Source organism: Asparagus officinalis, chromosome 9 (assembly GCF_001876935.1).
Source record: "Asparagus officinalis chromosome 9, Aspof.V1, whole genome shotgun sequence".
Lineage (NCBI taxonomy): Eukaryota > Viridiplantae > Streptophyta > Magnoliopsida > Asparagales > Asparagaceae > Asparagus > Asparagus officinalis.
Genome location: NC_033802.1, coordinates 21,942,853 through 22,014,941, shown reverse-complemented (window position 1 = coordinate 22,014,941; position 72,089 = coordinate 21,942,853). Strand labels below are relative to the sequence as shown.

Here is a 72,089-nt window from a genome sequence, read left to right as displayed (position 1 = left end):
TATCAATATGTGTAACATCATTTACGATATCATGTAGAATATTCATCTTCATTAACATATCATCATCAACTTAGGAACCTCAAGATGCATCTTGATGGTTGTAAAATCTTCCTTTCCAGGGGTGAGCATTTTGTTGTTTGCCACTAGAGAAGCCTTCTCCTTAGCAATCTCTGTCTTAAATGCCTTCGGTTCTATGATTGACATAATTGATGAAGTCTTTATTGGTGCTTCCTCGGTGCTCTTCTTAAATCTAGATGTTAGACCCTAGAGGGGGGGGGGGGGTTGATTAGGGTCATAAGGCTATAATAGTGTAATAAAATTAGGATAAACAAAACACAATATCTAAAAACAATCAATATAGAGGAGATATAGTTAGGAATCGTTATCCTATGACGTGCGATGTGTTAACGAGGTTCGGTCCGCTGACCTACGTCCCCGCTCCCCACTCCCAAGGAGAAATCTACTACACAACCCGGTTTGGAAGCCGAAACTTTTTCTACACAGCGATCCCCTCACGATCTTACACTACACAGTTGATCTCACTAGATCACACTCCCACATAATTGATCTACACAAGATCAAACTCTCAAAATAGTAGAAATGGTGTAAGAACCCTCTCTTTACAATGTCCCTATGGCAAAGAGAAGATCACACTGAAGCTTCGATGTGAAACACAAAAAAACTTAGAAAGAAACATGTTTGAAAATTTGAGCTCTGTAAAAAATGTTCTCTGAAATATTTTTGAAAGAGTTGAGACAATGAGGAAGAAGAAGAGTATAGGTTTAAATAGAAAATCACAGCTGTTTGAACCCATACCCAATCCCTCAAAACCTGGAAACAGAACTGCGCTGAGATTGTGTGAAATCGGTGCTGAAGTTCTGTACCAGATGACCGTTGAATTTAAGCGGCGGTTGACCGTAACTTTTTCGCGGTCGAACGCGAGACAGTCCAGAAACTCAGTAAAGTCCAGAGACTTTGGCGGTCGACCGCGGCGGTCGACCGTGGGAAATTTCGAGCTCATGATCGACCACGACGGTCGACCGTGAAAGTTTCTGCTGCCCACTGACGAATGAACTCAGGCGCGGTCGACCGTGGTGGTCGACCGCAGATTGATACATTCAAAAAACTGATTTTTGACTAACTTAAAATATTTGTAAAAATATTCATTTGACTTCTGAAAATTGTGAAACTTTGTAAAATGTTTTTAATACTAAAAAAAATTGTTTGAAAGAAGAATTTTGCAAAAATGTCATCATACTTGTGAAAAATAGTGTTTTGTGAAATATGCTCAAAAAATATAAATATGAAAACGTGTGTGTGATATCCCAATAGCTTCAAGTGAAATTGATAACTCTTTGCCTACATTCTAGCACTAGAGAGAAAATAAAAACTAGCTAATATCCTTACGAGAATACAATTCTTGAGTCTTGATATAGCTTGAGTTGGATGAAGCTTCTTATTGCATTTGGTGTTCTTGAATAAACGTTGCTTCATCACTATGCCTCCTCCTCCTTTGGATATCATCGTTGTAGCGCATATTCCATCTAATCCTCCATTTGTGGTACTAACATGCTAGATATGTATATTAACTGTATTATCACTCAATAAGCAATTAGTACCGATAATGGTGGTTGTAAAACATCATCAAAACATAAGGGCTAACAATCTCCCCCTTTTTGATGATTACAACCAACCATTATATAAGAGCAAAAATAAATATTACTTATAGATAGGTGCTCCCCCTATCTATGAGCTTCCCCTAAATATATGCAACAAATGAGGAGATTTCTCTCCCCCTTTGTCACCATCAAAAAATGGGGGTAAAGAAAAATGCATGCAAAATGTAACTAAACAAGCAAGCAAATAGAACTTTCATATATTGCATAAGCCCAAGCCATTTCTTATGTGACAAAAATCATCTTCACCAAGAGGCTTAGTAAATATATCCGCTAATTGAGATTTTGTGTCAACAAACACTAGGGATACATCTTGTCTCTCTATGTGATCGCGTAAGAAATGATGGCGCACATCAATATGCTTGATTCTAGAATGCAAAACCGAATTTTTGAGAAAATATTAATAGCACTAGTGTTATCACAAAAGATTTTTATATTTTGAAAATTCAAATCATAGTCAACTAAGCTTTGTTTCATCCATAAAACTTAGGCACAATATAAGCCGGCGGTAATGTATTCTGCTTCCGTAGTGGACAATGCAACGTAATTTTGTTTCTTAGAAGCCCAAGAAACAAGTGAATTTCCTAAGAATTAGCATGTTCCACTCGTACTCTTGCGATCTACCTTACATCCGGTATAGTCGGCATCACAAAAACCATATAAATCAAAAGAGGTGCTCTTTGGATAAAATAAACCAATATTAAAAATTCCATCAACATACTTAATGATCCTTTTAACCACAATTAAATGAGATGCTTTAGGAGAAGCTTGAAAATGTGCACATGCACACACACTAAACATGATATCGGGTCTACTAGCGGTAAGATAAAGAAGACTACCTATCATACATCGGTATAGTTTTTGGTCCACATCTTCACCACTCTCATCCGCATCAAGCTTAGTACTTGTACTCATGGGAGTAGGCGCATGCTTAGAATTCTCCAAATTGAATTTCTTTACCAATTCCTTAGCACTTGTACTCATGGGAGTAGGCGCATGCTTAGAATTCTCCAAATTGAATTTCTTTACCAATTCCTTAGCATACTTGCTTTGAGAAATGAATATCCCATCCTTAGTTTGCTTGACTTGGAGCCCAAGAAAGAATGTAAGCTCTTCCATCATACTCATCTAAAAATGATCTTGCATAACTTTAGAAAATTCCTTACACAAAGATTCATTAGTAGCACCGAAAATGATATCAATCTTGCATAACTTTAGAAAATTCCTTACACAAAGATTCATTAGTAGCACCGAAAATGATATCATCAACATATATTTGAACTAAAAGATTCATTAGTAGCACCGAAAATGATATCATCAACATATATTTGAACTAAAATGAAATCATTTTTTATTTTTCTCACAAAAAGAGTGTTATCAATTGTTCCTTTCGAAAAACCATTTTCAACAAGAAAACTAGAGAGGCGAGCATACCAATCTCTAGGAGCTTGTTTCAACCCATATAAAATTTTTTGAACCCGGTAAACATGATTAGGAAAAGCATGATCTATGAAATCGGGGGGTTGCTCAACATATACTTCCTCTTTTATAAAAACTATTTAAAAAGGCACTTTTAACATCCATTTGAAATAATTTGAAATTTTTAAAGCTAGCAAATGCCAAAACATCCTAATAGATTCCAACCTTACAACCGGTGCAAAAGTTTTGTCATAGTCTATGCCCTCCTCTTGATTGTATCCTTAGACAACCAAACGAGCTTTATTTCTAGTAACAATGCCATGCTCATCAAGTTTGTTCCTAAAAACCCATTTAGTACCAATTACACTAGTATTGTTAGGTCTAGGAACTAGTTTCCAAACATCATTTCTTTTAAAATTGTTTAGTTCATCATGCATAGCTAAAACCTAAAATTCATCATTTAAAGCATCATTAATCTTTTTAGGCTCTAGTTGAGATAAGAAAGTAACATTACTACACTCACTCAAAGCTTTTGAGAGAGTAACAACTCCTTGTGAAGGGCTCCCAATTATTTGTTCATTTGGATGGTTTGATGCGAATTTCCAAGCTTTAGGAAGTTCAACTTGTTCATGAGCATTGGAGCTATCCACATCCTTTTGTGCTTCTATAGAGGGTGTATCATTGATTTGTAAAAATTCCAATCCTCCCTCAACATCATCATCGTTATATTTCCTAGGTAAAACAACTCATTAATGGATTTGAAGGAAGATTTTGTTTGTTTACCTTTGGCACAATCTTCACATATGGTATCTTTGATGAAGTGCAAGTTAGGTAACCCTTTTACAAGATTTCTCTTGGACAATTTTGATATCAATTCCATGTTTGCATGTCCAAACCTCTTATGCCAAATCCAAGAGTTTTCATCAATTGCCGCAAGGCACTTCACATCTTGATTCACTAATTCATTCATCTCAAAAATGTACACAATTGCCGCAAGGCACTTCACATCTTGATTCACTAATTCATTCATCTCAAAAATGTACACATTAGACTTACGATTAGCAACAAAAACAAATTTTCCATTCATACTAATAATGCATTTGTCCGGTTTAAAGGAAATATCAAAACCTTTATTACTTAATTGGCTAATGCTAAGAAGATTATGATTCAATCCATTTACCAAATAAACATCTTCTATAACGGGTGAAAGTTTCTTACCAATAGAACCTATACCAATGATTTTACCTTTCTCACCACCACCGAAGGAGACGCTACCTCCTTCAATCCTTGATAGGGTTACAAATAGCTCTTTGTTACCCGTCATATGATGTGAGCAACCACTATCAAGGTACCACATCTCTCTACGTCGTGATCGTGATGTTCCTTATAAAAGATGAAGGTGTAGTAACTTTAGGTACCCAAATCTTGGGTCCTTGGTGGTTAGTAAACTTGGTACCTTTGGGTACCCATGTCATGCCATAGAAATCATGATTATCTTTGATCCTACAATGAGTAGAAATATGATAATGTTTCATACTATATGTGCACACAAAATTTCTCTTGTGTGTTTGAGCATGATATCTATGAAATCTATTTCTACCATGGTGATGATGATTAGCATAAGCATGAGTGGGTCTAATCCTACCACTCTCAGTTTCTAGTCTTTTAATTTTGGATTTTAATTGCTTATTCTCAAAATCGAGATCTCCTAGCAATTCATCTTTTAGTGCAAGAGAGGTTTCTAGTTGTTCTAGTTTGTCATCACAAGAAGCATGCAAATTTTTAAAAGAAGAAAATTCTTTTGACATTCTTTTAAATTCAATATTCAGTATAACCATCAAGATTTCGCTCAACAAGAGAATTATTATCGAAACTTGTTTTATGACTATTAATTTCTTCAAATTACATATCAGCAGGAGTGGGTCTTCTATATTAGTTTCTTATATTATTCGAAGAGTATGGATCTTTTTAATACTTTGAATCTTTAGAGGTTTTCCAAAATCATAATCTGACTTATAAGTAGACATATCATCAAATTGAGACTCAAGGTCGGATGGAATATTGATGGCAAGAGATTTACCTTTAGACAGTCTTTCATCCTTTTAGTTAATTCTTCATTAAGATAATTCATTTGCTCACAAAGTCTAAAAGGTTTATTATTCCCTAATTTAATGTTGTCGGTGAAAGTTTGAGTAGAAAAAGGTGGTATAGATATTTGGTGAGTGATAGATCTCTTTATGTCAAGAATCATATTTTCAATCCTATCACTTTGTTTACCTATTGTCTGAAGGTGAATATTGGTGCGTCTCTCCTCTTCTCTCTCCTCTCACCCCCTCTCATCTCTCCTCCCCTTCTCTCTCTCTCTCCCTCTCATCTCACTCTCCTCTCTCTCTCTCCATATATACTAATAATAACATAATATATATTAATATGTATAATATAATATATATATGATATAAATAATAATTAAGTATTATATAATATATAGTATGAGTATATAATATATATAATATATATTATTATAATTGAATATATATATATAGATATATCTATAGTATATAATAAAATGTATATATTATATAATATATAATATATAATATATAAATATATTATATTATAAAAAATAATATATATAAAAAATATATATATTATAATATATAATATATATATAACTATATATATTAAGAATAAATGAAAGAAAGCTGGCCCAGCCATCCCTCGTGACTACCAATGTATACATGTAACCGCCCTACTAGTCACATCGATTGGGACTCACATGTCATACACCTGTCAGCTAAAACTTGGGAAAGAGCCTGACAAACGCTTTTCTAGTTCCCAAATATATATATATAAAAATATTATATATAAAGGAAGAGAGAGAGACAGATGAGAAAGAAAATGGAGAACCTGTACCGTAATTTTCCATTGAACTGTTAATGAGTGCCAAATCAAAAGACCCACATCATCTGTGAGAGAGAACCGCAATTACTATTCAGCTACTAAAAAAAGGCTCATCCCGAGGCAATTATAAGGACTATAATTGGCCACCTCACACCAAGTCAATGAAAGAAACTTGTACTCAAGGTTCCCATATTCTCAAAATATACCACACCCACACACACACACACACACACACACACACTATCAACGCCACACACACACACATCAATGCGTTTCTCATACGCACAACTTTGTACGCATTCCCAACCAAGTTGGGTTTTTTTGCAAAAAACCAAAGCAACAGCCACATATACAATCTTGTGATCCTATTTTTCTCTCTCTCTCTCTCTTCTCCCAAAAAAGCCCCAACCCCTCCTCCATCAAGCCCCAAAATTGGAGCGACGGTGAGTCTCTCGAGCTCCTTCTCTCAAGCTCCCCTAAATCCGGCAACTCCGACGACTTCACTAACTCCGCCTCCCTCCCAACGTTACCCCTCATCTCTAAGTGAACTCCATCGAGCTCCCTTGATCTCCCTCGAGCTCTCTAAGTGAGCTCCCCCAACTCGACCGACTTCTCCCCTCCTTCGTCGACTTACCCCAACTCATTCGACGCCGACTACCCCTAACTCCGCCGACTGTGACCGATCTCCCTCGAGCTCGGTCTCGAGATCCCCCAACTCAGGTAACGATCAAGCCCCGAATTTTTTACCTATTCTCTATTATTTTTCAGTTAGTGTATAGTTTATTTGTTGTTCTTAGGGTTTCATGCTAGACTAAGTTGCATGAGGTTGAAAATGATCTTGTAAATTTTTTTTACCTATTCTCTTTTTCTTTTTTTCGGAAAATTAATAAGAATAATATCCATTGCAAGTGCGGTAAAATTAATAAGAAAAATTTAATAAAAATCAAGCCTCATCTCTTCTGAACCAAGGTTGACTGCCAAAAACTAATAGCAATGCGTGTGTGGAAATTTGAACCAGCTTGAAAATATCCATTGCGGATACCCTATTTTCTTATAACGGATGAGGACATTTGAGCTCATGAGGGATTTTGGAATTGAGTGTGTATAAATGTTAATTTGGTTAAAACTTCGAATTTATACCTAAAAACTTAAATCTAAATTCATAGCTTTTATAATTTGAACCTAGTTTTTATACCTAAAAACTTACATCTAAACTTACATCCAGGAAATTTGAACCTAGTTTTTATAATTTTAGTATTTATATTGAGTAAAACCAAAACATATAGCTTTTATAATTTTAGTTTTTATCTTTCTGTTTACTTGTAAGCATCTTGAAATGGCTTCATCATCAATTGTGGAAAGTAACTCATGTGTTGAAGTGGATATTAGATTCATATTGAAATAATGTGAGTGTGGAGAATTAGCGGATGTGAAGATTACGAAGTCAAACAAGAACAGTAATCGTGGTAGCATATACTACTCGTGTAAAAGGCAAAAGTGCGGTTCGTTTTTGGGCTGGTGTAAGATTTTATCAATTGAACAAGTACCACTCGTCATTCCCCCATCAGAGACGCATGACTTAGTTGTTGTACGTGAAAAAGTGCAGTGGAAATGACTAACTGTTATAGCCTTTTTGTTGTCTTTTGGATTGGCCATAAAAGAAATTATGTGATGTAACTTGATGTACTGGAATGAAACCATCTTTTGTTTGGCCATTATTACTTTCTTATGTATGTAAACTGTGCTGAAGAAAATTATGACTTCCATGTCTAAGATATGAAATTTGAATCAACGTGCGCTACAATACCATCTCTTGAACTGAAGCATTACAAGGCACCGTCGAATATAAGCAGTTTCGTAGTATGCCAATTGTTAATAGTCACTTGGTTTAATGAACATGCATTGATCACTTATTACTACTGAGACTTCGCTGAATGGTAAAAAAAATAGGACATACAAGTGCTAGTTCAAAACCCCAATAGGTTTAGTTCAAAAAAACAAGGAAATAAAAAAAATAAACTTTTGCAAGTTTATAAATCTCTGTCAGAAGTAAAATACCAGCTAATAATTCTTCTAATATCCATCAGGGTTTTGGAAGCAAAATTCCCTCGAAACAATCATCAACAAAGAAGCAAGCAACTTCAGGTCATGAAAAAAACTAAAAAGTAACCTGAAGAAAGTATCAACTTTCCAGCAAAAAATTTTTTATTTACGCCCTCGGCATTAAATTGGAAACCCTAGACCTGTAGGAGAAAATAATTGGATCATTTGTCGACAACTTCGATTAGGGTTGTTTCATAATTACTGGGAGCCTCAAAACCATGGAGATTTATGACTGTGGCAGCAACATTTGTAGGGCCACCGCCGAATATAAACAAACATTTCCATGTTATTGTATCAAATATATAGGAAATGAGATGTAAATATCTACTGGGCAATTAGCAGTGGTCACAGAGAGCCTGCGGAAAATAAATGCAAGAATTTTACTGTAATACTCAATACAAGAATTTTCTCTCTTATAATCAGTATAAATAACAATATATGACAAAATTTTACTACATCAGTAAGATCCCTTCACATTCTGTATAGAACAATAAAAATATGAATCAACTAAGTTGTTGCATAAAACTAATTCAAAAAATTGACATGAATCGCAACTTTAGACCCAACCATTCAAGACCCAGAATGTAAGCCTAATTAGTTTCCAGGGAATGGAAATACCCAAAAGATTTAGCAGAAGATGAAAACCTATGATAAACCCAAAAGCAACCCTCAACCTTGCTCAATATCCATATTGCATAAAATCTCGGTTCCTCAACCCCATCAGGATATACTATAATCTCATAACATAGAAAATTATTTCATTCATTCTAGAATAAACAAAAACTATACTACACTTAATAGTCATTACATTTTTTTTCAAAGTCCTCATCTACTCATCGTCAGCAGGGGTGTTTTCCTGCACCTCTTCTTGTTGTTTCTTGTTGTCTCTTGCTGCGTTTCCAGCGAGCGCTTGGACCTGATCAAAGGATAAGAAGTTAACTATTCGGATCCCAATCCAAATAAAATCCAAACCAAATCTAAATCAAATGACTAAAAGTTCATTAACATATTTTAAAGAACAATTTATAAATCTAAATTATCTGTCTTAATCATACCCATGTTTGCATCATTCAAAAAGATTCACATCATCCCCATCTTTACTTGATAACCCATTATCCTCTTGCAAATTTGTATCACCGCATGTTGAAGACCTACATTATATATATATATACAGCGCCTTTCTCATGCAATCAATTCGTACGCATTGGAACGATTTTGGGCGATTTTGGGTTTTTTCGCAAAAAAACTCCGCTAATTGACTTCGAACTCGTGACCGTACTTGGGATTGAAAGAGGGGGCTTTTTTGCAAAATGTCACCGAAAGCATCTCTCTTAAATCCCTCTCGTGACCACTCTCGTTATCCCCAAAATAAAATCCCCAAAATCAAATCCCCATCACCGACTTCCCCCAAATCCATCCCCGTCACCGCCGACCGCGACCCCATCACCGCTGGCCGCGACATCCCAATCTTCGACCGCAACTCCGACGGACTCATCTCCCCCTCGTTGTCGCCCCCCCAACTCCTCCACGACACCACCGTCGCCTGAGAACTCCGGACAACTCCGCCGCTGCGATTTGTATCAATCAACGAATGAGAGACTGGAGTCCGATCGAAGCGGAACCGGAGGTGAGCGAATGAGAGAAGATGAGAGGAGAAGGAGCATATATTTTGTGCGTTGAGGAGAGAGAATGAGAGAAGCGATACAATAATTTTGTTATTAGAGATTAAATATTATTATTACCTTAATTGATCCAAAAATATCTTAATAGTTGGAAAAATCTTTTTCAGCGAGATATTTTAACTAGACCGGTACGTATCTAAGATCCCTTAAATAAACCCCAAATTTTAGAAGACAGTTTCTTTTTTAACACAATTTTATTGAGAGGTACAGGTAAGATTTGATTGGGTTATAAAAGAAGAAACATAGATGAAGATGATTGTACACGTTTCAAAAAAATTTAAGTTTGTTTCCTATTGTAATGATTGTTGTTGATTGTTTCAAATGTAATCATCAGTGTCATGAGATTTGTGAACAGATTTGGATTGTGGAGTTGTAGATTGTTGACTGTTTCAAATGTAATCATCAGTGTCAGTTCAGAGCGAACAAATTGTTGATTATTTGATAAGTTTTGAGATTTGTATCAATCAGCTTTATCTGCTTATTGTATCCTTCAAATAATGCAACTCCTTTTCTTGTAAGTAATGTGTCAGCTGGTAACTGTTCAAACATGCCGTGGTAAGTGTTCAAACAAACTGGTAAGTGTCCCAGGCAACATGCTGTTGTAAGTAATGTCAGCTGGTAAGTGTTCAAACAAGCTGGTAAGTGTCATACCTAAGTTAATAAATTAAGTAATTAACATATCATAGTTATATCAAGAACACAATACCAAATAGATGTAATTCTGAAGAAAATGAAGGCATTGAACTTTCATAAGCGTCCAAATTATGAATTGTTGAGATATCAAGAAAGTGTTGCGTTAAGCACATAATTCCCTTAAGAAAGTGTTACATATATAAATACTTCAAAAGAACACCATAAGCGAGCGGATGCATTCACTTGGTAACATTAAAAAATTTGTCCATCAGTTGAATCATAATAGATTTTCATACAAAAATCTGGACAAAGAAGCCGCTACTAGTTCTGAATGAATACATAAATGTCATCTCTCTTTGCTTTGCCAGTGCTCTCTTCATATTGGCATACCCTTGGGGAATATCTGATCCTTAATCCACATGTAAATGGGCACCAGGACATAGTAGGTTGCGGCGTTGGTACCCAAAATGAAACGCAAGAGGAAGGAAATTGGATTGACAGGCTTCTTCACATCCTCAACTTTTGACCCATCTGCGCAGAGATGACACAAATCAAACTCAATAAATCCAGATTAAACATGCAACATAAATCCTAAATGGGGATGTAGTTCAATAAGAGGGAACAAATAAAACAAAACACAACTTGTCAAAGTCCTCGCTCATAAGAAAACTCGAGAACTGAATTTATAAAGGAAAACAGCCAACACAATTACCTACAGGGATCAAGTTATATATCATCCGCTTAAGGCGGGATTCATTTCCTTTTTCTACAGATAAGACACTGCACCAAAAAAGAAGGGGATTAGAGTGCATTCTTCCAATTAATTTAATACAAGTGAATCCAACAAAATGTAATTAAGATTTAATAACTGAAACATTGCAACAGGAAACAAACAAAACAACCATTGTTGACGCAATGTTTGTGTTATGGTGAGATAATAAATATCAGTATACTCAAAGAACACTACACAGGGTTCTGTATGTTCAAATATGGAGCAAGAATTATGCCTGCATCATCGACCATCTTCATCGGTCTGAATATCATATAAGGTATTTAACATCTTATCATGTCTGTTACTTGCATCACATATATCAGATAAGGTATTTAATACATGTGCGTTAATTTTTTCCTTCCTCGCATTTTCTATTAATAACATGAATTGTGTCTCTGTTCCTGTCCCTCTTTTCCCGTTAGAAAAGAAAAAGCATAACGGCAAGCTGACACTAATGATACACATACTGTGGCTTACATGTAGTAGTTTGTACACAAAAGGACAACAAGTTCTCATACCATGAAAGAAAAAAAAAACATATGGATTACAGCCTGTATTTAAATGTAACCTGTAGGACTTTATTCACAAAAATATTTAAGTGAACCCACCAGAATCAGAAGAGCTAGCATCAACAATGGGTAAAAGTTTCTTCATCTCATCCTTTGACAATCCCAGCTCTTTGCACTTTAGAAGACCCTCACGCGCCTTCATCCTGAGAAAAGAAATGAGATTCAATTATTTATCAGGCAGTTATCTCTGCAAATATGTTTTCAGTGCCTAAAAACTTTACCAGTTAACATTGCCTCGAAGTGTGTTAATCTCTCCGTTGTGACCCAAGATGCGCATGGGCTGAGCACGATCCCAGCTAGGAAAGGTATTTGTTGAGAACCTAGAGTGTACCCGCATAAGAGCAAAGCAACTCAATAATCTGTCCAATAATTTCTTATATCTTTAGCTTTCATGCCAATTAAAAATTCATCTGAATATCCAAGATCATTTTGCATCAAGGCACTTAAAATGAACTAGGGATTCTGCCTATCATCAGTGCCAATACAAAGTAATGTGGAAGCCCTAAGCTACCTTACTATATATTATTCTCTTTCCACCTCCGTATTGGAAGCTTCCTGAAGTACAGACCACAGTGAACAGTGCAACGGGATTCTGCAACACGTTTATTATTCATCAACTATTGAGACCTTTCACCGACTTACCCAAGGCATCCATACCCAAATTCAAATAATATTCAATACAGCAGAACAGAAGGAATACAAACTTGGATGCCTTTAACCTCATTACTTAACCTTACTTTTGTTCTGCTACGAGAGACTTCTCCAAGCAGCTTGCTGTTAAATACAGACTGTGCAATAAGAAGAATGTAAGAGTATTTACCAGTGCCATAAAACTTGTGAACCTTTCATCACCAAGATCAGCATAATAGTAATTCTTCAACTGAACTGGCTTCAGTTGTCCTTTGTAAACAACAGTCCTGCAAACACAGGAAATGAGTGATTCAACTGCAAAAGAGTTCTGAGCACAATCCAACTGACCAAGATATTAGAATATCAGCAGAATAAAATATATAACAAAGAATAACCTGACTATAAAATTTAGTTGCAGTCGTAGAAATGCCTAAAACAGATGTAATCTACAAACTAAAATTGACAACAATTTTCTGTCAGCTACTCAAATAGTCAAAGGAAAAGAAACACAATAACCTGACTACAATTTTTAGTACACAAATAGTGGTGCTTCAACAACAATCAATCTACACCCAGAATCCAAATCCCCATCTCCATGGTCACCAATTTCAGCAGAACCAATCAAAGAAAGAAAAAAACCCATTTCCTCGAAGCCAATCCAATCAAAGGGATCGAGAGAGAGAGAGAGAGGGATCGAGAGAGATAGGGTTCGAGTTATTACCTGCAGCGCCGGTTCAATCTCGCAGCGGCGGAGTTGTCCGGAGTTCTCAGGCGACGGTGGTGTCGTGGAGGAGTTGGGGGGGCGACAACGAGGGGGAGATGAGTCCGTCGGAGTTGCGGTCGAAGATTGGGATGTCGCGGCCAGCGGTGATGGGGTCGCGGTCGGCGGTGACGGGGATGGATTTGGGGGAAGTCGGTGATGGGGATTTGATTTTGGGGATTTTATTTTGGGGATAACGAGAGTGGTCACGAGAGGGATTTAAGAGAGATGCTTTCGGTGACATTTTGCAAAAAAGCCCCCTCTTTCAATCCCAAGTACGGTCACGAGTTCGAAGTCAATTAGCGGAGTTTTTTTGCGAAAAAACCCAAAATCGCCCAAAATCGTTCCAATGCGTACGAATTGATTCGCATGAGAAAGGCGCTGTATATATATATATATATATATATATATATATATATATATATATATATATATATATAGCAAAAATCGCCTGTCTTTGGACAACAGCCTAATCCTTCCTCTCTCTCTCTCTCTCTCTCTCTCTCTCTCTCCAAAAAAAGGACCCCGTCCCAAATCCATAATCCTCCTCCTCCATCAAGCCCCAAAATCCCTCCTCCGTCGACTTCCCTCGAGCTCCCCCAAATCCGCCAACTCCGACGACTTCACCAACTCCGCCTCCCTCCCAACATCACCCCCCATCTCTAAGTGAACTCCGTCGATCTCCCTCAAGCTCTCTAAGTGAACTCGTCCAACTCCGCTAACTTCCCCCTCCTCCGGCGACTTCCCCTTCCTCCGCCGACTTCCCCCAACTCATCCGACGAGAATGTATCCCTTTTCAGGTTGGAGATTGTATTAGCCTGCTGCAACTTGCTCGTGAGCTTCTATATCCGACCACGGCTGATCTCCCTCGAGTTCTCTCTCGAGATCCCCCAACTCAGGTAAGGATCACGCACCAATTTCTGGTATATTTGGTTTATTTGAATCTTCAGCCGTAGCATTGTTATGGAATTAAAGCAAAGCTAATACATGTTACTCCAAGCAAAGCTAATACAAAATTAAAAAAAACTTGAATAAGTCCTAATGGGGTCTTGAACCCTGAACAAAAGACTAAGAAAAGTTTAACATTCTTTGAGGATTGCATTAGTTAACCTCAGAATGTAAGAGTACAAGAGTGCATATAGTACGTCCAAAAAGATGACTAAACATTTTATAGTTGTTTTCATAAAAGAAGAATTTGCTCGTATTCCATTTTCATACATCAATGTTTAAATCATAAACCTCTCCTTGCTCAAATTGAGTTCAGAGGTATATTAATATCAGTTTATCACATCCAATTGCATATGAGGTTGTGTAAGCCAAACAGATTTAGACACCTACACATCTTCAGAAGTCAAAACTGTTCCAAACTCTTTTTAGGTTATTTGTTTTCATCAAATCACCAATTAGAAATTTCTCAATAAATAAGGCGATTTTGCTGTATCTAGTCCCATAGGTTCTTGTAGTTTTGTTTCGAGGTGTGTAATGGAACTAACTCGACCTTTTTCACTTGCAGATGGCAAACAGCATTTGCTAGAGTTTGAGCAGAGACTTTTCGGATCCAACAAGGTTGTCGAAGCCGAAAATTCTCCCATCCGATCCACATCCAATTTTCAACTAGAGGGGCCAGACATCTTCGGATTGGAGAAAACAGTTCTTTGAGTTATCCCGTGTGCAGAACGGAGCAATAAAACTACGGAAGTACATCATGATCTTTAAAATATGTAATGATGGATAATGTTTTGGAAATATATCTAGTTTCAGTTTTGGAAATATATATAGGATGTACTCCATTGATTGGTGATGGTTTTTCTATTGATTGTACTTGAACGTGAACACTTTCAATCTGTAACTCATAGTCTGCTGATGGTTTTTTTTATTGATTATAACTCATAGCTCCGCCGACTTCCCCAACTCGATCCGACGAGAAATGCTATCCCTTTCACGGTTGGAGATTGTATTACCTTGCTGCAAACTTGCTCGTGAGGCTTCTAATCCAACGAGAATGCGAGATAGATCAGAATTTGACAACAATATTTGTGTTCTGTAATTATTGTTTTCTTGTCTTTTTTAATTTTCACATCAATGGCTTACTGCTGTCTAATTATCTGTAATTTGTGTGGCTTCTTGTTCCTGTTTTTGCTGTTCTTTTTATTATATTTTGTCCAATCACAAAGACTACTGCAGGTATATTCTAACTGATGATTTAAATTTCCAAAAGAGAGAGATCTTATTGGTATTGTCTTAGCAAATGAATTTCAGTGTGTTGATATCAATTGGTTGAACATTTATTGCTTAGGAGGTTAGTCTTGTTGTAATTGCATTTTTTTGAGTGAAAGAGATTTATGGAGGGCAATGTTGTTCTCCTGTCACTTGTTTTGTTTATACAGCCCCTGGATGATTTGATATTGGTTATCTTGCTCAGGTACCTGCATTTACAAAGACGGTCTTACATTCCATACAAAGACAAAGGGCGGCTTCTTTTTCAATTTTAGCTCTGCATAAAAACCCCATTAAGAGCTTCAACAAAGAATGTAAATCAGAAAAAGTAGGAAAAATCTGTTTAAATTTTAGTGACCAGGAATACTGGGCAAAAATCTGAATGTGTAGTGCATTGAAAGCTGATGTCGCACTGACAATTACAAGAAAACAGCAAGATCAAGCGAAGTAATTGAGATATGAACAATAAAGCATGAAGACAGTGCACACACGGCTCTGTCCCAAAGAACATCCGATGCCAATATCCACACAGACACCTGCGACAATTGCACAAAATAATTGTGAAGGATAAAAGAGGCAAGAGGCAGGAGGGTATGAGTTATAATCGCAACAGTTTACCATCAGCGCATCCAGCCATTTCAAATCATCGTGATTAGCAATATACCATCACAATCAAGTAACTAAGATCACAACTATATGCAATTTCAGCATCCGAAAGGCCATCAAATGAAATTAGACCACAAGAACAATAAAGTGTTCAGCAGTCATCACAACCTGTAACTCTCACCCGGGTTCTTGGCAGTCGTTACCTGAAAAGGGGGAGGACAACCGAGGGGCATCAAAGCGCTAGCCCCGAGCAACGATCACAACCAACCCCAAGGAAACGCTCGTTGTATAACAAAAAAAAAAAGTACAGTTATACAATATATATATACTATATATAGATAGTATACATATATATATAATATATATATATATAGTATATACTACTATATACTATATATATATATATAATATAATATATATATCGTATATAAGCGCTTCGATCTAATACGGATCAAGCGCGTACGCAGTTCCACACGGCTCCTGGGTTATTTTTGCAAAAATCGCCGGTGCTTCTCGACACACCGCCTAATCCTTCGCTCTTCTCTCTCTCTCACTCTCTCTCTCTCGTCTCTCTCAAAAAAAGGACACCCCGTCCCAATCATAATGAAACTGCCTCTCCCATCAAGCCCAAAATCCCCTCCTACGCGACTTCTCCTCGAGGCTCAGTCCCCAAATCCCGCCAACTCCGCGACTTCACCAACATCCGGCCTCCCTCCCGGAAGCATCACCCCCATCTCCTAAGTGAACTCCGTCGATCCCCTCAAGCTCCGTGCTAAGTGGACTCGGTTCCAACTCCCGCTAACCTTCCACCCTCCTCCGGCGACTCCCCTTCCCTCCCGCGACCTCTACTACGCCGCAGAATCGCTCATCTTCTCACGCTCTGGACGCACTCTCTCGTCCACTTCACTCCTGCGCCCTGCATCTCGCCTCGTCCGCCGCACCCCGCCCTCTCCCTCACTCACTCCAACCGCAGACACTGGGCAGACTCACGCATCTTAGCCCATCTCTCGACACCACACACATACCTCCTCGCTCGTCCCTCTCCGCTCCAACCTCTTACTCTGCTTCTCCTCTCGTCTCCATGCCTCTTCCTCTCTGCCTCAACTTCTCCACAAAATGGATATAGCTGCTGTATTTCTGTAATTTGTGTGGTCTTGTTCTAGTTTTTTTGCCTGTTATGCTATTATTATAGTTCTTGTCCAACTCAGCAAAAGAACTACTGGACAGGTATGATGTCCTTAATCTGATGATTTAAATTCGCAAAAGGGAGAGATCTTGGTATTAGTTGATTAATATTCATGCGCGAGTGTGTTGATTATCAATTTGTTTGAACATTTATTGCTAAGAGGTTGAGTCTGTTTAATTGCCACTTGTGGAGTGAAGAGATTTATGGAGGCAATGTTGTTCTCGCCTGTCACTTGTTTTGTTTTCATACAGCCCCTGGATGATTTGATATTTGTTATCTTGCTCAGGTACCTGCAATATTACCAGAAAGACGGTCTTAGCTTCCAATACAGAAGAACAAAGGGCGGGTTCTTTTTCAATTTAGCTTGCACATAAAACCCCATTAAGGTTCAACTGAAGAATGTAAATCAGAAGAAAGTAGGAAAATCTGTTTAAGAATTTAGTGCAAGGAATTGAAGGAAAATCTCGAATGATGTAGTGCATTGAAAGTGAGTGTCCACCTGACACAATTACAAGAAAAACAGCAAGATGCAAGCGAAGTAATTAGAATGAACAATAAGCATGAACAGTGCCAGCACGGCTCTGTCCGCAAAGACACTCCGTGCAGATATTCACACAGACAGCCTGCAGACAATGCAAAAATAAGTGGAGGATAAAAGGCAAGAGGGCAGGAGGTATGAGTTATTAATCAGCAATCTTGTACCATCAGGCATCAGGCCATTTCAAACATCGTGATAAGCAATAATACGCATCACAAATCAAGTAACTAAGATCAGCAATATATGAATCACAGCATCCGAAAGGCCATCAAATGAAAATTAGCAAAGAGAACAATAAAGTGTTCAGCAGCTTATATATGTATATATATATATATATATATATATATATATATACATCAAGAGGGATACTAAAATGTGAAAAATAAGAAAACATTATTAATAAAAGAATTAATGACTTACAGATTTGTGAGTGCCAAATAATTCCGCTTATCATGTGATTGACCTACTTTACCACACCCGTGACAACGTCTATTTTTTTTATTTTTGGCTCTAGCCATTGCTTTCTCTTTTCCTCCTTTCAACCTTTTGCCGCATCCCTTTGCTCGCACTTGATCGGGTTCATTAAAACTACTTTGAAAAGTACAAGAACCATGCAAAACTAATACCATCACCTATTATATTACTACCTATTGAATTACTTTTCTCAGTGAAGCTCATTACAGTCATGCGGCTACTAAGAAATTGGACAATTTGCTCATTAATGCTACGCAATCCATTGGTAAACATCGTCCTTGTTTCTTCACATACTAGGGACTTGTCAACTAAATCCAAAGACGATTGGATAAATTGACTCCTCGTTAAAAGATAAGAAGTTTCAGGGGATATCTGCATGCCTTTATCATCATCCACTGCTCTCGATTTTACAGACTTAGTCCACCTCTTTAAGATGTATTTATCGGGTAATATTTCAACATCAAATTTCATCAAATATGAGATAATGTGCATACATGGGATTCCGACGCTTTTGAACTTTTTACAACTACAACTTGTAAAACAATTTCGCGGATTTTACTTGTTGCGAGCTTCTTTCTTTGAATTTGATAAACACGGTGATTGTCGGTTTCCCTAACAAACTGCAACTTGTAGTTAAAGTTGCCACACACTTCAGCCTCAAACTTGTAATACATCTCATTCGTGTAAATATCAACCATTTGCTCCAAAAAATCGTGATTTGTTCTAAGTTTAGGTTTCTCAATTACATCTTTGTGATCGGCCATCAACTCCCCGTGACGTTGGCGCACTAGTTCCCTGCCAAACTGTATTATAAAATTCACTAATAAATTATTCTTTGTAACAAATTTCTTAAAAAATGCATGTCCACTTTCTGCTCGTTGACTATTTGACATGTCAGCTGAGAAAACGTGATTAACATATGCAGGAATCCATCTTGACCGCAGTTCATATTAGTCTTGCAACCACTTGTTTCCTTCTAATCCACTTTTCTTAATCAGACTTTTCCATTGTAAATCAAATTCTTCAGGAGTCTTCGATTTCCAAATGTAAGCCGAGAACTCACTCTTATAAATACTATACTTCACTGCATCAATTTTCTTAGAAAAAATCATTAATATATGTCAACTACAATGTCTGTCAAAAGAATTAAATAAAGTGTTATACCTCCAGATGAGATGAGTGGATAGAATAAACCAGTGATAGTGCTCATGATTCAAAAATTATCAATAATATATACAAACTATAATACCTATGAAAAGTATTTGGAAGAACAAGAGGGAATGCCTTAGTCATAGTTGGGTCTTGATCGGTAATAATCATCTTTGGGGCACCATCAAGTATACTTTCCAAAAATTGATTAAATAACCATACAAAATCATCAACGCTCTCATGATTCAAAAATCCACAAGAAAAAAAATAATTGTTTGACCATGATTGTTAACCCTCATTATTGGTGAAAATATCAGGCCATAACGATTAGTGTTATACGTAGTATCAAAGATTACAACATCACCAAAAAAATTGTAAGCCCACCTTGAACTTACATTGGACCAAAAACAACGAGTAATCTTTTGTTCCTCATCGGCCTCAATTTGAAAAGTAAACGAGAGATTCTTTCCTTGTTCTAATTTTAAATACTCATAAAACATTTCACCATCATGCCCCTTCATATCAGCATGTATATCCCTTCCATGATTATACAAATCTCTTTGAGTGCACCCAATATTTTCTATACCTCCAGATTGTACTCCAAGAAAACTAAATTGTTGATACTGAGGTATATTCACCATGGAGAACTGTTTAGTTAAAGACTTTGTTACGGCTGAAACGTTACGATGATACCTTAAAAGATGAACATTTGATGGTGTTGATAGCGGATGGCTGTGTTCCTCATTAAAAACAGTAACAATATATTTTTCAGAGTTTGATTTTAAAACTATAATTTTGGCAGTACAATCCTCAACTAAGCTTCCTCGACGTCTTTTCTTTCCAACATCCGCGATTCTTGGAGATTTTCCTTATTTAAAACAAACATACTCCTTCCTTCTTATTTCACCACTTCTCGGCTCTTTATGAGTAGTCCAAGACCTTACACTAAACCCAACTGCTTTAGCATAAGCATTGTAGAATGTCACAATATCATCTACTGTGTCAAATTCTTACCATTTTTTTGGCCTCAACTCATCTGATACTTGAGGAGTATATATCAAATCATCATCGTCCAAGTTTACTTCAAGTATATATCAAATCATCATCGTCCAAGTTTACTTCATTAGCTTCAGTGTCCAAGTTTTCCATTTCTCACTAAAAATTGTAATTGACCTATAAATTTAACCTAGCTTCAGTGTCCAAGTTTTCCATTTCTCACTAAAAATTGTAATTGACCTATAAATTTAACCTGTCAGTTTGTAACATATATACATGAAGTGGTAGTTTAGCCATGAACATCAATTTTGACCCTAGAAAAATATGGTTTTTCCTTCAACAAAATGCAGTTCATTGCCAAACACTCTTGGATTTTTAGAGAAATAAAAAAAATGGAGGCAATGTGAAACAGAAAATAATAGGAAAAATTATAAAATCTAAAAAAATTTGTGTAATGAAAAGATAAGTTCTGCAAATAGACACCAACAGTACAATTGATGCAGGGGATAAAATGTCCCCAAATTAAAGCTCAGGGGCTTAATCAAAATGCCGAATTCAGAATTTTGGGTTACCCATAGTAACATTCATGCACATTCATACGAAACCAGGGTGACGAGCATCAGTTCTAATTACATAATCAAGCCAAAAGTTTCATTTCTCCTTTCAAAAAAAAAAACTTAAACATCGAGGCTAAAAAAAATCAGTTCATCGAACTGAAATTGGGGTGTGATCCTTACCTGAGTTCAGAGAGGGATTGACGAAATCCCGTCTTTAATGGCGGCGGAGGAGGAGGAGGCGGAGTTGCGGCTGGGGTTCGTGGCGGAGAGGTGGGCGGCGATTGGTCGCGGAGGAGGAAGGAAGAGAGGGATCTCGCGGCGGTCTCAGATTTCGGAGTCGTGGCGGAGTTACGGTTGGGGTTCCTAGGTGGAGAGGCGGTGGCGATTGCTCACGGAGTTCAAGTACTTAAAGATGGGGGGTGACGTTGGGAGGGAGGCGGAGTGGTGAAGGTCCGTTGAGTTGCCGATTGAGGGAGCATTGAGAGACTCAACCGTCAGCCGCGGATTTGGGGCTTTGATGGAGGAGGAGGGCGTTGGGGCTTTTTTGGGGGAGAGAGGGGGGGAGAAGATAGGGTCACGTAGATATTGTAATAAGTGGCTGTTGCTTTGGTTTACACAAAAAAACCCAACTCGGTTGGAGCGTAACGAAGTTGTGCGTTATAGGAACGCACTGTAAATATATAAATAATATATATATATATATATATATATATATATATATATATATATATATATATATAATATTATATATTAGGTATATGAGTATCCTTGTCAATAGAGGAATTTCCGCTCATTGTCGCCTATGTGGCACAATCGCCACTCACGACTCATAAAGTAGGCAGAAATGGCCTCACCAACTCACAATGCTCTCTTACTTAATTAATGGATGAATGGGGATTATGCCACATATGCGTCTGAGGAATCCCCTCTATGACAATGATTACCTATTAATCTAATGATATATATATAAATATATATATATATATATTATAATTAATTATATATATAATATAATTATATATAATCATATGGAGAGGTTCAAATAAAAACCTCACTATCCTAAAAACTAAAAACCAATCCTCTCCATTGGATCTAGATTCATCCAATGGCTGAGATTAAAGCTGCATAAGGGTAATTAGGTAAAATAAACAGCCCACTAAAGAGAGATAATTAATGCTTCTCTGTTGAGTTCTTCATTTCCCCATGCAATTCACTCTCTTTCTCTCTTCAAAATCACAGCAACTCTCTCTGTCTTTAACATCTCTCTTCTTCAACCTTCGTCTTCTTCAACCTCTCTCTCTCCAAAATCACAACAACTCTCTCTTCTTCAACCTTTGTCTTCATGGTTTATGAAATTATTTTGACGCTTCGTCTTCACGGTCTTCTTCAACCTTCGTCTTCATGATTCAGTGGGCTATTAAATTATTTTGACGTTTTAATGGTAAGTTTATAAAATTTGTTTGATTTTTCGTCTAAAATTTTAGTTTTAACCTTAAAGATCGTAGCTTTTTGTTGTAAAAGGTGAAATATTTCACCTTTTAGTCTGAAAAGTTTTTTGTTTTTTGAAGAAACCAGTTGAAAAACGAAGACACGCATAAGTGAATCTAGATTCACTGCAGTGAATCTCGATTCACAGCAGTGAATTCAGATTCAGTATGTGAGGTGTTTGTTTTTTACCATAAAAATCATAATTTTTTGCTGTAAAAGATAAAATCTTTTCATGGTTTAAAATTTTATAGCTTGTTTTTTACCATAAGTTTCTTATTCTTTTTGTTTAAAATTTTATAGCTTGTTTTTTACCATAAGTTTCTTATTCTTCAATATAAAAATTTTATAGCTTGTTTTTTACCATAAGTTTCTTATTCTTTTTGTTTAAAATTTTATAGCTTGTTTTTTACCATAAGTTTCTTATTCTTCAATATAATCCAGATTCAATGGAGTGAAAGCTTGGATGGTTAGGATGGTTTTTAATGAATTGTTGAAGAAATAAATGCATGTGCTGTAATTTTGAAGAAATAAACGCATGAGTGAATCTAGATTCACTGTAGTGAATCCAGATTCAGTTATGTGAGGTGTTTGTTTTTTACCATAAAAATCGTAACTTTTTGCTGTAAAATGTGAAATCTTATCATGGTTTAAAATTTTATAGCTTGTTTTTTACCATAAGTTTCTTATTCTTTTTGTTTTTTATTTTTGCAGATTTGCTATTGTTTGATAACGAGTTTCAGTTCACTAAATCTGGATTCAATTCAGTGAATCTGGATTCACTCCAATGAATCGAGCTTCAATATAATCCAGATTCAATGGAGTGAATCCAGATTCACTCCAGCGAAAGCTTGGATGGTTAGGATCATTTTTAATGAATTGTTGCTGTGTTCTTCATGCGAAGATGGAAGATCAAAGCTTGATAGAAGATGAAAGTGAGTTACAGAGAGCAGGAAAGTGAGTTAGAGAGAGAAATGGGGAAATGGAGAACTCAACAGAGAAGCATTAATGTTGCCAGCCACCATTAATGTAGTGAATTGTTCCAATTTTACCCTTTTTTACAGCTGATGTGTATTAAATGTGTCTATATTTATAATTCTACCATCGAAATATAGGCCATTGGATTAGATAGATTGGAGGGTTAGGATTGGTTTTTAGTTCTCTAGGTTTTTATTAGAACCTCTCCCTATATATATATAATTATATTATATAATATATATATATATATATATATATAATATATATATATATTATATAGAGATAAGATAGAGAGAGAGAGGAGAGAGAGAGAGAGAACAGAGAGAGGAGAGAGAAGAGAGAGAGAAGAGAGAGATTAATGGGGTATCCTTGTCATAGGAGGATTTCCTCCTATGACACCTCTAAAATCACATGATTGAGCGACATTATGGATGATCCGCTCCGTTGAACTTGATCTACATATTCTAAAACTTCAACACACCACTTTTGTGGTGAACCCGTCGTCGTTTGACCATTCATCCACGTCGTATCAATTTAACGGTTTTGAATGAATAGAACTTTTCACATGGCTCGATGGAGGGTCAAACGCGACAGATTCACCCCAAACTTGGTGTGTTGGGGTTTTAGAATATGTAGATCAAGTTCAACGGAGCGGATCATCCATAATCTTGCTCAATTATGTGATTTTAGAGGCGTCAAGGAGAAATCTCCTCCTATGACTAAGGATTACCCATTAATCTCATATATATATATATATATATTAATATATATATATATATATATAGGAGAGGTTCTAATAAAAACCTAGAGAACTAAAAACCAAGTTGTGAAATTTTTTTAGAAACCGTGTTTGCACGAGTCTAAATACTAGTATAATATACTATGTGTGTGTGTTGGGTATACAAGAAACTCCTAAGGCCCTTAATCGTGTTTCCATAATAAGCTCCTCTCTTTTTCAATGAAAAACAAAAACAAAGCAAACCGTTGGAGTGGCGGGGTGGATAACGACAACCCCCTCTCTCGTCCATCACTTCGCTTGTTCTCCTCCCCTCTTTTCCCCCAACAATAAGAACCTCAAAAAGGAATCAAATCAAGCTCATCATCCAATCTCAATCCCAAACCCTAGAAGATATATATTCACATAGCAGCAAGGATCACCGAGGGGATGCGAGGAGGTGGCGCGGCCCCATTGCCCTGGCGCGCGGCGATTCTGGCGGCGGGTCGGGGGCTGCGGTGAGGACGACGGTTTAGAGGGCCGTTCGACCGGCGAACGGCGAGGTTGGAGGACGGGGTTTTTAGGGGGAATGCGGTGGACTTGCCGGAGGAGGATCCGAGGGTTAGGAGGAAGGCGAAGGGGTTCGAGCCGGAGCAGATCTCGTTGTCTCTTTCGGCGAATCATGATTCTGTTTGGATCTCTTGGATCACTGGTAAATGCGAGGAAAGTGTACCTTGAATTTTGTTGAATTAATTTGAAATTTGAAAATGTTACGATCTTTATCATTATTTTTTCCCCCTTAACATTGATGGAATCTGAAAAGATTGGTGCTAAAGTTTGAAATTTTTGTCTGGGAAGTGCATTTTTAGCAGAAAAAAATTTAAAAATAAAATAATAATAATGAATAAATAAAACGAAAGGGACTGGGGGAATTTTTTTTTATCTTGACTTAGAGAAATAGCTTTTTATAAAATTAATATTAAACAATCTTTATGTATTTTTTTGTAGCATTCGCTTGGGGATAGGATTTAGATATCTTAAATTTGTGATACCCGTGAAATATAATTAATATTGATGATTTAGTTTATATTCTTTTAAAATAAAATTTGATTTCAAGTAGACTATTGTTTAAGTTCTGCAGTTCTTATTTAGAAATGTTGCCGGCTTTATGAATAGGAACAAGTTCTCTCCTTCTATCTGATGATAACATTTCCTTTGAAGAAAGGAATAAAAAGAAGGGCTAATGGCAGATAGATCCCCTGCATTATTGCCAAATTGAACTTACTACCCCTGTTGTTCAATTGCGACATTCCCCTGAAAATGCTCTATTGTTGCAGATAGATCCCCTGAAAGAGTTCTATTATTGCAGATAGAACCCCTGAGTGGAAATCTACTGTTGCAGATAGGCTCCCTTGACAAGGGTCAAAAGAATTTCACTCAAGGGGTCTGTCTATCTGCAATAATATAACTACAAGGGTAGTAAGTTCAATCGGACAATGGTACAAGAGGTCTATCCTCAGTTTACCTATAAAAGATTATGATAGTTGCTTTGATGATATGCTATCGTGTTTTTATCTGACTTGTGGGGTTAAGGATTATATCACATCTTTTGAAAATTCCAGCTGATTGTGTGAAATTTGTTTTCTGAAACTTTTGGTGAAGTTTTTTATATATGTGCATTAATCTCTCCTCCATTTGGTTCTATGTGAAATTTTACTTTATTCTACATATTTGAGAGGCCTTGAAATACTTTTGTACTATGTCTGGCTAGAATTTAAGGGGTCCTAATGCTTCCGAGTTGAACTTCAAAATCTGAAATCTTTCTTTGCTGTCTAATTAATAGTTGCTTCTGGTCATTGGCCATAGAATCTTTTTAAATGACAGTGAACCAAATGAATATAAAGCTTGGTTTCTCTAATACGGAATTTATTCAGAAGCCTTCTTGGAATTCCAGGGGATTGTCAAATCGGGAGTGACATCAAGCCTTTGGATCCCAAAAGCGCAGCCAGCATTGTTCATTATGGAAGAACACGACATCCTTTAAATCTCCAAGCCACTGGCAGTTCACTTGTTTACAACCAGTTATACCCATTTGAAGGCCTCCAGAATTACACTTCTGGAATAATTCACCATGTTCGCCTTACAGGTAGATTTCAAAAGCTATGCTTCATGAATTCTGGTTTTAATATTTAAATATTTCCTTAATATTCAATTAGCATAGAACCATTTTTACAATATGATGATTATCTCCCTGAAAATTTCTTGGAGGAAAATGAATGCACTTATAGAACATTGAAGAATCTGTATTGCCTCTGTTTGGTAGCAGTAGCTAACAAGTATGGGATTCTTTCCTGTTGACCACCACTTCTATTCTCTCATTTACATTCATCCTCATGCTGCTTATGTACAGTAAGAATGGCAAAGAATCCGATATGTTAACTTGTAAAATAACAATATTATCTCTTTTCTTGGTCCAATACGTTCTCCCTAACTTTTAAACTGTGTTGACTCCCTAAATTTTCTTCGCAGGACTAAAGCCAGGGACACAGTATTTTTATCAATGTGGAGACCCCTCCATTGCCTTGAGCGATATCCACTTTTTCAAGACCATGCCAGTTTCAGCACCTAAGAGTTACCCAAAACGAATAGCGATTGTTGGTGATATGGGTCTTACTTACAACACTACATCCACAGTCAGTCATATGAGAAGTAACGAGCCTGATCTGATTGTCTTGGTGGGTGATGTTACTTATGCAAATATGTATTTGACAAATGGAACTGGATCAGACTGCTATTCTTGTTCATTTCATGATACTCCAATACATGAGACTTACCAACCTCGTTGGGATTACTGGGGAAGGTAAAGGCTGCTTTTTTTTTCTTTATAAATATTCTACCATTAGCTTGCTAGCCCTTATTTAAGATGATGCAGTAGTTACATGAGTTTACTTGTATGTCTATTCATATATCTGTATTACAGTTTATCTTCTTTACTTTCTTCAGTATTAGTGCTTTCCCATGCGCGCACATAAAAGTTATAGTCATGCCAGATCACAATAATAATGCAATTCACTAGATAAGGTAAACAAAATCAGTGTTGCGCAGACTCTTTACTTGAAAAAGCACAGCAATATACAGATGTGTACGCACAGACATATCATCATTGTTTTTACTACTATTTAGCTCTACATATGTATTACAACCTGGTCTGTATTGTGTCGGGATGTGGTTCATAGAGCCTATAGTCAAAATACATGCATGTAGAAATGCCATAAGCAATGCGTAAAGCATTTTTTGAGGGTCTACAATTCCTGAAGTTTTGTTCATATGCACAGTACTGTTGCTTGCTAACTATCAAACCAGTAGAAAATCACAGTGCCTCCCTAGTTTTATGGAGAAAGTTCTTGTTTTCTTGTACCTTTCAAGCCATGATCCTCTGACTCTCTCTTTGCACCTTTTATATTATCCTGTAGAGCCAACCATCTCCAGTATGATTTTCTTTTATTTTCCTTGTTTTTTGATTTTTTTTATTTAATGTTTGACATGATATCTACTATTGTCTTGAATCCTCTTTGCTTTTCTGATATATTTCATCATAAATCTTATCCCTCTTTGCAGGTTTATGGAGCCAACATTGTCAGAAATTCCTATAATGGTAATAGAAGGAAACCATGAGTTAGAAAAGCAGGCTGAAGACAAGACTTATGTATCATACAGTTCCAGGTTTGCATTTCCATCTGAAGAAAGCGGATCATCATCAACATTTTATTATTCTTTTAATGCTGGGGGAATACATTTCATCATGCTTGGTGGCTACACTTCCTATGACAAATCAGGCAAGTTCACTATCTACCTGTATAGTGCTTTTGTTTTCTGTAATCAAGTTGTGTCCTCTCATGAGCCTTGGACTTTTCACAACACAGTCCCACGCCTTCACTGCGCCAGATCCCATTGGCTTTATGGGCTGCATTTAATTTTAACCTCTATATACTGGCTCTTCTATCTTTTTTATTTTCTGAGTGATACAGTGGCAGCAAGTCACCCAGTTCCAGTAAAAGGTTTTTTTTAATGAAACAATGATCAACGATGACTTTCTGTCCATTGAATATGAGAAACTGAGTAGTGATAACTGTACTACACTTTCTCTCCTACTTTGGCACTACCACTCACAAAAGAGTGGGGCCATAATGAGTCATCAATATAATTTTCAAGTGAGGCCCCCACTCCTTTGTGAGTAGTAATGCCAAAGTAGTAAAACAGAAAAGTAGTACACTTAGCATTTTTCATTGATTTTCATTGAACATAACTTTTGCACAATGAATTTGCTGTTTTCAATATTTAATATATGCTAACAAAAATAACAGCCTATAAGTCCTGTTGCTAACCTGGAGTTCGTTTATCCCTACATTAGTTCATTGTGCTTTGACATTTGAGCTTACTTGGTTTCTGATGTGGTTAAGCGCTTAGAAAATGCTTCTTATTTCATGACACATCCAGAATCTTGAAAATTGTTGCATAAATTTCTATTAAGGTGACTACATAGTATATAGCAACTTAATTGATTTCCATTTTTTTTTCATGGCAGGAGAGCAGTACAAATGGTTGGAGAAAGACTTATCAAATGTAGACAGAACAGTAACCCCTTGGTTGATAGCTACGTGGCATCCACCTTGGTACAGCACCTACAAAGCCCATTACAGGGAAGCAGAGTGTATGAGAGTGGAAATGGAAGACCTGCTCTATTCCTATGGTGTTGATGTAGTCTTCAATGGCCATGTAAGTGCACAAATTCATTCCGATTATTTCGTTGTTTTTCCCATTGAACCTGGCTGTGTGCAAGGAAATGATGGGAAAGGAAATAGGAGGAGAAAAGGAAAAGCATTTTATAAATTTTTCGGGTAAATTTTACAGACCCCCTCTGAGTTTGGTCTAGTTTTTTGATAACCCCCCTAAATTTTAAAATTGTAAACTTGACCTCCCTTAAGTTTGGAGTGTTTTAGAAAACCCCAAAAACATTTTCGTGACGGTGTTAGATGAACTGGTAGATAAAGATCAAAATACCCTTTTAAATTAAAACTCTAATCATCAAATTGGATTAAATAATCAATCATTAATAAAACTAATTAATCCCTAAATTGGACCAGACTTAAGGGGTTTTGATGAAAATTACAGTTAAAAAAAGGATATGAACGGGGTGTTTTCCCATCAGGGCAATTTGGTCATTTGGAACATGTGAATTTCACATTCGCAGTTAAATTAATGGCATTAGTTAGGGGTTTATCTGACAAAACTTAAGGGCCTTTATTACATTTCTAAAGTTTAGGGGGGGTTAACTAACTAATAAAGGGTCACCTCACCTGAAGAGGGATTTTGTTAAATTTACCTTGTTTTCTTATTCATTTCACTAGTTATACTTCTAAAAACTTATGAACTGGAAGAAAGAATGTTGCATTTTCTTCTGTTTGCTTTTCCCCCACACCCAATCACCACAAAAAAAAAATAGAAAAAAAGAAGCAAAAGAATAGAAAAGGAAGAACTTCGAGAGGCTCGAGGAACCAGATAAGCAATTAATCACTTGCTCCTTATCCTGCTTCCCTTTTATTTTGGATTATGATGTAAGTTTAGACCCACAGGCTGAACATGTTTCTCATTAGAGAAGAAAATTTGACTGCGTAAATGAATTGTTAGCATTGGACGCAATTGATGCCCCCGTGCTAATAAGAATCATCTCCCGTGTTTATCTCTTACCACCTTCCTCTTTAAACCAGTACTTGTGTTCTTTACCATCAGGTTCATGCCTACGAAAGATCAAATCGAGTGTACAACTACACATTAGATCCATGCGCTCCACTTCATATAGTTGTTGGAGATGGTGGCAACAGAGAGAAGATAGCTGTTAATCATGCAGATGAACCTAGCCACTGCCCAGATACATCAAAAGCAAGTGACTGGACAGAGAAATTATGTGCCTTCAACTTCACCACTGGCCCCGCCGCGGGAAAATTCTGCTGGGACCGTCAACCTGACTATAGTGCTTATCGAGAAAGCAGCTTCGGCCATGGAATATTGGAGGTAACCTTCTCTTAGATCTCTCACACACTTGTTAGCGCACCCTGATTGTGGATTAGGCCAATCTTTTGAAAAATTGATGACTAGTTCAAGATAATAGCCCTCGGTAGTTTCTTTGCTGATTTTCTCTCGTATTTAATATACTAAGGGGCTGTTTGTTTGCTAAAAAAAATGAGAAAACCCCCCGCCACGTATGATTCCAAGAAATCTCTCTCCGCCATATAGGATTTTGGTTTCAACCGATTTCCAAATCACACGTTTGTTTCGTTTTGTGATTTAAAGAAATGAGGGTGTCACGTAGGATGTCACGTTAGATTTTTGAGAAAGTATTTTCAGATCAAAATCCTCTGAAAACACTTGGAAATGTCACTCCAAAGAATTTTTAATTACTAAAACTACTGTTGAAACGACGGCTGGGAATAAAAAGGATTATTTAATTACTGAAAATACTATTGCTTTTGCGGTTGATTTTTATTTTTATTTTGATGTTCAAACAAACACAAGAAATGGAACTAGATGATTAAAAGTCAATATTTAATTGCTGAAAACACTATTGCTTTTGCGGCTGGGTTTTCTTTAAATGTGACGTGGCAGAGATTTCATTGCGAAACAAATAAAAAAAAAAGAAAAGTGAGAAATGTGCTGAAATGTCTTGAAATAGGTTGGAAATGTGTGTTTTCCATTTCCTTTTTTTTCGGAAAACATCCAAACAGGCCCTAAGCAAGAAATCTATATTACTTGGAAAAAAATGAACGAGAGCTATATAGCTGGAACAACGAACATTAAAGAAATTATTACTTGCGTGTTCTCATAGGCGGCTGTAGATACGTATTGGGGTGCAGTTGCACCCTAAGAATTTACACATTTCATATGTGCCCTTATATTATTTACAATCTGTTCCCCATAAATTTTTAAAAATTGCACCCAATTAATCTATCTAAAATTAAATGACTTAGTAGAAAATTAAATCGGATCATTTAAAGTGCATGGAGTGCATTTCCATTAGATATTATAGTTTTATATTTTTATTTTTAGGTAAATAGATACTTATTATTGGCTCCCCTAAAAATAATTCTGGATACACCAGTGTGTGTTCCAGTGTCAGGTTCTCATTATCTGTAATTATATAACGAATCTTGGACATGGAAACCTATATGCATATTGGCAGCACACACTATGACAATCTTTTTGTCGGTAGATATTGAAGTTATACATGTACGTGCCTTAATTATTTAGAACTTTATAAGTCATCTTAAAACCAATCATGTTATAAGTGTATTATATATGCAGTATATGGACTGTATGCATATTTGCACTGAATAAATAGATAATGCATATCATTTGTGCACATGTAGTACTTACTATTTGCTGGAATGTTGCAGTATTGGGTTTTAATCTCTCTTTAAAATCTGGACTAATAAGCTTTCCTTAGTTACTCACTGCATCAAGCTTTATTACCTTAGACCCGCGCATTCCTAAAATAAACCAGTTCTTTTAAAGGTTTAATGATGTCTCGCAAGCTATGAGTTATTAAAGGTCCAATATGTTGCAGAGGTGTTCAAGCTCTGGCTCTCAAAAAGTTAGAATATTTAGTTCTTATATAATTTCTATGTTTGTTCTGCCAGGTAAAGAATGAAACCCATGCGTTATGGACTTGGCACCGGAACCAAGATTTATATGGAACCCCCGGAGACCAAATTTACATAGTAAGACAGCCCGATAAGTGTCCTACCGGACCAAATGAGAGGTCTGCCGAACCAAAGCCAGCAGCTGCAGACACCCAAAACTTACTGAAATCAGCAACGCTCGGTGCACTAAATTTACCTCGTTCAATCGGTGCTTTCTAGTTATATAAATCACCAAGAAGCATGCCACAGAAATATACAAGACTAACTGTATATATACTGGATACACATACTTTCAGCCGTTACTGTAAGAGCAGAAAAGAAAGCAGAGTAGGAGAAGATGGATACAGAGATCTATAGACTTGATTCCTAGAATTTATACAGGATTTAGGAGTGTACTGATATGTATAGGTTTTGAGAAAGCTGCAAGAGGATATGAGTAGGTTAAATGAAGACTCACAAGGTTCATGTACAACATTTTGGCACATGATGATGAGTATAAACTGAATATAATGAGTTGGCAGTGCTTGTATGTAAATACGAGTCATTACTTCGAGTTCATGTACACAAGGTTCACGTACAACATTGTACACCCATTACTGCACTGCAATTCTGATAGTATATTTTCATGCTACCTATTGGAAAATAAGACGAATTCTCTTTTCAATACAAGGTTAAGGGGCTGTTTGTTTTGCTTCTTTTGCCCCTGATTCCCTGCCAAAACTGACAGTCTGCTGTAAGTTTTGACAGCTTTCTTGCCAAAACGTCCCTAAAAAGAGAGTTTTGGCAAGAAAGCTGCCAAAACTGACAGCAAACTGTCAGTTTTGGCAGGGAATCAGGGGCAAAAGAAACCAACCAAATAGCCCCTAAAGGGACCTCTATCTTTTTTAATTTTTTATTTCCTTTTTTTAATTCGTTTTGAGTACAATAGTTGTGCAAAATAAAATAGTAATAAGCCGTAGCATCAATAAGAAATTAATGAAAACTCATGACGTATTTATGGAGTGGAGCTGCTATTATGGGCCTAAGACGGCAAGACGTGAAGGAACGAATATTATAGCAATCATGGCAGGAAAGAAGCAAAACTTAGAAAAGAATGCACATCTGATGCATGAAATAGTCATGAATTATGAAGCCCATCAATGCTAGGAGCATGCTCCATTGATGGATTCCTCGTGACAGCTTTAATTGACAGCGATATAATTAATTTGATTTATAAAGTTAGTTACTAGCCTACTACTATAGTATCTTGCAAGACTCTCTTTTTCCATAGTTACTGCAGATGAGTTCACATGGACTTCTCAAGAGGATCCCACGGCCAAACAGCCTAAAGCATTCCCTACCCTTTTATTTTATTTTAGGGGTTGTTCGGGCGCACACGACGCACGCATGTATGACATATAAACTTGAGATGTGGAGTGTTGAAATAGCAGACGGTGCATTCTAAATTGAGCACAACATTTTTGTTAATTTGTTTCACGTATGAGGGCAATTCCGTTAATTAATTTTTTTTCAACTGTCAGGCGATTCTTGCAAATGTTAGTGCATTTCGGTTGATTCTTCTAAACGTGAGGGCATTTTTAAGTTGATTTTTCAAACTTGAAATCATTGGCATTGCTTTTTACAAAACTAAGGGTGCCTTCTTCGAATTTTCAACGTGACAAGTTCGTACTTGATAATAAGAGATTGGACCCAGCTGTAAGGTGATAGATTTCTTGGTTTCTACTTTCTTATTTTGAACGAACGGAGCAAGAGAATATTTCCAAGTAAACATAAAGATGCATGCATCATTCATTGTCTCGTTGTGCTATCATCTTTTTTTTTTTATAACATATACGGCCGTTCGACTCGGAGTAACATAACAACTTTGATTCAATAAGCAATCACGAGTCCTTATTCTTCATTTATTGCCACATATTGTGCTTCTACTTCCTAGCTCTCCTCCTCTTTGTGTCTTTTTTTTTCTAGTTAATATTTTTATTTTTTTTATTTGTTTTTTTTTCAGTACATCTCGCCTTGGTTACTGCAACACTTTAAAACTCGTTGATTTCTTGATTTGGTAAAAAAAATAAGCTTCTAATCAGAATGCAAATCTTTCGGAGCATCAGACTAATCGTCCAAGCGAGGGACGCCCCTGTTCATACCGCAGCCATGGAATTACTAGAAAGAGTTCTCTTTTTCAATTATTTTAAGAAATACTCTCTGTTGAATTTTTCAATGACATCCGTAGCTCAGGCCGGCGGCCATAGAACTCTCCCAAGAAGTCGCAGATCCCAGCATATTAATTCGTAATAATTGTCATATTTTATGATAATATAAAAATAATGTAGAGGTACGTATCTGTCCCCAAAGCTAATGGGCGGGCCTCCTTTTAAAATTAAAAAAAAAATTGTGGCCCAACTCAAAAGACTCAATTCTATGACTAATAAACAGATACATACATAACAAGAAACCAATTGGAAAATAAAAAATGTAGACGTATCTGTCTCCAAAACTAATGGGAAAATAAAAAAATTGTGGCCCAACTCAAAAGACTCAATTCTATGACTAATAAACAGATACATAAATACAAGAAACCAATTGGAAAGTAGGGCGACACTTGTTGTTTAGGTAGAAAGAAAATTCTAATTCTATCATGACAACGGAAACTGAAGACAGACTCGATCGGCTAATTCTTTATTGATTTATTAGATCACTAACCTGGAGCTGACAGCGTCAACGAAAGGACACGGAAAGCACCATAATTTCAAGATTCTCCAAATAATTGAGGCCCACTTGTAGACAATTACCACCTAAATTGAGCAGTCCCCAACTCAAACTGATTTAAAAAAGTACAGGGATTTTGTATACACCCTTTAAATTAGTGTGTTTTTCGATTTGGTATGTCTAGTTTCTCCGGCGACATTAAGGCGCTAAATATCAAATTTCTGCTGCAATGAAAGGATGAACGGTCGCCACCCACCGACGAAGAATTTGGCACCACGTGACCTTCTCGCAGTGACTTAATTAAAGTTGTTCCCCATGCTGCCACGTAAGAGTTTAAAAGAGTCCACAAGAAAGCCACGCGACGGTAACGCTACACTTTCGTGTCAGATTCTTCGCCAACAACGAGCATCCATTCATTCATTCCTTGTTGCAACGAGAAAGAAATGGCAGGAGGAGAAACTGAATACACCAAATTAAAAAGTGCGTCCTACTAGAAAACAATCCTCCAATCAACAAGTTATCAACTGTGCAGGCTGGCTACAGTGAGTAAAAGGATTTGACTACTAATGATATTTTCACATCCTGGTTATAAATAGCTAGCCTACCAAATTCGATGGTTTCTTGATTCGGGGTTGGCGTTCCTTCCACATTGAACATTGATTTGGACGCAAACGATGGGCGCCGGCGTGACGTGGGCTAGATAATTTTGACCCCTCAAATTCCAAGATGGACGAGTAAACAGAGGTTAAAATCAAAAAAATAAAAATAAAAAAATTTAAAAGAATCGTGCATCTTCCTTTTCTCTTACCTCCGGCCACAAAGGACACATTTAAATGGGCTCTCTTACGCCTTTATAGGATGAGCAAAAAAAAATTCCGTTGGAATTTGAATGCATGCGGATGAATTTCTTGTCGCCTTGTCAATCAGATCTTACATGTTCACCCTTCATTTGCTTTTGATAGGAAAATGCTACAGGCACACCCCCTCTAATCATACTCCTCTCTTGCTACAGTACACTGGAGCCTACATGAGAATTAAAAAAAATTCTCATGTAGGCCTCAGTATACTGTAGCGAAAGAGGAGTGTGGGTGGGAGCGTGGTTAAGAATGGTGACTGTAGCACCACCTTTTTTATTGTGGATTCAAAGGGTTTTATAGTTTATTTGGAATACAACAGCTGAGCCAAAGGGGTGCCCTAGAGGAACCGGAACCGGCACCAGAGATGATAATAAATTAGATGGATAATGTAGTTTTATTTTGGGAAACAATGAGATCTGAAGAGGCATAAGAGGTAAATAAGAAAAAATGCCCTTAACTCCCTAATTAAAACTAATTAATAACAACAGCCACCTCATGAATAGGTGCGTAGACAACTAACCCAGTTGGGTCCTCCTAGCACTCCCCTTGAAGATTTGAGGTGCAGATGTGTAGACAAACTAACTTTTAGGCGACGGATGCAGGCTAAGTAAGATGACCTTGCGAGCGATATATACATGCATCCGACTGTATTGTAAATTACCAACTCTGTAAACTGTGTTCAATCGACCGCCATCACAATGACAACAAAAGATCCTAATTCCTTAAAGACGAAAGGTGGAATTGATTGTTTTTTTTTTCTTCCCTGGATTTAAATCAGAAGATATCAAGAACCTCGACGATGGGACCGTTGCAAAGGGGGCAATTACCTCGCCCCACGAACAGCTCCCTCGAACACACCCTGCAAAACGTATGGCCCGCAGGGGATGAACGCCGCCCCTTCTTTCTCCGCCATGCACACGCAGCACGCGTGCGAAACCGCCGCGTCGCCGTCCCCGCCGCCGTCGAGCTCGGCCGCGCCATCGACGCCGCCAGCCGCCTCTCCTCCTCCCTCTCCTCCTCCCTCTCCCTCAGCTCCATTAGAGTCATCAACGAGACTCTGATGCCTCCGGTCTGGGCGACGTGGGCGCCGATCCGTCGCTCACGCGTCGGACGGACGGATCCGGAGCCCGATCCGTCAGACCCGCGCACCACCGGCTCCCTCGCCGTCGGATTGAGAATCCTCCTCCTCCCTGATCCGTCGAGGAGAGTCCGGCCGCCTCCGCCGCCTCCGGGGTTGGATGGCGGCTGCCGTGAGGCGGCGGCGGATTATCTTCTCGGCCTCGAGGACGGTGGCTAGGGTTACGGAGCCTCTACGGAGGAGGCGGCGGGGACGGCGGGCTCGTTGGGAACCTGAGTTGGTCGCGGAGGTTGGAGGAGGATTGGAGGACGAGAGCTGATCGAGAGCGTCATCCGCTGGCGGATCGCCGGAGCCTCCATCAGGAAACTCGAATTTTTGCAGGAACCGGATAAAATGGGGGGACAAAAACCCTAATTGATGAAGAATTTGGGGATTTGAATCGCCAAGAATCGAGCTTTAAAATTGGAGAGGCAGACGCCGACAATTCGAGAGCGGGACTCTCGTGTTTTATAATGGATGGACATCGGTGAGTGCATATCGGTTTTTGACCGAGAGAAGTTGGAGAGGGTAGTGACGTCATTCATGCTTTTGTTTGTTTGTTATCGGGCGGCTCTTTTGGAGTTCAGGTCTTTGGCGGCAAACTTTGCTCTTTAATTTTGTACTCTACAATTTTTATTATTGAGCTTCCTCAACCTTTTCTTTTGTGCTCCGAAAAATTGTTGCGTACATAATTAAAACTAAGGGGTTATAGAGTAAAACTATGAAGTATTTAAGTGTTGTTTAGCCCTTTCTTTTGTACTCCATTAAAACTACGGCGTCCTTAATGGATCAAGGGGAAAATGCTTCCACCCTCTAGGGACTGTTTGGTTGGCCGAGAAACTAAGAAAAAGAAATCAAAACATCCAACACACTCATGTGAAGGTGTTTGATTTTTTCTTTTTTTGTGTTTGGTTGAGAGAAGAAAAAAAATAGATATTGTGTATGTATATCCCAGCCACTAGTAAGATATTTTGTGTTTGGTTGAGAGAAGAAAAAAAATAGATATTGTGTATGTATATCCCAGCCACTAGTAAGATAATATTGTCATGAGTCACAAATTTAAGGAAATTCATTTCCTCTCAAAATGTTATGAAATTGGTTTGGAAACATAAAAATGAGTCTCACAACCTATTTCCCATGAGTAATCTCCCAAACTTTGGTTTCTAGGAAATGAACCAAACAACCCCCTAGAGATATAGGTCCATGTCTTATCTCCCGAGTTGACTAGTCAAGGATTAAAATACTTTCATTAAACCTTTAATCTATCTCCTTGGTGGAACATTTTAGTTTTGCCCGCCCCCCCCCCCCCCCCCCCCCCCCCCACATCTCACCTGCTAATTACCCATCTGAACGGCCGCTAACCCGCCATCCTACCATATCCTCCCACCACCTTTCCTTGAGGTTGATCCTTGACATTATTTTCACCTTTCCGTCATTTGCTTGGCTCTATTCATAGCTCACTCGGAGCATTATTTCATTTTTGATGGATAAGCTATACGTTGAACATGTAGACCTTAGTAGCTGAAATTCTAACCTTATTTGACTTGCTTTTAACACCTCCTGAAGAAGAAGAAAAAGACATCTTCGCTGGTTCAAGTTTCAAGGATGATGGGGTTTTGTGTTATGATGGTCTCAAGGGGGGGGGGGGGGGGGGGGGGGGGGGGGGGGGGAGGTGGGCACCTTATGAAAGAGATGCGCGTGATTTAGGTATTTTCAAAAATTTAAGTAAATGCAGCCAAGGATAATGGGGTCTTTGTAAGAATTGTCTTTCTTAGGGGGGTAAAAAAAATAGCGAACGGATGATAGTCAAGGGTTAGGTATTTCTTCTGTGACAAAGCAAAATCCAAATTCTATCTTTCTTTCTATTTCTTAACAAAAGTAAACGGATGATAGTGAAATAAAAACTACAAGAAGAGCATATTAGCTAAGTCAAAGTTAATTTACATACTTGAACAATTTCTTCTCATTGATAGTTGTCTGAGTTTCATAAGTAGATCGATGTGTCACCATTATTTCGACTTGTGGGCTTCTAAGTGACACACATCCAAGACTTCTACAATCAAGAGCATTGGCATTTTCAACTCTAGTTATTAAGGGTGCTAAACTGTATCTGTATCTAAGGAAATATCCGTAATCATATCTGTTAGGATACGAATATGGTTACTCAAATTTATAACCGATAGGTTATGGTTACGGATATGGTTTTGTAGTGAAATATCCGCATTTGTATCCGAAATATCCGAATACATATTAGTCATACTCTTACGATAGTTTCGATTCTTAAATTATGGATTTGTGGTTAATTTTAATGATCAAGATGTCTAATCTTAGCTTTTTAGTTATAATAAACATATTAACGACCCCTTTTGTGTCACATGAACTATGTTTTTCTCAATACTCTCTAGTTTTCTCATATCCCTTTTGTATCCACATGCATATCTGCTTATGTATGCGTATCTATATCTGTAACCGTATCCGATTTTAGTGGATATGGATATGAATTTTTCTTACCGAGGTATATCCGTATCCGAGATGGGTAAGCGGATATGGATATGGTAAGTTGTTGTAATTAATTAAATGATTGAGTTCTTTTACTTAATTCTTATGCAAATATGATTTTTTGAGGGGTACATTTGCATAATATTTATTTCTTTCCTTATCCTCTTCTCTGTATAACGCTTCTCTTTATTAATATCTGATTCCTTCGCACTCTCCTTTTTTTCCCTCCGAGTGGAAGATTCTTCCCCATATGGTGGTGACGATCACTCAACAGAAAAAATTCACAAGGCTATTAAAAGGGATCTCAGGGAAGTCTGAAGAACACGGAAAAAAGTGAGCAATCTCTATTCTCTCTCTCATAATTCTCTACAAGATTTTGATCTCTGGTTTTAATTTGTCGGGCAAACATCCATTGAGCAAGAGACCAAAGTTCGTAGTAAACTTTGTTGCAGTCCTTCTTGGGGGGTTCTTACCACTAGGCGTGGCCGCATCGAATCGCCTCTACGAAGGCGGTGACTATTGTTTTAGGGCAGTGATCACACGATTAGCCCTTTCTTAGGCCTGCGTTTCTAACCTGTTTTGGATTTTTTTTTTGGATTATTTGCAGTGATTTTTTCTAACAATCTACAACAATAGTCTTATTATATTATTTTGTTTCAAATAATCAATCTGTAATATTGTGTTCTGTCATTCATTTTGTTTGCCTAATTTCTAATTTTCCTAATCTCTAAGTTTCAACTGTTACTTTTCTGTTGCATACAATCAGTTTGTCTATTCGTTCAATTCTATGACTCTGTTTTCTGCAAATTGACATCCCATTTCTGTAATTCACCTCTCATCAATTTTGCTCTCTACTTTGTGCCCTCTATCTAATATATGTGAAAGCGGCTTCTCTTTTCTGTGTGGGGACCACGTGAATTGTTTCACGTGAACGAGTGAAGCCGCGTGAATTGTTTCACGCATGAACTGGACGCGGAACCCAAGGCCCACCCGAGTTCATTAATTGTGGCTATAAATGCACACGGAAATTTATGCCTAGGGTTGTGCAAGGAGTCTTTTGATTGGCAGCTGCAAGTAGCATTGAGGGCTTTGTTTTCTTTTGCGGCAGGAGAAAAAGGCAGAGCAATTGAGCGCAGGCTTTGCGGCTTGGACAAAAAGGTGAGAGCACAGAGGTTGGAAGCTACAGTTGAAAAGAAAAGAAGAGGCTTTTCTTTTAGGGTTTTCTTGTGCATCCTTTTTTGTAGAGAGATATTTGTGAGGGATTTGAGAGAGTTTGTTTGAGGGTTTAGATTGAGTGATTGTAAACCCTAGTTGTATTCTCTCCCTCTATTAGTAGATCTCCCCCCTCCTTGCCCCGTGGACGTAGGCAATTTGCCGAACCACGTAAAAATTGGTTGTCTCGTTATTTGTGTGATTTGTAATAGCTTTTTAGGTTCCCTCGACGCGCAGTCCTAGAGCTGACGAGAGGAAGAGCTAATATCCTACTTTGATAGGATATAGGCTTCAGATTCTTGTTCCCTTTGAGAAACAAGAATTCTTATTGCGACCTGGAGGCACACTAGAAATAAGATATCGGGTACATCCTCTCCATATTGGGCAAGAAAAGTTGAAGGTCCCCAACTTTCCTCAGCCACTTATAATCCCCATCATAAGCAACACATGTTTCAAAGTCAACGAAATCCCCGAAGAGGAAGGCTGGTTTGATGAGCGGTTTACGGCTTAGACTTTCAAATTTGGCATATGTGACTAATGTCCGAAGAATGTCAAAGGAAGCCTGAATGATCGCTTCAACATGGTCTTTGTGGTGATATGAAAAACAGGGAGCTCTTGGCGTAGATTGAATGTCATGTTTTGATCTACACCACCTTTGTGACTGAAATGATGGCGAAAAGGGAGAGGCTCATTGGTGTGACGTACTTCAAAAGCAAAGAAAATAATTAATCAAGTACAAAACCAAATCGAACGTGGAGGTCGAATCCTGCGTCGGAAAAATGAAACACGGAGGTCGAATCCTGCGTCGAAAAAATCGAACGCGAAGGTCGAATCCTACATCGAAAAAATTAAACGCGGAGGTCGAACCTTGCGTCGGAAAAATTAAACGCAGAGATTGAACCTCGCGTTAGTGGAATTTTAAGCGCGGAGGTCGAAACCCCCTTACGCTTCAAATTCCAAACGATTGAGTCCCAGCCCTGCGTTATTGAAACGAGTTTTCTCGTTGATTCAAAGTTTAGAACTCGCTGTAGCAAGTTTTACAGTCACAAAGGTCACACTTACCACCGATTAAGGGAAACTGAGGCGGCGGCACACCTGCCTGAGTCACAGCACCGCCGGCCGGTGAAGACGACAGCAAACTCTGAGCCGTGGTGACAACGAGCTTGATGGGTCGAGAGACGATCTTCTTCCTGGGCGCCATTAATTTCGTTTGATGGCAAAGATGAACAATGTTCACCGAAGATGAAATAGAAAACTAAAATCTTTGTTATAAATTCGGGGAAGAATGGAGAAGAGTCGAATGACTTTTGATTTGACCCTAGCGGTGTATTTATAGACAGCTGTGAGCTATCGAATCGGAACGAGATCCTAGGCTATAATCTCGCCCAAACGTGATCTTCGTGTCAGTGTTGGTTGAACTTCCAAATGCAGAATTAACCTCTACGTTACAATTCTTCCCGCATTTTTAATTCTTAAGCGCAGAATTCACTTACGCGTTTTAAACGCCACAAAAGGAACACCCTAACGACCAAGATGTTGGCATAGCTCTAAGTAAACTTAAAGAAGCTAACATTAGCCATCAAGGTGACCAAAGCCGAGAAGAAACTGATTGATGACAAACAGCGCTACGCAATCTCTTGGATGAGTACAGGCAGGTTAAGATTAATAACACTAAAATCATTGAACTCAATCAGTCACGCAACTCATTTTTCTGAATGGCTTAACATTCCAATAAAGGTTAACAAAGCCAAAAGGTGCTTAACCTCACCGAAGAAGACCTCGTTGACAAGTTTGCAGTTAGTATTTCTACAATAGCTTCGTTATTATACCCGCAGCTACGTGTTGAGTGTTCATCAATGCCTACAAGAATTTTTCTGGGTATAGGATACGCCTCATCATAGATTGAGTGGAGTATCTCAAGGATCCAAACAAAATCCAAAAAATACACCTCGTCATAGATAAAGTTGAGTATCTCAAGGATCCAAATAAAATCTAAAAAATACACCTCATCACAGATTGAGTGGAGTATCTCAAGGACCCAGACAAGTTCGTTATCATCATTGTTCTCGGTCGGTTCAATAACGATGGGCTTTAGTTTCTTTGACTAAGTTCATTGACATCAAGACACAAAATTTACCTTATTTGGTTTAAGGAAGTTGAATCACTACGTTCCGACAACCGAGTTCACGATGTCTTCAAATCAGACAGAGTGAATGATCAAGCAACAATATCTCGGGATCCAAAATATTCTGAAAATTTGTCTCGGTCAACCGCGAACTTTCAAAAACTTTGGAGGGGGTTCTATAGGCTGTCTAAAAATCACAATAGATAACTGATCACTATCAAGCTTCCATCAACATATCGAAAAAGAAAGTTACAATCCGATGCCTTTCATGTTAACAAATGAAGGCTGCAAGTGGAGGACTTTTCACATAGATCGAGAGGAGTTACAATTCAACGACCTTTCTGACGACTAATGAAAACTCTATTTAGTGGTCTTTACCATCAACTGTGAGAAGGTACAATTTGACAACTTTCACGCCCCAAAACAGCCAAGGCGAGGATCACTCAACAATGGTCTTTGCAGCGCTCTAAGGAAGAGGTTATAAGTCACTAGCCCCTTTCTAAACACAGAATTCACCTTCGCGTTTTAGTTCTTAAAACACAGGCGACCCTGACGTTTCCAACCCTCAACAAATAAAACGCGGGCAGCCCTCATGTTTTTCAACATCCAGCGGGTGCCCAACTCCGCGTCTCCAGTCTAAAATGTGGAGTTAGGGTCTTGAACGCCAACTTTGGGCGTTTGACTCATTCAAGCATGAGTCAAACGGTTTCAAAACCGTTTTTCCCACGATCTGAGGAAATCGTGCCCACTTAGGAGTGGATTAAGGGGTCAATTACAACCCCTTATCCTCCTGTAAAAGCCCAACAAACTCAACAGAGAAGAAATGGAGAAAAAAAGGGTGGATCCGAGGTGAGATATTTTGGGGGGGATTAGTCAGCCTTTTATCACAAAAAATCAGCATTTTCTGGCATTGAGAAGATCAGATAAGGAGAGAATCTTGAAGAAGATTGACATTCTCAACTTCAGCAACAGAAGATCTACTTGGCTTATTTTACCGATTATTCGGTTTCAACAACTCTTTTCATAAGAGTTTAAACTCGTTCTGAGTTGCAAAACTCGTTAAGAGTTCATAATCAAACTTTCCACGCAAGTTATTCGTTCCATTGAATCGAGACGTGCGGATCGTCAACGGAGAGCAAATTCGACGTAAGCATTCGAAGGAGGCACTCCATCGCTATCGTGAAGAACCCAGTTTTAAACAAAGGAGAGAATTCAGATCAATTCTCTTCTCTTTTGTAATCGGAATTCAAATTGTAATTTGGATTGAGAGAATATAAATCAAATTTCTTTCAATTTTTTTTTTACTATAAATTTTCCACAAACAAAGAGATATCCAATATTAACTTTAATTATGTTCCAATAGCAGAAAAGAGAGTACACCTGATAAAGTGAAATAAGAGTGAAATATCTCAATACACAAGAGTCAACTAAAATAGTACTAAGACACTCAGCCTCCAAAAAAATACAACTCTAGAAAAAACTAAACTCATAAATAATCTATTGTGGAGCACTAACTACTACTTATAATCGACAGAAGTCTACACTGAGTTCCCGTCAACCTGCAGCTCTCTGACCCTCTGACTCACTGCTTAAAAAAGATAGAAACGACGAGCGTAAAAATGCTAGCAAGAACATCTCCAACGCCCCCAGGGGAAAGGGGGTTAGATGTATAAAAATATTGCTCATAGAATATAAAAATATACAAATCATATATCTTGAGCTAAGTGGAATTCAGATTTAGAAATGCACAACACGAGAATGAGTACGTTGAGCGAAATGATCCAAATAAGGAAACCCTTATATATATACCACGTATCTAAAATTGTGTATCGGTAAATATAAAACCCAAATCGTATAAATAAAGAATCAACAAGGAAAAATACACCATCATCATCTCACACAAGACAATTGGTATATGTTGTATCATAGTATCTCACGCTACCCTCAGGTAGGTAGCATAGAAGCAAATGTACAAACTTGTGAAGGCCTCGTCAAAGTATTCATCATCACATAAGAATGTCAAGTGTTGGATTACATTAACAATCGTACTTGTCTGAGTTCTAGGCTCCCTAAATATGTAGAGTGTAGTCATCCACAATATCTTGCGGCTCACAGACTAACACATTCGGAGTGCAGTCACCCGCTATATCATGCAGTACACGAACATGCGTACTCAACCACTAAAACAATGATGCATCACAGAGTGTAGTCGACCGTGTTCTTATTGCGGTGCATGGACTAACGCACTTAGAGTGTAGTCTATCACGTTCTCATTGCAGTGCGCAGACTAACGCACTCAAGCATCCACAACTACCATAAACTAAAAACAACATCACTCCCTATCGTGAAAAAAATATAAAACATTAAATGACGCACATCAATAGGCTCACGCATATTCAAATCCAGTACGTGCACTCTCTCCGGGTCACGCATGTGTATCGACGTACGACTTGTACTTCATATTTGTGATCAAACGCACGTGGGAAAATCAATGTTTACTAAACTGCCCTAAATCAGTCAACCGATGTATCTCATCGGTCGACCGGCGGCGACGTGCACAACATTGGTCAAAAAATCCAGCCTTGATCAGTCGACCAAAGTCAACTGAATACATGTGTCGGTCGACCAACCAGGGAAAAATTTCAGTTCCTGTAACACAATTGGTCGACTGATTTGCTTGATCAGTCGACCGACCTTAGTAAAATTTTCAACTCCTAAGAAATGTTATATTCTCTCAAAAATTCATCAAAATCAAAAATTTGCAAAGAACTCATATATAAAATCTCAATTTAGTGCAATTAGGGTTTACTCTGAAAGATGAAAACACAAATATAAAGATTTGAGGGATTCTAATAACCCTAACATGTTTTTGTCTGAAAATTCATCATGAAAGCAAATAGATTAATAAAATATCATGTTAGATTTACTTCAACCTTCAACCCAATTTAAAGAAATTCATTTCATAACTTTTTAATTCTGAAAGATTAAATCTTTATGTCATACAGATAAAAGGTATGATCTTTACACATAAAATAGGTTTTAAAATCTAATAAAAACTAAGAAAAATGGGGACGAGATTGGAGGAGATGAAACTCGCCTCAAAATTCATGTTGATCTCTCAAACGCATGAGAGTCTCGATCCTCCTTCGTCAAAAGGTGTAGATCTCTCCCTCCTCTAGGTCTTTACTTCACCAATCTCTCCCAAAACTCAAAACTAATGATTTAGGGTTTTGGGGTCGCTGCTGCAACGTAAAAGATGATGAAAAAGAGAGAAATTTAGGTGTGTGTGTGTGTGTGTGTGTGTGTAATCAAACAGGCCCAAACTGATCCGACCCAAAACCTAAATCTTGTGCACCCATCGGTTGACCAATGCCAAGGATCAGTCGACCGACCAGAGGTGGTTTTAGCCAATAGGTTCTCATGTATATTAATGCACATTTACACATACATGTATATATACATATAATCGATCTCGAATCGATTACAAATATATACATTCATCCCAAAATACTATCAACTATAATAAACCTCATTTAATATTATTTTCCATAATAATTTCAAATTCACAGGGTTTTACATTCACTCCTCCTTAAAGAGAAATTTTCCCCCTAAATTTAGCAAATATAAATCACAAAACATGTGTCATATACACAATATTTACTCTTAACATCTAGAATGTGAATACTCCCACTTAACTTTTAATTAAACAGAACTAGTACATCGAGCAAAAAATCCAAACAAAGAACCCGTCATGTATATGTCATATGTTCCGAATATTTAGGTGTTAAGTGTTAATACCCACATTCCAGCGTGAAATGTGAAAATGCGGCTATATAGATATAATGAACACAAATAATACTATAGTTAACAATATACCTGCTCGAAAAGATATGGATAGTTGTGACGCATATCTTCCTCGTGTTTCCAGGAAGCTTCTTCAACTCCCTTCCTGTTCCACTGCACTTTAACTAATGGGATCACTTTATTCCGAAGTTTCTTGTCCTCTCTAGCAAGAATACGAACTGGTATCTCAATTGTAGTTAAATCTATCTGAAGTTCTAAGTCTGACACATCAACCACTCACTGTTGTTCTTCGTCTCTAGCAAGAATTTCAAGAAGAAGAATCATTCTCATCATCCTAACCAACATCTCAATCTCTCTAGAAACCACAAACCTTTTAGCCAAAACTCTAAGACTAAATTTTGCTATGTCTGTGGGAGAACCAATCATCTTTTGACTCAGTGCTTCTACCGTAAGAAAGCTCCTATCAATACTTCTGTAGGTGGAAATGGTGGAGAAGCAAGTCATAGGGTTAACATAGAAGAAAGTAACTCAGACTCCTTTAGGTTGGCTTCCTCTTCTTACGTAGTAATTTTTACCACTTTTTCTAATGACTGGTGGTTGGATTCTGGAGAAAATATTCATATTTCTTCTAATTGCTCTTGGTTTTCAACTTCAGGAAACAAGTGGAGGGAGTGTAATTCTAGTAGATGGCTCGACTAGATAAGTAATGGGAAGTGGATGTGTGGATCTAAAGATGACTTCCGAAAAGATTTTGACTCTCCATAATGTCCTACATGTACCATTACTTAGAAAAAATCTGATTAGTGAATTTGTTTTATTGAAAGTTGGATTTAGAATTGTCAAAGGGTCAAATAAGTTTGTAATTACCAAGAATGATATTTTCATTGGTAAAGGTTTTGTTTGTGATGGTCTTTCTAAGTTGAATGTAATAAGACCTTTTGATAATAAAAGTTCTTCTTCCATAATCTTAAATGTTAAATCTTGTAATGAATGGCATGGAAGGTTAGGACACATAAACTATGGAACCATTAGGAAAATGACATCTTTAAACTTAATACCCAAAACCAGGATAGATCTACCTTCTAAGTGTGAGATTCGTGTTCAAGCTAAAACCATTAGAAAACCTTTCCACTCTATTCATAGAGATTATGAACCACTAGAACTCATACATAGTGATGTTTGTGATTCAAACAGAATTCTTACTAGGGGTGGAAGAAGATACTTTGTAACCTTCATAGATGATCATTCAAAGTATTCTTATACGTATCTTCTCAAAACTAAAGATGAAGTCTTAGAAAAGTTTAAGATATATAAGGCAGAAGCTGAGAATCAAATTAAAAAGAAAATCAAGATCCAAATATCGGATCATAGGGGGAGTATACCTCAAATAACATGATCGAATATTGCAAAGAGTACGGTATTATTCATAAGGTGACTGCTCCCTACACACCTCAATCCAATGGGGTTGCTGAAAGGAAGAATAAAACTCTCATGGATATGGTGAATTGTATGCTTCTCAGCTCAGGAGCACCTGAAAACCTATGGGGTGAAGCACTCTTGGCTGCTTGCTACATTCTTAATAGGGCGCCTCACAAAATATCTAACATCACTCATGAACATTAGAAAGGTAGAACACCTAGAATAGATTATCTTATGGTTTGGGGATGTCTAGCTAAGGTATGGATACTAAAACCTAAGAAGAGAAAAATTAGTTTCAAAACTGTAGATGTTGCATTTATATGATATGCATTGAATAGCAACGCGAACCGATTTTTAGTAGTTAACTCAGATATTAGTGATATAACCAACAACACTATCATTGAGGCTCGAGAAGCAGTATATTTTGAAGATATATTCCCTTTCAGAGCTAGGACTCCTAGTGAGCTCTCTTCTAGCACACTTCCTTCTTCTAGCTTTGCCTCATCTTCCAGTACTCCACAATCTATAGAAGTAGAACCCAGAAGAAGCAAGAGAGGAAGAATTGAAAAGAATTTCGGAGAAGAGTTCTTTACCTTTTTGGTTTAAGGTGATCCAAACACCTACCAAGAAGCCATGGATTCTTCTGAAGCTCCTCGCCCCCTCAGCCCGCCACCAGGCCGTGACACCTCAGTCCCAACCCCGACGTCGCTCGCCCCCTCAGCCCGCCACCAGGCCGTGACACCTCAGTCCCAACCCCGACGTCGACGAGATCCGCCTCAACCACCTGAGGGAACCATTGAGAAATACAAAGCTAGACTAGTAGCAAAAGGGTATACAAAAAATTGACTACTTTGATACATGCTCCCCTTTAGCTAGGATTTCTACTATTAGAGTTCTTCTAGCCTTAGCTTTTATTCACAAGATGACCCTTCACCAAATGGATGTAAGACCGCTTTCTTAAATGGCGACCTCAAAGAAGAGATTTATATGGACCAACCGGAAGGATTCATAGCCAAAGGTCAAGAAAGAAAGGTCTACAAATTAGTGAAATCTCTATATGGGCTTAAACAAGCTCCTAAACAATGGCACCAAAAATTTAACAAAATCATTACAGAATATGGTTTTTCTATCAATGAGTTTGATAAATGTGTTTACTCAAAAGTTATTTTCAATGATTGTGTCATCTTGTGTTTGTATGTAGATGATATTCTTATCTTTGGGACCTCAATTGAAGTCATTCTAGAAGCCAAATATCATTTGTCAAAGAATTTTGATATGAAACATCTTGGAGAAGCTGATTTGATTCTTGGAATGAAAATCTCCAATACTTTTAAAGGCATTTCTTTGAGTCAATCCCATAGAATAAAGAACATGTTAGAGTAACTTGAATTTCATAAGTACAAACCTATGAGTATACCTTATGATTCCTCGGTCACCTTGAACAAACATGATGGTGAGCCTATATCCCAACATAGATATTCACAATTGATAGGCTCTCTTCTTTATGTGACAAACCGAACCAAACATGGCATTGCTTATGCAGTAGGTAGACTAAGTAGATACACTAGTAACCCAAGTCAGGAACATTAGAATGCATCAGAAAGAGTCTTTAGGTATTTGAGAGGTACAACAGACTATTGTTTAACTCATACTGGATAACCTAATGTGATTGAAGGGTATAATATGCTAACTGGGTCACTGATTCTGATAATGTGAAGTCTACTTCTGGATTTGTTTTTATGCTTAGTGGTGCTGCTATATTTTGGAAGTCTTATAAACAAACAGTGATTTCTAGAAGCACCATGGAGTCTGAACTTATAGCTTTAGATTCTTGTTGCTCAGAAGGTGAATGGTTGAAGAACCTTATATCTAAGCTCCCTTTTGTGTCTGGACCTATTCCTCCTTTATCTATTCACATAGACTCCAAATCCACTATAGAACTTTTAAAACAAAATACCATCAATAAAAAATTGAACATACATCTGCAGATAAGATTTAAATATGTGCATTGGACTTCGTAAAGTCAAAGAAAATTTTGGCAGACCACTTGACAAAGGGTCTATCTAGGAGTGCAATACTAGAATCATCGATGGGAATGGGGTTAAGCCTATAGTAGAGTTCACTGACAGCGGGAACCCAACATTTTGATGAGTTATTCTCATGAAAAAGGTTCAATGCGACAGAAACAAGCTTGATTGGTGATCTTGTGTGGAGCACTTAACTTCAGAGTTATACTTCTTTTGTAGTGTTGGATGCAATTATGACTAGCACCATGATAGCTACTCCCTCATTCCTATGGTGATAGTGCTCTTATGATGTGACTGTGCATGATGAGTTCTACTCTTAATAAGCCCAACCTTTATGGGGATTGCAATATCCAATCACAGTACCCTTGGAGAACTTACCTACGTGAGAGGAACCGTGACAGTCACGGTTGGGAACATAGGGCTGATTCCTAGTAACTCTCATGAGACGGTTATTGTGAGCATAGTCATTGACGCTCCAACCCACTCGCTCAATAAATGGATATAAATTATGTGTGCTTTTGTTAACTTCTGATCAAGGGGCCTAATTCAAGATCTAATCCATTATGCCCCTTAAATTGTGACAAATGTCATTAAGCAACGATTCAAAGCTGAAAGCTATCTTTTCCGAATTCACAATATGAGGTTGCCCGACCTATATTTTGTTACCATTATTATTGTTGTTATTTTTCTTCTTTCTCTTTTTATTCCCCGAAACTCAATCTTTGGGTGGGGGGAGGGGGGAATTGTTGGAATTAATTAAAAGATTGAGTTTTTTTACTTAATTCTTATGCAAATATAATATTTTGAGGGGTACATTTGCATAATATTTGTTTCTTTCCTTATCCTCTTCTCTGTATAACGCTTTCTCCTTCTTAATATCTGATTTCTCCGCTCTCACCTTTTTTTTCCTCCGAGCAGAAGATTCTTCCTTATATTGTGGCGACGAAAACTCAACGGAAAAATTTACAAAACTATTAAAAGGGATTTAGGGAAGTCTGAAGAACACGGAAAAAAAATGAGCAATCTCTATTCTCTCTCTCATAATTCTTTATAAGATTTTGATTTCTGGTTTTAATTTGTCGAGCAAACATCCATTGAGCAAGAGACCAAAGTTCGCAATAAACTTTGGTGTCGGCCTTCTCGGGTGTTTCTTACCACTAGGCGAGGTCACATCGAATCGCCTCTGTGAAGGCGGCGACCATTGTTCTAGGACAGTGATCACACGGTTACCCCTTTCACAGGCTTGCGTTTCTAAACTATGCTAATAAATAAGTTAGCTTATAAGTGGCGTTTTCAAAAGTTGGTGTACCCAGCTTTTAAAAAACTACCTTATAAGCTCACATGTATAAGCTAAGTTTGACCAAACAAGTTACTATTCTACCCAAATAATTTTTATAGGATTTTTATCATAAAAGCTAAAAGCAACTAAAAATCAATATAACTCATATATTAGGTGCCGTGTGCTCCATAAATTTGATGTCTAATGAAAAGTCAAATATGGACTGACATATAAGGTAGTTTTTTATGAAGGGCGAAAAAAAGTTTGGCAAACCAAAATGATCTATCATCTGAGGTTTACTTTATGTATTAACAATGAGGATATATTGACGACCTCCTGAATTGATGAGGCATTAAACATCGTCCTACAGTAAAAATGACAGTAATTCTTTTATTAAAATACTTCAGTTATATTAGCATAGTTTCAACGATCTATAACAGAATGAATTTTGCTAAGATTACCTATACGCCAAGAGCAAAGGGACGAATCACTCTCCTGATTTTTCTAAATTTCAAATCTCGAAATTCATTTGACGGCTAAAAGTAAAAAAAAAAAAAACACACACACAAATTTACAAACGCACAAGTTACCTGAACATGGCATATTTGAGTTACAACCTACAAATTTATGTTCAAAAGAGAGTAGGGAGGAAATGAAGTACACGTGAGACCAAATTATAGGCTCAAAAGAAAGGATTTGCAATCAAATGCAATGATAAACCTTGCTAGCCAAGGCTTATCCCTTAATTACATCTAATAGCGTATAAAATAATGTCGTTAATACCAGCTGTTACTTCAAATTAAAATTTGTCACCGTCTGATAACATCATCTGCTTGTCCTTCACATGGTGACGGCCATTATCTGCAACGTAAACCATATATAATCATCAGAATAATCGAACTGTCAGCAATCAATAAAATTTCGCGGTTTATTGTATCAATCATTCACAGTTTGGCAGCCTGCTTTCAGTTAGTTGTTAAGATTGGAGGACCAAATCCAGCGGTTGAGGATCCCCATGTTTCAAAATTTCTTTCAAGATAATGTTTTTCTTGTTGATTTTGGTACACCTATAATGTTCCCGTCACAAGGATTGTGAAGGGATATGGCCCTAGATGTGACCAGCTGTGCCCAAAAAAATTAATGTCAAAATTCTATGCGGATAAGGCTGGGTAGCTGGCTGTGTAACTTGTATGCTTCAGTTTCCTTTCTCAATGAAAATAATCAATGGGGTGTTAAGTAGCTCCATTGTAAAATTAGGATTTCAAATAGATATGCTTATTGAGAGTACTACAAAGAGAGTTAAGTTATATGCACATTACAAATGCAATCAATCTAAAGCTTTCAAAATTAAGAAGCATGGACTCAGACACTATGGAGACAAATAAGAACTATGTGATATATTGACACAATAAAATTCTGAAAAAAAAAATACGAGAAAATATAAATGACGCAACAAAGTCCTAAAAGCTGTACTCATTTTTCAAAATTGCAGTAGAAAATGAACACCATCTTCCATTACAGTGCCAAATTTACATGTTACTAGAAGTAGCAAGGAGGGAGCAATAAATATTGGAAATTTAACGACAATAAAAGCCCTGAGTTCAAATTTTTTTTAAAGTATTAACTTCTCACTCTTTCTAATAGAAATATTTCACAAGGCAATGAGCAACGAATAGCTAATCTTCAGCAATTAACATATGGGTAAGATAAAGGTCCTAATATATGTATCCCAAAAACAACCGTAACATTCTGATTTCTAATCTGTGACGAATATATGAAGCATCCAATTACGTAAGAGATTTTCAAATATTTCCAAACTGTAAACAAGGAATTGGTATATAGATCTTCATCACCAAGCATTAAAAAAGAGGAAATATTTAAAACCTCAAGATATTTTCCTAAGAATATGATAACTGGTGTCTCCATTGACCTTGTCTTAGCATATTCACAATTACTACAGCAACCATCATTAGAAGACTGCTCCACCGCTCATATTCAAAATCCATCAAAGACAAGTTGGGTTCAACTTCATGTTCTCAAGCTTACAGAAAAAATTGACAAGATTTGGGTCTTTTAGATCTGCAGGTTATTCAAAGCATACCTCAGGCATTATGTTCTTTCGTAAAACAAAAGATAGGCGTTTCTTTCAAGGACCTGTTGCAATGAGACCTCCTCTATTTCAAAATCATCAGCCTTAAACCAGGGGCATTGACCACCTTGGCTTTGCTCTCCTCTTACATATGCAACATAATGACCATGCGTAATGTTGACTCCCAAGTGCTCTACAATTCCTACGAGCTGATAAAGATACCTCTCGTCCCCCACAAACCTGCAATTAAATGGGAAACAATGCCTAATTATTTAGATAGACAATAAAAGGACTGCAAATTCCCTCATAAAAGGGTCATATGAATTTGAAATGGAAATAAAAGAAGATGTCATGAAGCGAAACATGTGAACATGCTAATTATATACACGCTACCAAATATACAGGAAGCCAAACTTAAAATGATAGTATACAATGCAATAATTTGCTTCAATGGTCGAAATAGCCTATCATTTTGAAGCTGCAAACGAGAGCAACAAAATTGAAATCGACCAGTTCTCTAGATTCTGCTGTCTAGAGGGTTGAAATCTCCCAGAAATTAATATCCCACGTGTAAGAGAGATTAGTCATTTTCGAAAGTATCTTCCATATCTGTTATTTTTAGATGAGTCACAATCTATTCTAAGAAATTTTAGCTTGCTTATGATAGTAATTGCCTTTTTGTATAAATGTCAATGTTGTGGCTTTAGTAGAAACCTTCTTGTTTCCCATCAAGTTCTATACTACATATCAATCTCACGGACTACTCCTATAAGAATATACTGTGCTCAAAGAAAACCATGCAGACACTAGATACTGAGTACAAAAGTTAATATACTTTTATCAATATACTTGTGCGCATATGATGTACCTTTGTGCAGACATTAGATGCTGCTAAGAGTAAAGTTTGTCATGTAGACCCATGTACAATTACGTGCTAATAGTAAAGGACATTGTACTTGTTATTATTGCATTTGTTATGCAGGGAGTACTTCTAGTGTTTTGTTGTAACTTACAGTTAATATACTTGTTTGGCATGTTGGCTCCACACAGCAATAAAAATAATATAGGCGAGTTACGCTACAACTAGAAATTATCATTTGTAATCTACATGTTTTAACTTTAGTTTAATTATCTGAAAAAGACAATCATTGAGGAAGAAAGCAATTAACCAATCCTTCAATGAGTTTACCTGTATTCAATAAGACCACAGGGTTTTCCACACTACTACATGCAGACCAATTATTAGATGTTGCATAGTGAACCCATAAGGATAAAGAAAGCAGGCATATTTCTTTTACAGCTCAGCAAGATGCAGAAAATACTACCGTGAAATTACTATAACAATTGACAAGACTAAAATGAGAAAGCCCTTACATAACTGGCATGCATGGGCATTCTGCTTGTGAAAGACAGAAAATGCCAGAGCAAACATCATAATTTAACATTTCGCCCATAATGTGGTTTTAAGTCTGACAATCATTGGTGCATATTGAAATTTCACTCTGCAGCTCTGTTATCAGCATACAGTTCATCATTAAAAAAAAAAAAGGAAAGTAACAGGTTGATTTACACATAGCATTACCCATATAACAAGGTAAATGGTTTCCAACCTCCAAAATGTTAAAAGACGAGAGAAAAAACTAATATGCATTCAGAAACTAACAAAAAAATTGATACTTATCTAAAAGTAAGATTTGAAGACAAATATGAAAAATTCTCCACATTGCTAATGCTTCTTGCATTTTTTTGCAAATGGAGTTTGCAATTAAAACACCTAATATAGCTAATATGGAGAAAAGATCATCTCAATAACCATGCTGAAAACTGCAATTATGTCATGATAACAATGATATCCAGTAGCAAAACACTGATAATCTTCACAGTTTTCAAGAATTTCGACTGTGTGAAAGTGAACGACCGATCTTCAGTTTTTCATCAACTCTGACCTCCCGAAATGAACAAACCTAACAGCCTAAATTAAGATATGTCATCTCATGTTCATGTTATCTTAGTGCTGATCTTGGTTAGCTATAAATGAAGCAATGCTGCAGCGCAGCCCAAGGTTAGCTATAAATGAACCAATACTGCAGCACAGCCCTTACTTTACAGATAAAGCATATGCTCCACGCCATGGCTTAGACATGCTTAACAGTTACAATTCCAGTAACTCCTCCAGTTTAATATAACAATGAATCATATCTTCCAAAGCTTACAACTGCGGACATGTTCATTATATTCTTTGCATCGATTAATCCTAATGCAGTGCAATTTACGCCACATTCCAAACTGGTAGGATAAAATTACTGAACAGAAACATCAAAACGCTATGTTACATAGGAACCATGCCGTAGAGATATACTAACTACGCTCATTCCTATGACGACATTCAATAGTTACACAGGAACCAAATCACTTGCTAATCCTACATAGATTTAAAACTCAGTTCCCAATTAGTGATCCAATTATATTTAAAAACTATGATGTACCTTTAAGGATACGATGACCACATGTGCGCACATTGATAAATCCTAAATATACAAGTTTTGAGCTAAGGACAGATTGATACAACCTTAGCAAATTATGTGCATTTCGAATGTTAGTATTCACCATGTGTAGCATGATATTGTAGGGCTAAAATAGTTGAAAGATCGACCATCTTGAACTATCCATGGCTTCAACAATCAACATTTAGCTCCTTCATGGTTCTGCCTTTTTTTAACAACGGTTTCAGAATCTCAGTATTATGCATTATTGAATGCTCTGATACCAATTAATAAATAATGGATTTGGAGAGTAGAGAAATTTGAAATTTTCTAAGAAATAAGAGCAGAAATTTAGGGAATCACACCCTCGCAGATGTAAGATAGCTGCCCTCAGAAAAAGAGAAGGAATCACACCTTCGGAAAAAAAGAAGAAGAGAACCACACTGTCAATCAAACGAGTCATTGTTTTTCAGTCAACATAACATATCTTCCCATTCTAACAAACTCTTTTATAAAAGACTCTAATCTCAACCAAACAACTGATAGATATATCTAATAACTTAAACCTCGACTAAAATATAAGAGCTAACCAAATAAAACTTCTAATTTATTTTCATCTTATATAAAAGATAAAGAGTAACATCTAAAAATATAAGAACATAACCAATCTAAAGTTTCTGACTAAGGAGTAAGGATTGATTTTCAAACCAAAAACTACAGTCCACAAATAAGAGAATCTAGACCTTAAATCGAACCCCACTAATAGCTTCTGAACAGAGTGTTTGAAATTTTCTCTGTGAATTCATTGTCCTAATCTTAGAAAATGAAGCATAAGAACCTAAGGCGCTGCCTTAAAGTATACACCCACGTTGCTACAAGTATACATCATTGATTCGTGCAAAATGTATGAATAGTGCCATTGGATATACATGTAAACATTCATAAAATTAGCACTACAAGCAACTGGTTTTGTTATAATTATGAGATGCAACACTTCTAATGGCAATTTAGCAATTACAACTTAAGAATGAGTAAGAGTAATACCTAGAATCCATATATGGCGTTAAATCAAGCATTTCATTAAAGATGATGTGCCCTTCTATTTTCTTGAAGCTTCCAGGTTCCATTTGTGTGAATCTCTTCAGCTGAATGATTAGAACAAATGGGGCCCTCTTGACAAGAAGCCTTTTGATTTTCCTCTTGGCCTCCTTGGATTTGGATTCCATATCCACATCCTCGCTTAGTTGTTCCTTCCCGGAGTTTCCTGGTAAACTTTCAGAGGAACCAGCTACATCCTGGTGACCACCAGTATTGCTAGGCCAACCTGGAGTCTTCTTACTTTCAGATATAACTCCATCCCCTTGAAACTCAGATGCTTCTGATGACTTCTGGTGTTGAAGAGTCGGTGAACAATTTATGCAGTGGTTGTCACACATATCCTCGGGTTCTGTGAATAAGGCCACGCACCTCTCAACTGACAGAGGACCATTTGTGTCGTCAACCTCACAAACCTCATCGTAGTTAAGCGCATTTACATCATCAGTGATTGCAGGCTTGCTTGAGCCTTCTTTCTTTACCTTGGCATATGACTTGCGCTTTGATGAGAGTTGATTTTTCCTTTGTTGGCGGTGTCTTTGTTGAACGGTTTTTCTTTTGATAATTGCAAGGGTATCATTCAAGACTGGATCACCAAATGCTGCTTCAGCCATTGGGTCTATTGTCTGTAATGGAAGAGGATTATACACTTCATCTGATTCGAGCTTAGGCACTAGTTCTTTTCTCGCAGACTGCCCTGCAACCCCTCTGTCCTGTTTTCCCTCATCCGATTTAAGCTTAGATGTGAAACCTTCTGTCACAGATTGCTCTACGATCCCTGTGTCCTGCTTTCCATCATCTTTTGCTGCAGGAGGCACATTACTCTTAAGTGGACTAATTTCATTCCTTTCCTTTGGAGGTATCTTAAAAGGCACCTGCAGAGAAAGATCACGAAGTGGATCATGTGTTGTTGAAGTGTCTCCACATCGCTCACAATGCAGAATACTAGAGAATTCCCCTCTAAATATCTCATCCACGAAACTCATTCCCTCTGACTCCAACTCCTCAAGCAAATATAGGAGTAATTCATGACTGTCATGCTGCTCACCTTCGACAAATCTCTCATCCTTCTGCACAAAATCAAGGAGCTCTGAAGGTCGTATGCTCTCTTTAGAATCCTCGTATGTTTCAGTAAGAAGCTTCTTTAATGCTCCGGTAACATGGCCAGTTGGCATCTCCAAGTTTGCAAGACACTGTCTCAGTCTATTAATGGCAAAAAGGTTCTGCAATGCTGAGTTGAAGTAGCAAGTGTTCCCATAGTTAGGTAACCCTTTAACTCTACACGGTTTCATCCTCTTACCTAAAGGTAGAAGTATATGACATTTTAAGCACCATACCTGACTCAGCTTATCTAACCGGGCGCAAAATATATGATCGTTGCTCAGTGTATGGACAAGTATATGTCCCATGGGACCACCGAGAGAAGTCTCACCTCCACAGAAATTTTGTTCACAGTCCAAACAAGCCCAATCGAAGGTTGGTTCCGAGATTGTTTCATTTTTCTTCTTTGACGGCCTACCAGGACCCCTCTTCTTACATTTTTCACAAACGAAATACCTGCTAAAAGAGGCCTTGATTCCTTGAAGAGTTTGCTTCACCTCGGTTCTTCTACGATCATAGTGATTGCAGTTTTGAGGTATTGGGTCTTCAATGTCATCCTTTGCTGATTCCACCTTTGCGCTCTTCTCTGCCTCTGTTGTAACCAGTCGATATTTATCACACACAAAACAATACAATTCATTTGGCTTATCTAATCGGACGGCAAATGAATGATTATCTCTCTGCCCATGTTCAAATGCATGGCCACCAGGACCATGTGAACTCTCAACACCGCAGAAGCTCTCTTCACAAGTCCAACAAATCCAATGAACACTTCCATCCGGAATTACTCTCATTCTCTCCTTTGGTGGCCTACCTCGACTCTTCTTTACCCTCTTCTCACACGTTTGACATGTGAAGATGCACCCTGAAGAGGACCCTGTTTTTTGATGAATTCGCTTGCTCTTAGTGTTTTCACGAGTATTATGAGTACAACTTCCACTCTTTGTTTCCGCCATCAGCTCTTGGTCAAGAACGTTATCCAATTCAAGAGAGCAAGCTCTGAGATCAATTTTCCAGCAAGAAAAGGTCAGATTTGGAGAAAGAAAACTTTGTATATCAGAGTCTTGAGTAGAACCCACATATTAATTTCTTATACACAAGACTTTAATCAATGAAGAAAAAACAATGTAATAAACAGATTATAATCTTCAAAAGGGATTAAACTGGAAATTTTATGATGGCTTCTCACAAACATAGAGATGAAAAAGAGGGCAGAAAATAAAAACGAAAGAAATTATAATGTGAAGATACAGTTAAGATTAGAGAAAACCCAATTGAACTATCAGAGTTTTGAAAAAAAAAACCTATACAATAATATGTATTATTGAAGAGCAGTTCGATTTGAGCAAACCCATAAAGAAATTTATAATGAAACTCAAAGAAACACGAAGATTTTAATCAAGTGCGCATTGCAGAACATTGCAGACAGAGAGTAATTGTCCAAAAGCAGTAAGATTAGAGCAAACCTATAAACAAATTTAGAACGAACTCGAAGAAACATGAAGATTTTAAACAATTTGCGCATCGTAGAACTTTACAATTAGAGAGTAATCGTCCAAAGGCAGTAAGTTTAGAGCAATCTCATACAGGAATTTACAATGAAATTTGAAGAACAAAACACATACCAATCACAGAAAAGACAGGGAAATTCACCTGACAATTAGAAGAAATGGGGGTTCTTGCTCTTGACCAGAGAGATGAGCTCTTTTCTTGAATATGAGAGAGCGGGAAGAATATAACAATGTTGAGGTTCAAACAAGAGTATTACGAATAAACCCGTATTTTTTCCCCCCAATTTTTATACATTAGCAAAAAAAAAATTCTATTTTGTTTACATATTTTCATAAATCAAGTAACCAAATAAATGCACCGACAAAATTTATGTATTGCAATATATTTTAACCATAAGTAAGAGAAAATTCTGATAAAATAAATTTTTTTGGGGGGAAATGAAGGCATAGCGCTGAGCTGAGAGCTGATTGAATCTGAGCCCTAGATTTGTAAGTTGCAATTTAAAGGTGAAGGAGACCATGATAATGGAGGAGAGCTCAGAGAATTGGATAGCGGCAGTCGTCATCCCGCCCAATTTCAAGGATTTAGGGCTTTTCGAAAACCCTAGCTTACAAGAAAGTTGAGATTAGTTAAATTTGGATTTTGTGATCGCGGCCTGGGTGGACTCTGACTGACGTGGCATAACTTTCTTCAAAAGTCTGTTTGATTGTTGTTTGTAAAGTTGTGTATTTATGACACAACTTGAAAAGTTATTGTCCACCTCATCAATTTCACTGAACAATTTTTTTTTTTTTGATTCCATTGGAATCATAAATTGTTTGTTTGATTTGTAAAATATAAGTTTAATTGCTTGTTTAGAAAGTGTAAAAAGTGATTATTGTGTGGTCCCTACTCAAATGATTCCATTGGCCTAACCCCCTCATTTCTGACACATATGTCAGCTTCCCTCCAAAATCTGACCATTTTGAAGGGATTTGTGAATTCATGTCAGCTTCCCTCCAAAATCTGTCCATTTTGAAGGGATTTGTGAATTCATATCACATCAGCATAGTAAATCACTTTACACTATTTTCACAACTACAAACAAACAATTGAAAAGGAGGAAAATTAACATTAGGACCTAATTTTTTACATTTTCCATCCTTTTATATAGTAAAAACTTACAACCAAACAGCCCATGTTTGGTTGTTGTTGGTAAAGTTGTGTATTTAGGGGTTGTTTGGATGTCTTTAGGAAACTAGAGTATTTATGACACAAAATAGAAATTGGTTATCCACCTCACCACTTTCCATTCGAGTGTTTACATTGTTTGGTTAGGAATCTTTGTGAATCTTAAAATAATAGTATTACATTGTTTGGATAGTATAATGTAAACTATAATATTTATGACACAAAATGGAAAATGGTTATCCACCTTGCCACTTTCTACAAGGTTTTGACTTTTTTATTATTTTTTGGACACATTTATGACATTGTGTCAGCTTTCCAATAAAATCACTCCTAATTTTGGTGATTTTGCTTTCGGTGACACCTCATCAAAAGGTGTAAGCTTTTCATGTAAAAAAGAATTTAAACAAACAATGTAAAGTGATGAAAGTTGAAATTGAGACCCACTTTTTTACACTTTCCATCATTTACACGGTAAAAACATAAAATCAAACAGCCCCTTATGACACAACTTGGAAAGTTGTTGTCCACCTCATCAATTTCACTGAGCGGCTGTTTGGTTGTATGTTTTTACCATGTAAAAGGATGGAAAGTATAAAAAAGTGGGTCTCAATGTCAGCTTTCATCACTTTCAATTGTTTGTAGTTGTGAAAATAATGTAAAATGATTTCATATGCTGATGTGGCTTATAAAGTGATTTCATAAAAAAAAGACATGATTTTAGGAGAAAACTAACATTGAAGTCAAGAAATAATAATAAAAAATAATTCCAACAAATATGATCATTTGAGTAGGTACCACTTTTTACACTTTCCAAACAAACAATTAAAGTTACATTTGCAAACCAAACAAGCAATTTATGATTCCAATGGAATTAAAAACAAACAAATAAAAGTATAAAAGTGAAATTGATGAGATGGACAACAACTTTCCAAGTTGTGTCATAAATACACAACTTTACCAACAACAACCAAACAGCCCCTGAGCAATTTTTTTTCGTTTGTTTTTTATTCCATTGGAATCATAAATTGCTTGTTTGGTTTGCAAAATGTAACTTTAATTGCTTGTTTGGAAAGTGTAAAATGTGGTTATTGTGTGGTCCCTACTCAAATGATTCCATTGGCCTAGCCCCCTCACTTCTGATACATATGTCAGCTTTCTTTCAAAATCAGACTATTTTGAAGAGATTTGTGAATTCATGCCACATCAGCATAGTAAATCACGTTACACTATTTTCACAACTACAAACAAACAATTGAAAATGAGGAAAGTTAACATTAGGACCCACTTTTTTACACTTTCCATCCTTTTACATAGTAAAAACTTACAACCAAACAGCCCCTAACTGTGTTAGGTGAGTCAGCTTAGGACAACTAAAATGTAGAAGCTACAATAATAATGTAATTTCAACAAAAATAATGAGATATATTTTATGAAAAAAGTAAAATTAATTACGAAAATATCATGATTCAATTCCACGAAGGGATATTGACCAACATTGTCACAAAGTTATATTTGTAGGATTTGCTGTCTGTCTATTAATATATTTAAAATATTGACACGTTGATACGATTATTCTTTAGTTAAATTGCAAAAATAAATTCTTTTGGCTAACTTAATTTCTCTTTTTATTTTCTATTTTCTATATATATATCATTGTTCTGAACACAGAAAGACTTCCTGGAGTCAATCTTCTATTATTACTCTTCTTCAACGAACCTCCACCATAGCAGTTATTAGTTTTTTTTCAGATTCTAATACTAATGGAAGTATTTTTAGTGTTTTGGACGCATTACTTAATTTTTCAATCTTTGATGTTTAGGGGCTGTTTGGTTCGTTTTAATAGCCCAATGAAATCTATTTCTGTCTCCGACACCACCTCCACGTTGGATTTTTTGTTTCCGCCCATTTCTTTTCTTCGCTTTGGATCGCTAAGATTGAAGAGGGAAAACATGACTCAAAACACCGCCACCTCGGATTTTTTTCTCTCCCCCATTTCATTCCCGAGCTTTGCTACAGTGACCCAAAATATGAGACCAAGGGCCTGTTTGTTTCACCAAGTTTATGGAATAGGAATGACATTTGGACCTGACAATGGTGTTTTCGTAATTAACGGAATCCAACTGAATCCTAATCCTGAGTTTGGTTCAAATTTTTTTTATAGAATTGCTATTCTATAAAGTGGCTTAAACAGTGGTAATTTCAAGAAACCCAAATCCAACCTTTTTGAGAGGAATTGGGCATGATTTCTGACACCTCTCCCAATTCTTATTCCAATTCTTATTCCGATTTCTGACACCTCTCCCAATTCTTTCTGAACCAAACATGATATTAGGAATTGGACCAATTCTATAAAAGTGAGATTCCTAATCCTTTGGGCGAAACAAACATAGAATACAAAAAATGGGATTCCATAAAACTAAAACTTATCTATAAATTTTATATGGATTAGGTTGGAATCCATAAATAAAATAGGATTCCTAATCCTATTCCTAGCCTCTATTGAACCAAACAGGCCCCAATAGGAGGGACAAGTAAGACGTCCCCCTCCTATTGGATAATGAGTTGGTCATCAGATGATGACCAACTTATTGGATGGAGAGGATGCCTCACTTGTCCCCCGTCTCATATTTTGGGTGGATTTTTCTTTCATTCCCCAACCGAGAGAAATCGACCAAAACCTTGGCCACCTCGGATTTTTTGTCCCTCGCTGATTTCCCAGGCGACGATAGAGTTACCTCCTTGCTCTCCTCCCGCTAGAAATCTCCCGCGGCCAGAAATCTCCCGCCAGGAATCTTCGACTCTACCCCTCACGAACCCTAGCCGCTCTCCTGCGCTTGGTCCCCTCCGAATCCTTCACCTCCGCCCCCTCCTCGATCTCCAGCCACGACCACCTCCATGGGTCGGAGAAAGGCGGAATCTTTGAGATCAGGGCCAGAGGGTTTCATTTGGGTACGAGGAGCTTGGGGTTTAGGGCTTCGGATGCCGCTCGAGCTGGATTCGTGATGGAGGAGAGGTATTTTGGGGAGAAGAAGGTGGTGAGTTCGAAGAAGGGGGGAGATGACGAGGGGTTTGAGATTGCTAAGCTTGGGATTGATCAGAGTATTGTTGGTGAACTCGCAAAGAGGGGAATAACCAAGCTTTTCCCTATTCAGGTGATGATTTTCTTTTGGGGACTTTTGAATAATGATTGTTGATTTTCAGGATTATATAATTTGTCATCAGAACCTCTTTTTTATATATATAACCACGGTTTTCTCCTTCATCACTTTCAACCATACTTTTTAAAATGCAGAGGGGAACTGATCTAGGGGTTTTTAGGGTTTTCTCCTTCATCACTTTCAACCATACTTTTTAAAATGCAGAGGGGAACTGATCTAGGGGTTTTTAGGCAATTAGATGAAATCCTATACATCGAGACTTTTTAAAATGCAGAGGGGAACTGATCTAGGGGTTTTTAGGCAATTAGATGAAATCCTATACATCGAGGATATCCTGGCTATCGACGCATGATGCCCATGGCAGAGGACTCAATGCATTTTGTTTGTGAAGTGAAAGGTAATAGTCTTCATGAACAGTTTTTATTTCTTATAATGCTAAATATTCTTTTTTAATGTATGTTGTTTGATGAATAATCTAGCGTGTTGTTTTTCCTTTTTGGGTTAATTTCAAAGATAATGATATACACTGCAAAACCGGCGATCACTTTCTTGTATGTGGTAACTTACCCATGTATCTGCTGGAAAGATGATTCTAACAATATTCTTTGTTTGTGTTTAATTCTTAACCCTTGAGGACTTGGATCAACATCTAAAGCCAAAACATAAAAAGCTACCGCGACTTGCTCGAAAGATGATTCTAACAATGTTCTTTGTTTTGTCCTCATCATACCGACGGATACAGATGTACATATAGAACATTTAGCTTAAGCAATTAGGGAAATGATCTCAACTTTAACATCTAAACAAGGTGAATCTATATGTATGGAATCTGTTGTTTTCTTTTATTTTGTTAGGGCATATTGGACTTGTCACGAACCATAGTAAACAATTTTACATCACCTCTCATATCGGGATCCTCTTGGAAATTTTGGGCATTTGCAAATGTGTAGACTTGTTTACTTGGATGTGTTGTCATGATAATCTTTACCCTATAAACTAGGTTCTTGTTTAAATGTTAGTAGAAATAAGAATCGGCTAACATAATTACAAATTGACTGCCATGGTTTTGTTATGGAAATGAACAAGCAAGCAGAGGGTGAAAATAGTTCTCTTTCCTTTATTCAATTTTGACACCCTTGTGTTAGGTTCATGAGGTCCCCACATCTCCTAAGTAACACATTTTAGTGGTCACAATTAAATCCTCGTCTCATGTGTGCTAGTTCTATGTCATTACGCTGGCAGTGAAAATTTGTGCTTCCTACACTAGGAAGTAGTAAACAAAAGGAACTGCATCCCAATACGAAAAGTATGTCGTAAGTTCAGAATGTACATGGTTTTTGTATAAGTTTGACATTTATCCATCCTCGAAAAGTTTGTCGTAACTTTTCCTCTATTGAGCAGTTAAAAAAAAAAAAGCAAGTCAACATTATTATGAACATGTGTCTTTAGTTAACTCTCCTTTTATCTCTTTGCAGGTACCCCACCTAAAAATCGTCACTAGAAAAACTGGACAAAAATTTTGCCATTCAAGATGAAAAGGAAACTTGTATGGTACCGCAACCTATATGAGTATTCCTTTTTCTTTATTGTTGGTACCTACTTACTAGTGAACATCTTGTATTTTAGATGACCAAGAACACCACTTGATTAATCCCTTGCGAACATGATCACATAAAGTAATCTATACTTATTTTATATGTTGGAACATGACTTTGTTGACGTTTGAATTAGAACGAGTCAAAACTCCACATTTCTAGATTTGTTGCTTCTTAATTGGACAGAATATTTTTACAAACTTATTATGATGAGGGAATATAATGCCCACAAAAATTCATGAGTATACAAATTGATTTTACAGTCAAACCCTCAAGTAAAAAATAATATTACTCAAGCAAAGTTGCAATTCCCTAATACAGTTACTAGAATATTAAGTTATTAACTATATATAATGCCATTTATGTTTGTGTTTTGTTTGGTTATGACTTGTGAGCACTTGCCGTGATGGTTGCATGATTGGGAAATTCTTGATAGGAAAATCAAGCAAACTGCGTGAAAATTCTGAGTCTTTTGGTATCTTGTAAATGAATGTCATATCACGGATTAACTACTTCAATATTTTACCTCTATAATCAATTTTGTTTTGTTATGTGGTCTTACAGTAAAAGAAGTTGTCTCAAAATTGGGCGAATACCTGAAGGATGAGCCATGGTTGACTCTCTTATACAGTCATTTAAAGTAAGTCGACGATTTAAACTCATTTTTGTAACTAAAAGTATATGTAGCAGTTCAAATTGGATACTACTAATATTTTTTCAATCGCTAATCTTCTGAAACTTCTTGGAGGGAAAAATAAATTGTTTGAAATTGTCGTTCCCCTGCAGGTTGAACTGGCATGAAGCTCTTCAAAATACTCCCAGGAATGAAAAAGAACCAGGTTTCCTAGAGGACACTCCAATGCCCTCCCGTCCTCTCTCGGTAAGTTGCTATGATTTCAATACAATAATTAAAACTTCTACTTTCTTAGATCATTTACTTATAACCTTGTCCAAAACCTACCTTTTTCCTAGGGAAAAGTTGATACTACAAAGAAAAAAAATCAAGTAACGCAAAACAAACCAAAAAGCTGAAAGCTAAAACCGACTCTCAGAATATAAAGAACATGTTCCAGAGAGTCACTAGGAGGAGAAGCTGAACGAAGATGCACAAGGGAAGCTGTATGTTATTGTTCTGATACTTGTTTTAAGATGTTATTTTCTCAGTGGGGTGACTTGGAGCTCTTCCCTTCATTGTTGTAAATTTCTTTATGTTGGACTAATTGAAGTATGTTATTCGCTATAGCTGTAATCTGGCTTGAGAGCTTTTAATCGCTAATTGAAGTATGTTATTCGCTATATCTGTTGGTTGCTATTTGTGCTCGTCGTCGAGCTCCCGTGGCTGTTTTTTGTTACTATGATGATTCGAGCTTGTTTAGCTCTATGTTGTTGGGTGTTTGGTTGCTATTGGTGCTCGTCGTCGAGCTTCCGTGGCCGTTTTTTGTTACTATGATGATATTGACCAAATTCTGAGCCCTCAGTCATTATGTACATGTTTGGTATTTACAGGTTTGATACGATTTGCTATAGTATATACATCTTTATGGCTAATCAGGTTGTTTATATGTTTTTATAGGTTTCATAAGAATATCTGGCTAATTCAGGTACATATTTCATAAAATTATGAATAATCAGGGTATTACAGGTCTCCTTTATTTTTTTCTTCGATAACAGGTTTCGTGTGATTTTTATTATCTCAAACAGGTATATTTCAGGTCAAATTAGATATGCAGTTTTTTTGCACATATAGTTCATCAACATGCATAAATTATCAGATTTGATGTGATTTGCTATGTTATATACATATTTATGACTATTCAGGTTGTTTATATGTTTTAATAGTTTTCAGCAGATTTTTTGGGTAATTCAGGTATGTACTACATTAATTTATGAATAATCAGGTTATTACAGGATTCGTGTAATTTTTTCAATCTCAAACAAGAATATTCAAACTTTTATATGATTAATATCACCTCATATTACGAGCACACACTAGTAGAAAATCACGTATTCTAGACGGAATATTCTAGACGGAATTTTTTCCGTCTAGAATGTATTAAACTAGACAGAAATTTTTCGTCTAGAATATTCCGTCTAGAATAAAACATTCTAGACGAAAAATTCCGTCTAGAATAGTATCCTAGACGGTTCCTTTGTTTTTTTTTTTTTAAATAACTAGGTATTCTAGACGGAAATTTCCGTCTAGAATAGTATTCTAGACGGAAATTTCCGTCTAGAATACACAGACCAATTTTTTTTAAAAAATTCACCCAATAAACCCGCGAATGCCCTCCTTTCCCCCCCTAAAACGAATAATTCATCCCCAAATCGTTTTCATTTCATGAACCCCCCTCCTACTCCTCCCTCCACCGCGTCCCCCTCCTCAACCTCACCCCCTACCCCTCTCTCCCCCTCTACTCCCTCTCAATCCATGGCCTCCACCACCTCTCCCTTCTCCACCGTTGGTCTGAGGGTGGTGGTGGATCCCGTTATTCTAGAGGAGACGGTGCTTTTGATGGGAACTGGAGGAACTGAGCTTGGACTTGCTCTCAGATTCGAAGTGTGCTAGGGTTTGGTTACTATTTTTGTTTTTGATCGCTATGGAAATGTGTGTTTGGGTTATGGTAATTGTTCTGGTTCTATGTTTTTGATCTTTAGGTTTATAATGAAAATGTTCTCTTTAATGTTTTAAGAAAGGAGGGGTTTGGTACTTTGAAACAGGGAACAAATGGAAATTGTGGTCTCTTGTTAGTAAAAGAAGAATATTTATCCTTTCTTGTATGTCTCTTTGTCAATCGATCTTTGTGCGTGTTGCCTTTTGATTTTTTTATGCAAGGATCCGAGATGGCAAGCCTTTGGGGTGAGGGGGGTTGCTTATTGAATGGGTTTATTTACTGTGATGAATGTTCACTTAAACACTAAATTCGATTATTAGTTTTATAAGATTGTCATTTATCCAATAACAAAGTGAGTAATGTTAGCTCTAGGAAATTGATCCAGTTTCATCAATGAGATAAGAAGGCTCATTGATGAGCATGCCTCGTCTTTCCAGCTATAGCTGTTTCGAGAGATCACAAGCCTGATCAAACTGATGAGCGCCAAAGAATTGAGGATGCTGGGGGTTTTGTGACGTGGGCAGGTAATTAATGTCCCTTTCTGCATGATTTTTTCCTTTCATGTCTAGATTTTTTTATTCTTAATTTTTGTTACTGACTGTTTGAGTTTGGCAGGAACATGGCGTGTTGGTGGTGTTCTTGCTGTTTCCCGTGAATTTGGCGATATATTATTAAAGCAGTATGTTGTTGCTGATCCAGAAATTCAGGTTCGGCTCTTATCTTTGATAATTGTGACATGATAATTCATTCTTTTCTTTGGTCTCTTCTCACCAGAATGCATGCTCATATCAAGAGCATCCAACTTTCACATTATTTGGTCTACTTGCCTGATAATTTGTATGGTTTTCTGCTATTTTGGTGCAAAGTTCCTTCCAAGGAAATTATAGAAAATAAGGGAAATCCCTCAGAATTTTGTATATCTATCAATAACAATTTAAGCTTATGAAGCAAAACCATTGATATTTTACTTGACCACTACATGGTGAATATTCAGCTATCCGCTAAGGGAATATCAAATATGTGTGCATGCCTTGATTGCCTTCCTTCCTTCTCTGGATTATTATCTAAAACCCAATTTATTAATCACGAATTACAGGTTTCATGTAATACTTAAAATGACTTGTGTATCTGATTCCCTGAAGTACAATTTAGCAAAGATTTTTTTTTCTGGCATTGTCAGCTGTTTACGAAGCATTTGTAATCTAAGCTACCTATGTTATTATAAGGTTGTTGATTTGTTATGGTGCTTTACTTTTTATCTAATTCTTCTTGTATGGAGTGACTTTCCTTGTTTCTTGCCCCCCAAAGTTTACCCCTGATTTAAACTATTTTATACGACTTGTATTTGTTGTTTATGTGATAATATAATCAATTCGTTGTTTCTTATTACAGCTACATAGGGTATTTGATTTGGAAGAATTAAGGCATATATTCCACGCTTAGGTTTTGGACTAACGTGACAAAATTTGTGTGTTCTACTATCAAGCTTAATTTGGAAATTAATTTCTTTAAACACTAGTATTTTTCTTATTCCTATTCATCTTGTACTACAGGAGGAGATCATTGATGGCTCGTAGGAATTTCTCATTCTTGCAAGTGATGGCCTGTGGGACATTGTTACAAATGAGGTATATGCTTCATCTCGGATCATTTTCGCATATTGGCATTTTGTTCATTGTTATGGAGCACATTGCCTTTTGTAGTTCCTGAAGGCATCTATTCACATGCAAGGAAGATTCATGCGATCATTCTGACAAAGGCGAGGAAGACGTTGAAGAGGAAGAGGCAAGAAAGATTAGGCTTGGGCTTAATAAGAAGAGTGGTGATGATGATGAGTTTGTAAACAATTTTTTCTAGTATTTTGATGAATGTATTATTTGAATATAATTTGATTTGATATTGGAATATAATTAGATTGTGTTGGATATGAATATAATTTTTTGTTGTTCAATATTGTGTACATGCATCCAACGTAGATTCTGCAAAAAAAAAAAAACTACTACTACTGTAGCATAGTATCCTAGACGGAAATTCCGTCTAGGATGCTCAAATTCCGTCTAGAATACCTTTTTAAAAATAAAAAAATAAAAAAAATCAATTTCCGTCTAGAATGAGTATTCTAGACGGAAATTTCCGTCTAGAATACTCATTCTAGACGGAAATTTTTTCTATCTAGAATGTAATATTCTAGACGGAAATTTCGTTTAGAATAATCCGTCTAGGATGTATTTTAGACGGTTTTGAATTCCGTCTAGAATATTCCGTCTAGGATGTATTCTAGACGGAATTTCCGTCTAGAATACTACATCCTAGACGGAAATAAACTAGACGGGTATTCTAGACGGAATTCCGTCTAGGATACACATCCTAGACGGAATTATGTGTATCCTAGACGGATTTTTCCGTCTAGGATGCCTAGTTTTTTAGCAGTGACAAAAAAAATTGTATATAATGGGGGTAATCTTATCATGGTGACTATAAACACTTTTTTCTACAAACTTCGAAACCAAACAAATACAAGAAAAGTGGGAAATGTCATATTAACAAAAGTTTTTTCTTTTTTCCATGCAAACCAACACAAGAAAAGTAAAATACATTAGTTTCCCACCATTTTTTATGTGCAAACCAAAGCGAAACAATCAATTTCTTAGAAAAGTTTGGAAAACTAAAAACTTATGTTTCTTTACATGGAATTGCATTTCCCTATATCTAGGAAACAAACCAAACAGCCCCTTAAGGTTTACTAGTTTTTATGCACGTGCATTTGCACGTGGTTAAATATTATAATTACTTGTTTTTAGTTTATTTCTTTACTAAAATTTGTTCTTCAATTTTAATTTGATAGTTAATACTCACTTATATCTCTAAACATTAATATTATGATTATTTATCTTCTTTAATATTTGTTTGAATGAGCTACACTCAATTTTAAGTTTCATGTTAATAATTGAATTGAAACAAAACCAACGTGAAGTCGATTTGAATATTCATGTTATTTGGATCGTGTAACAACCGTAAATTTTGATACGTATTTAAATAAATTTTTCTAGTACTTAAAATATTATATTATATTTTATTAATACTTTTCCTAATTTTTGGAATTTTCTGAGTTTTCAAAATAAATAAATAATAAAATATATAGTTCTGAAAGTATTAATTCTGTGAAATATTAATTTATAGCTATAATGAATATTTTAAATAATTATTTTAACTATTGATACTATTAGTAATTTTTTATGTAAATTTGAGCTTAGTACATATACAAATATATGAAAATTTAGTTGTTAATTACTTATTAATATTATTATTCTGAATATCTTGCAAATATATATCATAATCTTCTCCCTCTTAATTTTCCTCTAAGGGGCTGTTTGGTTCGCTATTATAAGGGGTGGAAAACTCATAAAATCCTTCCACGTCAGATTTTTAACCCTCCACGTCAGCTTTTTTGTTTCCGTCCATTTCTTTGTGCCGCTTTGGTTCGCTCGAATGGAAGAGGGAAAACTCTGCTGAAATCGCCGCCAACTAAGATTTTTTCCCTCTCCGATTTCCTTCCCCAACCAAGTGAAATTGATGAAAACTCTGCCACGTCAGATTTTTTCCCTTTTATGCTTTGTTTACAAAAGTTTTTCTTTTTTTTTCTATGCGAACCAAACACAAGAAAAATAAATACATTGGTTTCCCATCATTTTTTATGTGCGAACCAAAGCAAAACAATCTATTTCTTGGAAAAGTTTGGAAAACTCAAAACTTGTGTTTCTTTACATGGAATTGCATTTCTCTATATCAAGGAAACGAACCAAACAGCCCCTAATTTGAATTTGAATTCCTTCCAAATTCTTTTCCCAATCAGCCATAATCATTCCCCAATCAATTCAAATCATATCACATAATACACCTTCCTTTTTTACCCCCATATTTCTCTCACATCCTTCTCTCTCTCCCCTTCCATAAAATAAACCTTTCTTTTTCTCTTCACCGTACACCCCTCTTCAACAGTTGACCCAAAAGAAAACTCATCTTTTTCTTCTCTCTTGCCTCAGCCTTGACACAGACCTACCGCTCTGGGGGGGTGCCCCGCCATCCGCCTGTCGTCGGCGCGCCTGTGATCCTACCCGCTCCCGGCCCACTGCTCCACGAATCTCAAGCCGCGCTCCACACCGCGCCCAGACCTAGCGCCGCCCGGCGGCCTGCACCTGGGCTCGGAAACACGCTCACAATCCCGCCTCGCGACGTGAAACAACAGCCGCCGCAGAGCTCAGCGAGGGGGCGCGGCGCGGGGGCGGCGGGGGGCAGACCTACACCGCCTGAGCGCGTAATCTCTCTCCTCCTCACATGCAGACCGCTGCCCTTGCCGGACGACTGAGGAATCGCCTAGCCTTCGCCTCGGCCTGCCTCTCTGCCGACAACCCCTCACCGGTCGTGTCTCGCGCGCCCCTGAGCGCGACAACGCCACACCGCCCGACCGTGTTCAACCCCCTGCAACAGT

The 72,089-nt window shown here is 37.1% G+C and overlaps 3 protein-coding genes, 2 long non-coding RNA genes and 1 pseudogene across 15 annotated transcripts; 4 read left to right on the top strand and 2 right to left on the bottom strand.

Moving 5' to 3' along the window:
• Window positions 10,560-13,520, bottom strand: LOC109824770 (glutamate synthase 1 [NADH], chloroplastic-like). Of its 11 annotated transcripts, none has more exons than XR_002242774.1 (6): window positions 12,488-12,502; window positions 12,272-12,347; window positions 11,977-12,075; window positions 11,795-11,898; window positions 11,127-11,194; window positions 10,560-10,945 (listed from the first exon to the last, which is right to left on the bottom strand). XR_002242774.1 is itself a non-coding variant. In XM_020391410.1 (6 exons), the coding sequence occupies exons 2-5, from the start codon at window positions 12,617-12,619 to the stop codon at window positions 11,181-11,183; spliced, it is 261 nt and encodes an 86-aa protein (XP_020246999.1). In that variant the 5' UTR covers window positions 12,620-12,672; window positions 13,107-13,520; the 3' UTR covers window positions 10,662-10,945; window positions 11,127-11,180. The 11 variants fall into 11 exon arrangements, 3 of the variants coding, with proteins under 3 accessions (XP_020246999.1, XP_020246998.1, XP_020247000.1); XR_002242772.1 differs by having other exon boundaries at window positions 10,662-10,945; window positions 12,267-12,347; window positions 12,488-12,505; XM_020391410.1 differs by lacking the exons at window positions 12,272-12,347; window positions 12,488-12,502 and adding exons at window positions 12,576-12,672; window positions 13,107-13,520 and having other exon boundaries at window positions 10,662-10,945.
• On the top strand, window positions 13,615-14,917 carry LOC109824096. Its single transcript, XR_002242554.1, has 2 exons — window positions 13,615-14,044; window positions 14,659-14,917. It is a non-coding gene; the product is annotated as an uncharacterized LOC109824096 (long non-coding RNA).
• On the top strand, window positions 24,697-32,278 carry LOC109823956 (purple acid phosphatase 15-like). The gene is made up of 7 exons (XM_020390426.1): window positions 24,697-24,769; window positions 26,001-26,192; window positions 26,576-26,906; window positions 27,665-27,882; window positions 28,632-28,822; window positions 29,837-30,118; window positions 31,741-32,278. Exons 1-7 carry the CDS (start codon window positions 24,763-24,765, stop codon window positions 31,960-31,962), a joined length of 1,443 nt encoding a protein of 480 aa, XP_020246015.1. The 5' UTR covers window positions 24,697-24,762; the 3' UTR covers window positions 31,963-32,278.
• On the bottom strand, window positions 51,325-59,683 carry LOC109824276 (ubiquitin carboxyl-terminal hydrolase 1-like). Its single transcript, XM_020390841.1, has 4 exons — window positions 59,207-59,683; window positions 56,402-58,552; window positions 52,887-53,114; window positions 51,325-51,646 (listed from the first exon to the last, which is right to left on the bottom strand). Exons 2-3 carry the CDS (start codon window positions 58,507-58,509, stop codon window positions 52,895-52,897), a joined length of 2,328 nt encoding a protein of 775 aa, XP_020246430.1. The 5' UTR covers window positions 58,510-58,552; window positions 59,207-59,683; the 3' UTR covers window positions 51,325-51,646; window positions 52,887-52,894.
• On the top strand, window positions 62,870-66,284 carry LOC109824682. The gene is made up of 6 exons (XR_002242733.1): window positions 62,870-63,387; window positions 63,668-63,790; window positions 64,869-64,939; window positions 65,553-65,628; window positions 65,775-65,868; window positions 65,961-66,284. It is a non-coding gene; the product is annotated as an uncharacterized LOC109824682 (long non-coding RNA).
• LOC109823286 lies at window positions 67,830-69,419 on the top strand (annotated as a pseudogene).

What these genes read in the sequence shown, in the direction of transcription:
- LOC109824770 (XM_020391410.1), bottom strand. Translation starts at nt 12,619, where the DNA reads ATGCTGATCTTGGTGATGAAAGGTTCACAAGTTTTATGGCACTG. An exon ending in TCACAAGTTTTATGGCACTG is followed by an intron (nt 12,076 to 12,575) that starts GTAAATACTCTT and finishes GGTACACTCTAG; the next exon opens with GTTCTCAACAAATACCTTTC. An exon ending in CTTCGAGGCAATGTTAACTG is followed by an intron (nt 11,899 to 11,976) that starts GTAAAGTTTTTA and finishes TTCTTTTCTCAG; the next exon opens with GATGAAGGCGCGTGAGGGTC.
- LOC109823956 (XM_020390426.1), top strand. An exon ending in ATGTAGTCTTCAATGGCCAT is followed by an intron (nt 28,823 to 29,836) that starts GTAAGTGCACAA and finishes CTTTACCATCAG; the next exon opens with GTTCATGCCTACGAAAGATC. An exon ending in TCGGCCATGGAATATTGGAG is followed by an intron (nt 30,119 to 31,740) that starts GTAACCTTCTCT and finishes TTGTTCTGCCAG; the next exon opens with GTAAAGAATGAAACCCATGC.
- LOC109824276 (XM_020390841.1), bottom strand. Translation starts at nt 58,509, where the DNA reads ATGGCGGAAACAAAGAGTGGAAGTTGTACTCATAATACTCGTGAAAAC. An exon ending in ACGCCATATATGGATTCTAG is followed by an intron (nt 53,115 to 56,401) that starts GTATTACTCTTA and finishes ATTTAATTGCAG; the next exon opens with GTTTGTGGGGGACGAGAGGT.